At 40.4% G+C, this 72089-nt stretch overlaps 1 pseudogene; it reads right to left on the bottom strand.

Annotated features, from left to right (window-relative positions):
- Window positions 1-24064: 24064 nt before the first annotated feature.
- On the bottom strand, window positions 24065-36528 carry LOC113622985 (40S ribosomal protein S3a-like; annotated as a pseudogene).
- Window positions 36529-72089: the final 35561 nt, after the last annotated feature.

Genomic DNA, 72089 nt, shown 5'->3' with positions numbered 1-72089 from the left:
AACTGCCTGCCAAAAAGCTAAAGAAAAGCCTCTTTAAAGAACGATAACATCATACAGATCTTCTATAACATACTTGACACACTATCCAACATTCGATAAAAATTATCAAGAAACAGAATCAAGCAGGAAAAAAAATAGAAATAGATGCACAGCAGATCCAGGTATTAAAGTTGGGAGACATAGACACTAAATAAACCATAGTCTGTAAGATTAAAGGCAAAATACAAACTTTTACTGGAAAACTGTATCTATTTAAAAAGAAGAATCAAATGGAATTAACAGATATAACAAGTGAAATTAAGAATACAATAGATGGGTATAAAAGCAGATTAAATAAAGGAAAAGCAGTTATTTGGTAGATAGATCAGTAAAAATTATCCATATTAAAACAGAGTAGGAGAAAGAATGGGCAATATGGGATAGGGTAAAATGATCTAACACTTGTGCAATTGGAGTCATGGGAGAAGAAAGAGAAAATGTAGCAGAATAAATATTTAATTAGATAGAAGTAGAGAATTTTCTAAAACGGACAACAGCTACAGATTCAAGAATGCCTGAAAATTCAAGTAGGATAAATACAAAGAAAACCACACCCAGGTAAATCATAGCAAAATTGCTAAAAAACAGCTAAACACAAATGCAAGAAAATCTTCAAAGCAGTCAAGGGAGGCTGTAGTACTTTCAAAGAACCTAAAGTAACAAAAAGGAGAGAAACCAGAAGACCAAAGAATGACATCTTTTAAAGTGTTGAAGTAAGAACCACCATCCAAGAATCCTACACATAATGAAAACGTCCCTCGAAATTGAAAGTAAATGAGCCAAAGACCTTAAGAGACACCTCTCCAAAGGAGAAATACAGATGGCAAATAGACATATGAAAAGGTGCTCCACATTACCTGTCATTGGGTAAATGTAAATTAAAATAACAATGAGATACTACTACAAACCTATTAGAAGGGCCAAAATCCAGAACATTGACAACACCAAATGCTGGCAGTGTTGTGGAGTGACAGCAACTCTCATTCATTGCTGGTGGGAATATGAAATGGTGCAGCCATTTTGGAAGACAGTTGGCAGTTTCTTATAAAACCAAACGTAGTCTTACCATACAATCCAGCAATCCTGCTCCTTGGTATTTGCCCAAAGAAGTAGAAAACTTACGTCCATACACACAGACACTGCACACGGCTGCTTATAGAAACTTTATTCATAATTGCCAAAACTTGGAAGCAACCAAGATGACCTTCGTTGGGTGAATGGACAAATAAATTGTGGTGAACTCACACGTGGATTATTTAGCACTAAAAAGAAATGAGCTATCAAGCCATGAAAAGATATGGAGGAACCTTAAATGCAGATTGCTAAGTGAAAGAAGCCAATCTGAAAAGGCAATATGTGGTGGAATCCAACTAGATGACATTCTGGAAAAGGCAAATTTATGGAGATCTTTTTACTGAAAGATCAATGGTTGCCAGAGGTTGGGAGGGAGGGGAAGGAATGAACAAGCAGAGCACAGAGGATCTTTAGGACAGTGAAAATACTCTGGATGATAACATAGGATGGATACATGTCATTATACATTGTCCAAACCTATAGAATGTACACCGAGAATGAATCATAATGTAAGCTGTGGACTTTGGGTGATTATGATGTGTCAGTGTAGGTTTATCAATTGTAACAAATGGCGGGAATGTTGATAACGAGGGAGGCTATGCATGTGTGGGGACAGGGGTATATGGGAAATCTCTGTACCCTTTCCTCAATTATGCTGAGAACCTAAAACTACTCTAAAAAAAAATAAAGTCTTAAAAAATAAAATTAATTAATTAAAATTAAAATTTTTTAAAAATTGAAGGTGAAATAAAGGCAGTTCCAGAAAACAGAAGCTGTGAGAATTCATCACCAGCAGACTTGCAGTCAAAAAAATAATAAAATGAATTTTTAAGCAAAAGAAAGTTAATATCAGAAAAAAAGCATGGAAATGTAAGAAAAAACAAAGATCAAGGAATGGAGTAATTATGTTGTCAAATCTAATTGAACATTGACTCTTTCAAACCATAAACAATAAATTAAAAGACAGAAAAATAAAATAGTAAAAACTGCTTCATTAATCAAAAAAAAAAAACTGCAAGCAGGCAGAAAAAAGATTGTAGAGTAGATAGGACAAATAGAAAAAAAATAGTAAAATAGTTATAAACCCAAATATGTGAGTAATTATATTAAATTTAAAATAACTCAATAATCCAATTAAAATACAAAGATTTTAAAACTGGGGCTTCCCTGGTGGCGCAGTGGTTGAGAGTCCGCCTGCCGATGCAGGGGACACAGGTTCGTGCCCCGGTCCGGGAAGATCCCACATGCCGCGGAGCAGCTAGGCCCGTGAGCCATGGCCGCTGAGCCTGCGCATCCGGAGCCTGTGCTCCGCAACGGGAGAGGCCACAACAGTGAGAGGCCCGCGGGAAAAAAAAAAAAAAAAAAAAACCAAAGATTTTAAAACGGAATTAAAACAACAAAACCCAAGTACACATTACTTTAAAAAAAGCCATCTTAAGCATAAGGAAAGTTAAACATCAAAAGTGAAAGAATGAGAAAATACAGATACAATGTTGACATTATCCAAAAGAAAGCTGCTGTTGCTATAATATTTACAAAGTAGAATTGGCCAAGAAACGTGACTAAAGATAAAAGGGACAAAGAGGGAAAACTCATATATAGAAAAGGATTCATCCACAAGGAAGTTACAACAATTCTAAATTTGCTTGTGCCTAAGAGCATAGCCTCAAGACATATAAAGCAAAATTTCATAAGATTAAAAAGATAGACACAGGGGCTTCCCTGGTGGCGCGGTGGTTGAGAGTCCGCCTGCTGATGCAGGGGACATGGGTTCGTGCCCCGGTCCGGGAAGATCCCACATGCCGCGGAGCGGCTGGGCCCGTGAGCCATGGCCGCTGAGCCTGCGCGTCTGGAGCCTGTGCTCCGCAACGGGAGAGGCCACAACAGTAAGAGGCCCGTGTACTGCAAAAAAAAAAAAAAAAAAGATAGACACAGAATCCAGAATCATAGTGTGATACCTCTCTCAGTAACTGAAAGAATAGAGAGGAAAAATTAGTAAAGATATAGACGGTCTGAAAGAAATTTGACCTTGTTGATATATATAGAACACTACATCCAACAGATGCAGAATACAAATTCTTTTCAAAAGCACACAGGACATTTACTAAAATGTTCATTTTGGTCCATTCTGGACCGTGAAACAAGTCTTAATACATTTTGAAAGATTGATATCAACAGAATATATTCTCTGGCCATATTGGAATTAAGTTAGAAATCAGTAACAACTGAATAACTAGAAATAAGTAAATGTTTGGAAATTAAGCAATACACTTACAAATAATCTATGGATGAGAGAATTCTTAGTGGAAATTAGAAAATATTTTGAACTAAATGATAATGAAAATACAGCATATCAAAACTTGTGGTATCATAACAACTAAATGCAATTTGTGATCCTCAAATTGGCCCATCCTCTACATCCTACAACATTAAAAAATACAACAACGTTAGTATTCTGAATAAGCACACAATTTCCAAGAAAAAAGTTACCAAAATAGACTCAAGAATAATAACAACAACAAAAAAATCTGAATGGCTCTATATGTATTCAATAAACGAATGTGTAATGTAAAACTTTCCAGAAAGAAAACTCCAGGCCCAGATGTCATCCCTAGTGAATTCTTCTAACATTTAGAGAAGAAATAGCATCAGTTTCCAAAGATTAGAAAACTTAATGGAAGATTATAGTAACTCTGAATAAGCAAGACCATCAAGGTCTCAGAACTTTCAGGTATGAAGATATAATTTCATCCACTTAGGAGAAAACTGCCTGAAAGCAAAGAGAATATGAAATAGGCAAATCATAAACACTAACTATAGTTTTTAACCAACTACAGATATGTGGACCTGTATTTTTTCCATATATATATAATTTCTATTTAAAAAATAATTTTTCTCTTCCTCTCTTTCCCCCCTTTTAGTTTGTATAGAGTGTACTGGTGGTAGTTAACCTGGTAGTTTACAGGTTACGGGATATATAGCCAGGATCATAATAGAACAGGAGGAAAGACATGATCTAGAAATTTTAGACTTGTTGCTGAATATAGGAGCTGAGGACCCATGGTGAAGGATAGGTGGGTAGCAAGTGGATACTGGCCCAAGCACTGGCTTTCTTACTGTCAGGCTTAGGTGAAGGACCTATAGGGCTTATAAATTAACCTCTCCTGTGGACTCATGGGGCAGCTGGAGGCTTGGAAGCCCAACATGGTGATCTATACTAACATGATCATCATGAGTGTAAAGAAGGGCTTTCAAAAAATAAGAGTTGCAGGTGGTCTATGTAGTCATGAAAGAATGAAGAACAGAGAGAGCTCCCTGAGGCCACTGAGGATCACACCCAGAGGCAACATATCTGAGTAATTCCTTCTGAACAACATAGCTCAGTGCTATTCTTGGATCTAGGCCTACTAAATATGTTGGGGTTTGATAGTGATCAAGATTACACAGCAACAGATAGTTGAATGGACAAACGGATTAACATCATACTTTAAGTATGAGCCCAAGAATGTGTTTGAAAGCAGCTGCTATGGGAAGTACTGGAACAGAGTCATGATAACAGACCAGCACAATCTGGCGCCCAGGACTGAGAGTCGGCCGTTTGATGAACTTAATAAAAGGGTTATGTTTTCTAATACCACTGCTCCAGCGAGCTCAAATCCCCCAAGAGCAGACAGAGAAGCTAAAGAATGAGATTCTAGGCGAGCCCTCATTAAATCAAATGAGAAGTCCAAGCCCAGGAAAGACAGGCCAAGTATCGACTCAGAGACATGGGTGGTTCTCCCATACTGCTTAGAGTTCCATTATATTTTGGCTCAGTTTTAAAAGTAGTACTCTGGTCACCTGTCATAAGCAGGAGATTTTTATCTTAACAAGAGATGATTTTCATGTACTTGGAAAATTCCCGTCTCGTGACAAAATATTATGAAATAACAATAGATAGCACATTTTCTTTCTTCCTAGGAAGCTGAAGTACTTCGACATACATCTTTTTAAATCTTAAAACAACCCTTTGGAACTATGAGAAAGAGGGGATTAAATCTATTTCGCATATGGAATACCCAAAGCTTGCACAAAAAGTTAGTGTCAAAAATGGTCAAGAAGAGAATGCGGTGTCTCTAGCTCCCAGCCCAATGGTCTTTCTCAGCCTTAGCTCTTCTTTGGTGACTTTCTGGACCCACTTCTGTCCACAGGAAATTCACTTCACAATCAAGCCTATTCCATCAGCAAAGACTTGTTGATGTTGCTATGTGCAATCTACTGTCTAGGTGTCAGGAGGGTATGGTGGACACTGTGCTTGAGAGGAAACATCCATCCCATCCCTCCCCTCATGGATGGTATCAAAGCAGTTTGTGGAATTTCCAGCAGCTCAAAGTGTAGATCTGGCTGGTCTAGAGAGTTATCCTATCCCCCATGACAGTGACTGGTTTAGGAATGGGCATGTGACCAAAGAGAGATTTTCTGGAGGCCACCGAGGAAGTGCTTTCTCACTCTTAAGAGAGAGCAACGGGGAAGCAGACGCTCCCCTGATGATTGCTACTGGCAGCCATCCCACAGCCCCAAGAGGAACTGCCTTAGGATTAAACTGACACTGTGGACGGCAATGTGGAAGATGAAAAGATGCTGAGTCTTTGATGACATCATTGAACTTCTTGATCTACTGAAGCTGAAGCCCACCCCTACTTCCGATTTTCCTCCCATATGTGAGCTGAAGAATAACCTTATTGTATAAGCTAGTTTCAGTTGACGTTCCTATTGCTTACAGCTGAAAACATTCTAATGCAAAAGGACTCAGAAAGAACTAAGCTCACACGCAAAAGGAACCTACTTCTGCATTCCAGAACCTCCTTTCCAGTCTTCATTCCACCCAGGCAGGACCTGCTATTCACTACCCCAGCAGCCCAGGATGCAGACTCTTCATGGCCAACCCCATGCTCTGCTCAGCAGCTTTCTCCTGGTACCATCCAACAGTCATGGTTCGAGCCACTAAGTATCCAGATTTATGAAGGGATCCATGCTCATTTATACAATCTTCTGTGTGAGGTTGGCCCAGGCACTCCCAGGGTCAGGGTTATGTTGGGGGTAGTCGACCTGTTACGCGCTTTCTAAATTTTAGCCCTGACTATATCCCTCTTGTTGCATGTTAAGGCTTCCTCCAGGTATTTTGTCTTTAGGGGGAAGGGAGAGGAAGGCACTGTCTTCCCTGGGGTCACTTTCCAATCCTACGTAGTGATTTTCACTGACTTTGAGCTTTCCAGTCTCCAGAGTACACACACCTACTCCCTAAGCTTCCCTGTGTCCAGGTGTCCCTGATTTGATGGTTTCCCAAGACCAACCCAAAAGAGACAACAGGTGTCCAGGGCTGAGCTCCCAAAGGGAGACTCCTCACAATACAAGGGATCCAGTGTGACTGAAACTGTGCTAAGCAGCGGTGAGTATTATACTGAGCCCTACAGAGCTGAGGGTCTGGAACTGGGAGTCAGCAGAAGGACAGGAAAGAGCAGACTTTTGGTGATTTCAAGAAGCAGGAACTGGCTCTGGGGCTGGAATCGTGGGTGGCTTCACCATGAGGGTGTGGAGCATTGATTCTGAAGTCGAACTGACCGAATTCACTTGTCACCTCCCAGATTTTCTAGCTTTGTTGCTTTTGACAAGATCCTTAACTTCTCTGAGCTTTGTGTAGAATGGAGCAATGATTGCTGCCTCTTGGGGTTGTTTTGAGGGAAAAACAGTGACAAAGCACCTGGCACACACCTTCTTTTGCGGCTCCTGTGTGAACCCTTGGCCCTCTTTTTCTTTGTGTGAAATCTGAAAGCACTCAGGGGAGTGCTCACACAGGGAGGAAGTGAGGCTTGGCGCTAGGGTACCATCTGATTTGAGGGGACGTTCCCCAAGGGAAGAAACACAGGTGAGGAATCTCACGATTAAATTCAAGACCCAGCTCTGTAAGCTGGATGAAACAGCACCCCACTCATCGTCTCTGTGGGCAGCCTCCTTCTCTGTAACTGACAGTGTCGAATGAAATAACCTCTAAGGTCCCTTCTGCGTCTCAGGTTTTTAGGAGGAAAAATTGAGAACTGTGGGCACGGCTGGCAAGGATCACAGGTGGATGTGATTTCATCCACACTCAGCTCCTCTGTTGGCCCCTTTGAGTACTTCCTACAGGTTCTGGGTCCTCGGCCACCAGCCCCACAATGTCCTGCACTCTCTGCCACCCTATTTCACACTCCTTCAAGAGGCACATGGTAGTGCCTTGACCATCCCCTTTAAATTGACCAAGTATCATGTTCGATCATATACTTCCACAGTTCTTTAAGGGCTGAGTGTTTACCTAATTATTTCTTCTCTTTCATTCTATTAGTTCCAAATTAGGGGTCCCTTCTTGCTTTAGGACTTTGTGCCTTGGGATTCTAGGTTGGAATTTAAAAATCTAGTAAGAACCCTTTCTGCTCTCTCCCTGTAACATTCTCCCAATGTCTGACCTTCACTATCTTCATGGAGACGACTCCTCTGTGTCCATCTAAATGCAAGTACCTTTCTTAGTTTCAACTTGAGCAGTTCCAATGGCTTCTTAATAACCCTGTCATGGTCTCCACAGTCTTTCATTTCAAGAAGATATTTTTCTCACTGGTCACCCAGGTTGAGGTCCCATTTTTTTGGTCTCTCCTTTCCTTATAGACTCCAAAACAGGGCTCTCTCCAACAGAGCTGCATGCTTGGAAGTTGAGAGAGAATGTGGAACTCAGGCCATGTGTGCTGAGAAGTCCCAGGTGATGTGTGCTGAAAATGCAGATTTCTGACCTCAGGCATGGTGCCAAAAAGAAGTTTTAATGTCCAAGTGTTTTATGCTTCAAAGATAGGCCCTTGTGGTTGTTAGTTTAAACCGGCATTCACAGGAAGCAATCTGATATCCCACAGACTGGAATCCATAAGGTAATTCAAAATTGCTTAGATTGAGGCCAACAACTTTGCAGAAGATTTGATACTCTCCAGAGATTATTGCCCAAAATAGGTGAGTAAAGTAACAAGTTGCTCCACCAGTCATGCATTTTAGCATATTTCACACGTTACAGGCCAAATTTAAGAATTTAAGTATTAGGATAAACGAAGAATTTTAAGTATTAGGATAACAAGGAATTAAGTATTAGGATTCGTTTTATACTTTGTATTTTCTAGCATTCCATAGCTTTTCAAAAATTTCTGAACCCTCAATTCAAAAAGTTGATTATAGACCTCTTATCATTTGTTAACGGCAAAGCAAATAGATTGCTCCAGCAGAAGGGGTACGCTCCTGTCCTGATCAAATAATGGTATACTACTCCATTTATGATCCCCTTTCTAGGAGATACTTCAATTCCACATGGGGAGAAAGTTGTCCAACCCAATTAAGATACTCTTCTCAAATACCATTTAATTCCGTAAATATTTATTGAAAACCCTTATGTGCCAAGCACTAAAGACGATACCAAGATGAATACGACATCATTTCTCCTCTCTGGGCTTACAGGTTAAAAGACATATATATAGGCAAACAGCTACATAAAAAAAGCATAGAGTGAAAAGTCATCAAGGAGGAAATGAATGACCCCAGGAGAATCTGGCAAAGCCTTATAGAAGTGAAGTCTGAGCTGAGCCCTGACTAATGGGGATCACTCCCACCATTAGACGCGATGGGAGAGTGTTTCACCTGAAGAGCACCCCTGAGCCCTGGTTAAGGAAGAAGGGGGAATGTGGACACAGGTGAGAGACGGAGCATGGTCTGCACAGTGTACCGGGAAACACGGTGCTAGTGGAGACTCCGAGGACATGTGAGAGAACTTCGAATGCCCATCTGAGAAGGGGGCAGTTTTTTCTGTCCTAGATGATCTCTCTGGTGTTGCTCAAGGGAATCATTCACTAACATTGTATAAATAACCCCAGAAAGATACTAGCGCAAATTGCCCATGAGAGAAGGAACTCCAGGGAAAATCAATACTTATTCCAAATCAGCATCTGCAATCCAGAAGACCTGTCCTTAAACATTCAATCTGGCCTCAGACTGGAAGCCATTCTTTGTTTTCTTTGTCCATGGCTGATTTTATTAGCTTTGCCTCTTCCATGCAGGAGCCATGTGGGTTGGTTCAGCTGCAGGGTCCAGCTGTTCTGACGGTTAATGACCTATACCATTGAGATACCCTCCTGAGTGCCTCTGGGGGAAATCTGTGTAGTCCACGTAACTCTACATTTTAAATCATACCATCCTAAACACATTCTCCACATTTAATGAAAATCCTTCCAACTGTTTTTTTTTTGTGATGCAGGAAGACTCAGACAACAGACACTTAATTTTATTTATCTAGGTTAATAAAAAGTATCAGCGAGATTGGTGGTACACTTTAAAAGGCACACTCTAGTGGCAGCGGGGTTAATGGATAATAGAATGGGTCGGGCTGTTAGGAGGGTTTTACAGTGCTCCAGGCAAGAGGTAACAAGACCTGAATTAAAGCAGTGAGACTTAAAAGAAGGGGCAGATACGGGAGACGTTTTGGAGATAGGATCAAAAGGGTATGGCAGGGCTTCCCTGGTGGCGCAGTGGTTGGGCGTCCGCCTGCCGATGCAGGGGACACGGGTTCGTGCCCCGGTCTGGGAAGATCCCACATGCCTCGGAGCAGCTGGGCCCATGAGCCATAACCGCTGAGCCTGCGCGTCCGGAGCCTGTGCTCCGCAACGGGAGAGGCTACAACAGTGAGAGGCCCGCGTACCGCAAAAAAAAAAAAAAAAAAAAAAAGGGTATGGCAACTGATTGAAGGTGCAGGGAGAGGATGGCAGAAATGCTCAAGTGGTTTCCATAGGCGTGAGGCTGAGTTAATAGGACGATGATAATACCATTACACCACGAAGGGGAACCCAGGAAGAACAGTAATTCTGGCACTAAAGGGGAATAACTTATTTAGAAAATAACAAGAATATGCTTGGCTTCTGTTCACTGAATTAGGTATAATTAGGGTGACTATAGCATTTTATCATCCAAACTGGGACAACTGTTGAGAAGGAAAGGGGATGCTTTCATAACTGCACCAGGACAATACGTCTAAACCCAGATTATTCCAAGTACATCCAGATGTTTGTTCTCCCCACTTGTAATGCCTTTTAGTGTTTGCTCAGTTAATAAACTTCTGTTAATAAAGCTGGCTCACAGTTCATCGAATTTAGGGTCTCAGGGTTAGAGGGTACCCTAGAAATCATATAAAGTAGCCTCCTGGCACTCCTAGAAAGTCCTATATATTCCATTCCCCAAGTGCAGCCTCTATTGGAACAGTTCCCAGGGACAGGGGACTCACTATGACATTAAGAAGCCCATTCTATTTTTGGACAGTGCTAAGTGTTCTTCGAAAGCTAAGAGTGGCTTTCCTGTAAACTCCACACATTTTTTCTAATATACAGTTGACCCTTAAACAACATGGGGGTTAGGGGTGCTGACCCTCTGCACAGTTGAAAATTCACATATAATTTTTGACTTCCCAGATGAACTGGGAGATTGGGATTGACATATATACACTAATATGTATAAAATAGATAACTAATGAGAACCTGCTGTATAGCACAGGGAACTCTACCTCACTTCGCTGTACAGTAGAAACTAACACAACATTGTGAAACAACTATACCCCAATAAAAATAACTTTTTAAAAATTAACTTCCGAACAATATTGTGAGGCCTATGATTTCTATATTATCACCTTACTAGCTAATTTAAAAAGTGAGCATTTAGCCTAGGTTATATTAGATAAAGATGTCAAATGAAATATTTAAAACTTTGCTAAGATGTTCCACTGGGGGAAGTTGGGGGCGGGTGGTGTGCATAGAAAAAAATTTTTAAAAAGAAAAAATAATTTTTTTGACTCCCTAAAAACTTAACTACTAACAGCCTACTGTTGACCAGGAGTCTTACAATACCATAAAGAGTCGATTAACATATATTTTGTATATTTTATGTATCACATATGTATTCTTACAATAAAATAAGCTAGAGAAAAGGAACTGTTATTAGGAAAATCATAAGGTGGAGAAAATACATTTATGGTACTTATATATTTATTGAAAAATATCTGTGCATAAGTAGACTCATGCAATTCAAACCTGTGTTGTTTAAGGATCAGCTGTAATTCTAATAATAATGACATCACCAATATTAGGATAGCCAACATTTATTGAGCACCTACAAAGGGCCAGGTTTTACATGTATTATTTCTTTTTAAAAAATTTATTTATTTTTGACCGCGTTGGGTCTTCGTTGCTGTGCACGGTCTTCTCATTGCGGTGGCCTCTCTTATCACAGAGCATGGCCTCTAGGGGGCTTCAGTAGTTGTGGCACATGGGCTCAGTAGTTGTGGCTCACAGGCTTAGTTGCTCTGCGGCATGTGGGATCTCCCTGGACCAGGGCTCGAACCCATGTCCCCTGCATTGGCAGGCAGATTCTCAACCACTGCACCACCAGGGAAGTCCCCTACATGTATTATTTCTGACGCTCTCCAACAGCTGTTCTTACATTGAAGCATCCCCATTTTACAGATGAAGCAGCAGACACTGAGAGGGAATGTTACCTGCCAAAGACACACAGCATAACATACAGCAAACAAGTCATGGCCAAGCCCATGGCCAAGGGAAGAGGAGTATATTTTGCCTACCATGAGACCATGGTAGGGAGGTAGATGTATAAAACAGCTACAAGAGAGTGAAGAATTATGACCAAGAAATAACTCAATATACCACAATGATATAGTCAAGGCCAATGAAGTTCAATTCCTGGACTTTCATTTGAGCTCTACAAGAAGCAAACCCCATTTCCGGTGGTGCTATGGTGAAATGAGCCTACAGTTTGGGACTACCACTCAGAGCGAAAATTGAGCTCCCCCAGAGAAAGGAGAACCTATAGATGGAGGCTAATGATGGAAGTTGAGCCCTAAATCAAGCTGCACCTGAAGTCAGAGACAACTATTGAATATTTTTCAATTACATGAGCCAATATAGTCCCTGTTTTGCTTCAACCAATTGAGTTGGGCTTACTGTCACTTGTAAACAAAGAAGTTCTAACAGCTACAGCAAGTGAATGAAATTATCTTCACAACTGAGTGACAACACATGATTATTAAGCCTGTAACTACCCTGGACAGAGTTTTTATAGCTCAGCCTTCCAGCCCATGCATCACTGTTGCAATCCCTCCTAGGTGGAGTGATGGCATGCAGTGCGTGAAACTGGAAGGCCTTTGTTGTGTCTCAAAATCTTTTGAAACCATGTCTGATCATTAGTAGTCTAGACTGACTTTTAATGGTATTTTACCCCCATTAGAAAGCCCTTTTCACCTTACTTCAATTCAAATATTTCTCCATGTAAAAATATAGGGGAAATGCAAGTGAATTTAGAGTTTAGAATTCCAGTTCAAGAGAAAACAGAGTTAGTACTTTTCAGGCCAAAAAACGAAAAGAAAAGTTTTGTAATTTCATTGTTTCCTTGGCCTGTGGGATTGAGTTTTCTGCTCTGTGGTATGGTTGGGTAGTAGGGGTACTTAACTTCAGAAGCCCACAGCTTTGTCTAGGCACATCACATTATAGTCTCTCTGAGTCTCAGTTTCCCCATCTGCTACAAAGAGGATGGTTTCTGTCTCACATGATTTACAAGGTTGTTATAATAGTCATTTGAGGAATGAATAAGAATGGGATATTTTAAATTATTTTCCTTATAATAAAACCATTTCCTAAATGTAACAAGTTTAGAGAAAAATTACTTAGTTTGAGCTAATAGAATGTAGTTTACTATGCTTTATACCATATGGCTAGATGATTTCTAGTATTACAACCTCAACAATGGAAGAAAAGGAGGCCATGTCTTCCAGTGCTTTCTTAGGAGCAAGAAAGCCTGTCCCAGAAGCTCCCAGTCAAGCCTCCTTTCATGATTCTTGGCCAGAGGTGGCTTCCATGTGCAATTCTTAAACCATACACTGGCAAGGGGAACAGAACAGTTGAAGACTGGCTTAGAGCAGCTCCACTTTCACCCAGTGCTATGTGCAAGAGAGGGCATACCTGAACAAGATCAAGGTTTATCACACAAAGAGGGGGGATGGCACTGGGATTAGAAACCATTAGTTTCCAATTCCATATTTACCAAACTTTTGTAAATCGTCAGTTTATGTGTCTGACCTCCCATTACTTTCCAACCTCTGGAGCAACAAGGGCAAGGTCTTGCTTTATATCCCCAGCACCCAGTACAATTTCTGAGACCCAGTGGGAACCAAGTAAGCATTTATTGAATTTTATTATATTTTAAATCCATTTCAGCTCTAAGGCTCTATGAACATGCTTCAGCAGGAAGCTGACAATGGTCTCTGCACTTTTCTTGGTGCCGGGCAGAGTCCTAGCACAGAGGAAGAAACACTCCATGATATGTATAAAACTCCTGTTGGCCTTCTGTGACTCTTTGATTTCTAGAATGATTTCATTTCCCTTCCCCCTTTACATTATTATCTAAAGCCTTTAGATCTAATTAGAAGTGGGAGGATCAAAGATGGTATATTTTAAATTTGCTTCCCGCCTCACCCACTTAAAGTAAAGAATCCTGCATAGCCCATTAAGCTGGAGGTACTTGCTGACAGGAAGGAAACCATCTGGTGAACAACTTCTGTTAATTATGTTGGAACATACTAACGAGAATAAAGAACAGCCCTTAATGACCTTCCCCTTGGTGGCAGAATCCACTGCAGAGTAGACAGTCATGGCTCAGAGCCAAAAGTTAATGGTTAGTATTGGCACCAAACACTCAGGCTCACTAGTACTTAATAATCTCCCCTCGGTGGAGAAAGTATTTCAGGCATTCACAGCATAAATCCTCCTAGCACCTGCATGTAACTGAGCTCCAAATAGTCATTTAGGGCATTATTCGGAATCCCTTAGTAAATGTGAATCTGGGCGTTACCTTTTCTGTATCGTTCTTTGCACTTGGACATATTGGATCAGGCCAGACAAAGACTTGCATTTTGTTTCAACCAATAACAATGTTTAAATATTACTTGGCAAAGCGCTGATGCAATTATTCCATATCCCAGAGGGATAAAGATACACAAAAATAATTATCCTCATTACGACCTGGATGAGTTAATCATTTATAATAATATTCTTTCTAATTCCACTTTGCCCTTGGAAATCTAGGCAACCATGTACCATCCATGCAAAAAGGCAGTTAAAGCTTTGGCATTTGTATCATGAGTTAGCTCTAGGTGTCAAAACATCTGTATTTTTTGTTTCATTCATTGCTGCGCTATTCAGTTTGAGAAAGCTTTTTTAAGTGGCTTATATACTGTGATAAGATTAAGTAAAATTTAAAAGAAAACTATTTGAAATTATAAGATTTAATATTAACAAAATTTTAAAGAAAATTTAAAAAGAAAACAGGAGTAGGAAAATAATTTCAAACCAGGAGTGAAACTAGTATAGAAACATGCCTGACATGAAATCCTATACATTATTGGGGGTGGGCCGCAAACATGGTTCTAAGCCTCCTAGTATCCAACTAGAAGAAGCAAACAAATACTTTGGTGGGGAGTTGGGGGGCTCAGGAAAAGGTTTTCACAACATCTCAGGCATAAGTTTCCTAGTATCAAAAGTACTTAAGTCTGACTGTATCATCTAGGGCATTCACAATATGTGTGCATTAAAAAGGAAACAATCCCAGAAATTGCTGCTTCAAATCAGGTGGGAGATGTTATTTTGATAGAAATCTTAAATAAAAGTTCCGTAACGAGGAACTGTCAACATTTAGCTCCTAAATTATAACAAATCTGTAAGGAACATGGATCTGTAATATATTAAAGTTTAATAACCCTAGATATTAGCCAAGAAACTGCTCTCTATATAATTTCTTGATGTACATTTAAGGCTTTTCATATGCACATCAAGAATATAATTTTTATAAAGGCAGGTATGTCCAAGAGTTTGCACAGAAGTAACAAAATAAAAGTTGTTTGTGCCTAAATCATCCCATCTGTGCCTCTTGGACAACATTCAGTACGCTTCGCAACCACACGCATCAAGGAATTGGCTAAATATCCTTGTAGACAGGATGTCTCCTATTTGCATTTGAAGTACTCTTCTGTTTAAAATATAAATGCAATTAATTTTCATTATTTATTTAATCTGTCTTTGCATACTAATGGCACAAAAACTGGAAATAAATGTCAGGTCATTATCAACATACCTCAGAATATCTTTGTGTTCAGTGAATTTAAAGTTTTATTTTCTTAAACTAACCTCAACTTTCTTTGAAGCTTTGATGCTTCCCCACCTCCTACTATCGGCTGCGCGGCCCACCACTATCTTTGAAGTTGGCTCATCTGGTAACAGACTTACTCCAAACTGTGGTGCACACCTACCATTCAAAGAGTTAGATGTTGTCCATGTGACAGATTTAATCAGTCCCTTGGTCTCTCAGACATGCAGCTGTTGGTGAATTCTTTTTTGCTAGTGTAATATTGTAAGTGTCTTAAGTTAGAATTAAAGCTTCCATTAAATGTTCATCTTGTTTTTCAAGAAAACTGTTTGCTGGAAGTAGCATGTGTATACATTTTTAAGTGGCAGTGCCAAAGAGATATTTTATACTACATCACATCTTTAGTGTTCAGAAAAAAAGGGCCCAATTTAATAGAAAAGTCAGTAAATAATCTAAGTTGTTGGATCTGGGCAAAAGCAGGTCGCCTAGAATTATTGGTAAAAAATAAAAATATGACCCTCTTTGGCAGTTTTACGCCACAGATGCTGCATTTAAGATGACAGCATTGAAATACGGAAAAACATGTGGGATTTATAGAAAGTCTCTCCATGTCCAGATTGCCTGGCCCCTACAAGTCAAAATGTCACTTCTGAAACACATCATTTACCAGTCCTTCAGCAAAACAAACAACCTTTAGAAAAGTCCCCCATGGAACCAACGAGGTAAACAGTAACAGAGTTGGAATGTCATCATGATCAGAAGAGAATGGAACTTCAGATGTTGCCAACATTTTATAGAGAAGTCAAAAAAGCAAAGGGAACTAAAATTGAATATGAAACAGGAAAAAGCCTTTGAAACAACAAAATGAATTTTTGACAACTACTAAGTATGTGTCCTGGGGGAGATGCTTGGTATGATCAGGGAGACAGAAAGTAGCAGTGTATACTTACTTACTTCAGTCTGTGAAGAAAAATGAGAACTCCAGGGATTGGAGAAACTTTATCTAAAGACTAATGTTTTGCTATAGTTGTTTCCTACGAATTCTGTATCTGAGCCTATAGCAGGATCCACCTACAAATTTCCACTGCCATTTTGGTCAGGTAAAGAAGTATGTCAAATGTTTAATCTCATTTTAATGAAAGCTAAAGCACAGAAAAAGACATGTATTAAACTTCTATTATTCTTTAGGAAGGAGTTCTAATGATCTGATGTTTTGGCTTGCAATCTGACATTCAGAATAGTTGAGTTTTAGGATCAGACAATCTTGGGAGATTCCAGGCTTTAGCACTTGTTAGCTATGCTATCCTGACTGAGCACGTTTTCTAACCTATTGACGCTTCAGACTTCTCATCTGTCAAATGCAGATAGAACCTTCTTCACAGTGTTTACAGAATAATGTGAATTATGTTGAGCCTTTAGCAAAGTGTGTGTCACATAATAAGTGCTTAAGAAAGTATAGCTGGTATTATTAGAGAAAACACACTAGAACTCTACATCCCAATAAGTGGTATGAAATTATTCTCATTTAAAGCCCCAAGTACTGTGACAGGTGCATCCTACAAGACATAGATCTAAATATAGGACAGATTTAGAAACTAGTGGGTATTCCAAGTAATAACAAACTTCATTCCTTCTTTGTAAAGATTGTGATGCAGCTACAAATTGGTTAAGCAACAAAACACTACAGTCCTCCAAGTCCATCCATGTTGCTGTAAATGGGAAAATTTCATTCTTTGTTATGGCTGAGCAGTATTCCATTGTGTAATTGCGTATATATATCACATATTCTTTATCCATTCATCTGTTGATGTAAATAATGCTGTTATGAACACTGCATGTCTTTTCAAATTAGTGTTTTGGTTTTTTGGGGGGATAGATAACCCAGGTGTGGTATTGCTGGGTCATATGGTAATTCTGTTTTTAGTTTTTGGAGAGTATAACCTTTAAAAATTGTGAATCACTATACTGTACACCTGTAATATATAATAGTGTACATCAACTGAATTTCAATAAAAATAAAATAGATAATCCTAAAAAAAAGATCACTGCAGTCCTGAGGTTCTATTAACCAATGAGGAAACAAATTCACACATGGTCAATATGAGACTCTCCCTTTTTGAAAAATGTATCATCATATTTTTATTTTGGATGATCTCTAGATTCTTGGGTAACTTGGAAGCAAAAAGCCATGACTCAATTTTGCACAATCATTTTAAAAGGAAGAGTAAAGGCTTTTATCTTGGTTTAGCAATTACCGTGTTTGTCTCAGAGGGTGGAAATTTGACTCCCATATCTACTAACTCACCTTGTTATGGGCAAATTGCTTAATAATGTTATTAATCATCTTCCTCATCCATAAAATAGCACAATAACATTTACCTTCCTCACAGGGTGTTATGAGTCTTTATTGATTAACATTTGGAAGATTACGATCCTTAAATGAAAGGAACAGTCAAGTATAATTATCATTTATTTTTGCATGATATGTTACGGAACAAGACTTTAAGATGCTATTCCTGTGAGCACGACCAATAAAGATATGCAGATCTCTGCATCTGATTCCCAAGAAACACCCTATAAAGTGATTCCCTTTGGAGATGATATGAGGGGTTTTATCAGATTCCAATTTTAGAATGTTTTCTTTTTAAGGAAATGTTTCCTTTCCTTCTCCAACTGCATGATGTAGCCAGTGATGAAGGAAGAGAATTAAAATTTCCCTCCATCATCAGAGCACCCTACCTTCAGTCTTCACCTCAATCATAAACACTCCTGAGACATTCAAAGTTCATTCTTTTCAAGGTCAGGTTAAAGGGAAGGGTCTCTAAGCATAAGAAATTAGTATTGAGAAAAGGAACATGAATAAGGCATTTCTCTGTGTTCACTTTTTCCTCCTTTCATATATTTTTTGCATCAACAATTCTTTTTTCCTCTTCAGGGAAAACGCCTCAAACCTTACCACTGAATGGGAAATTTTAGTACCCAGAGACACACAGACTAGAAAATACCCAATTACAGTGGTTGCTTCCCCCTTTCCTCTTCACTGGGGAGGGCAGTTTTGAAAGACGATCGCAGGGTTGGATGATAGACTTCTGAAGGAAGCAGACCAAAGCTCTTCTACCAAGTTATCCACCCTACAGACTTACTTACTACAACACACATCTCATCACATGCCTGGCTTGCTCAAAACCACCTTCCCAGAGATAAAGGTCATGATTTAGGGGCTCTTCACAAACTAGCACCAATTTTCATTACAGCCTATTGCCTACCGCCCTCCTCACCCCAAACCCTCAGCCCAAAACGCTTTTTCCCAACCTCAAATTAATCCTTCAAGACTCAGCTCAAAAGTTCTCTCTCCCACCGTGCCCTAAAGTCAGTTACACCATCTTCTGTATTCTCATAGTATTCAAAAATTTGTGCATTAACAATTGTTGCATTCATGTACATATATATATATATATATATATACATACATACATAGCACATATAAAAATGATATACAATGTATTTAAATGATTTTAATATATTATTTAAATTTATTTACATTATATTATAGCTTTATTTTTATTTAAACTTTAAATACTTATTTCTCTGATTTATATTTTGTCCATATATAGTTATTGTATCAATATTTTCATTAATTAGATATATTAAATTTTATTTAAATATATATGGTCATCTAAATATGCATGTATTCATAATGTATATATTTTATTTAGCATTTTATTTATTATTTATATTTAGAGTATGTTCAATTAATATTAAATTTGAAATAAATATAATGATTTAATAGCCTGTCTGCCTCAAGCACCAGGCTCGTGTGAATTCCCCTAGAATAACAATGCAGAATGAGATTCAGACTCAACTAACCATGATAATCATATCCACTTTTACTGAGCACTTGCTCCACGCCAGACACTGAGGTAAGTGACTAGTATACATTATCTCACTTAATTATACAACCGTCCAATGAGATGGATGTTATTATTGTCCACACACATAGCTGAAGAAATAGAAAAACAAATAAAGGCGGTAACTTGTCGCCAGTATTAAGTGCTTAGTTGGGTTTCAGCCAAGTTTCGGTCTTGAATCCAAAAATCTGGCCCTTGACCACTTGGGCCAGGGTGGGGAACACAGGGTGAGTGCTACACATCACAGTAGTTAATAGAAGGGGCTTGGGTGTCAGATGAGCCAGATGTGAACTCCTGTTCCATTATCTCTTAGGGGTATAGTTCTAGACTATTTTGCTGCCTTTCATGGTCATATTGTGAGCCGAGAGGGGAAGAAAGCATGTCAGCAGTTAGTAACAGAAAGAATAGACTTTGTAAATAATTGACATCTTTACTTCCCTGGGATAAAACTAGAAAGAGCACTGGCTACACATTAAACTTGAATCTCCTTTGTCCTTAGACAGTTTCCATCCTTTAGAACCTTGCTACTCAAGAACAGGTACTATCAGCCTCACCTGGGAACTTGTGAGAAATGGAGACTCTCAAGGCCCACTCGACACTCCAGAATCAAAATCTGCACTTAGACAAGACCCTAGGGTGATCCCAATGTACTGTATATCTTGGGAAGCACTGGTCTAGACCATTCTCACTTCCTGTCCAATTTGTTAAAACATGGTTCTAAATAGGGCTTGTCTGATCCTCCATTGTTGTTCTAACAACTTATTTCTAAAAGAGATGAGAGGACCATGAGAGAAATGAGGGGAGTGAGGTAGCAGGTAAACTGAGAGTCAGATTCAAGTACCAGGTTTGCTGTAAGTAAGCGGTGTGAGCTCGGGGAAATTACTGTCTCTGTAACTGAAATTGTACCTCTAACAACAAGTGTTTTTGGAAGGAGGAGATAGGAAAGATGGAAATTAGCATAGATTATTTTAAAGGTGACTTTTAAAATTCAAGTATTCATTAAATTAAAATTAAGTAAAGTAAAACACAGATCTGGCTAAAAATTGTGAAGATTGTGACTGTGTCTTAACCACTGCTGTATTTTTAGCACATAGTAGTTGCTTAATAAGTATATGAACCAAGAATGAATGGATGGTCACTCTTACATTCTCAGAAGTCTTCCCCAAAGCTAGCAGCACCTTCTTCTGTACTCCTATCATAATTTTCACGTATATTAATTGGCATCTAAGACAATGTAACAAAAATTTTCCAAGACACTTATATATTATTCATTACCCTGCCAACGAATAACATTTCTACACATTTTATTCCATAGGCATGCATCTTGCACATAGCTAACATCATAGCATACATAGATTTGAAAACTGCATATTCCTTTATTGTACCGGAGTAGAGATACATGGTAGGCATTCATTCAACATTTGTGAATAATTGCTTTCATAATTATAGATGCCATAATTAGTTTAGGACTGCATAATAGTCCTTCAAGTGAATGTGTCTCAACTTTCAAAACAAGATCCATAATGTTGAACATCTTGGTGGTCTCTCATTTTTTTGCTCTTACCAAAAAAAAAAAAAATTACTAGAGTGAACATCTTTGATAATGTATATTTGTGGGTCTGTTGAGTGACATTTCTTCGCAGTTCCTTGGAGTGTATTGACTGGAACAAAGGGTATGAGCATCTTTATGGTCCTTGTGACATGTTGCTGATTTTTCTTTCTAGTTCCAAAATTCTAGGATTCTTAGAGAATCTCACATTCTCGAGTAGCTGCAGCAAAGACTAGAAGCAGCCAGCTACTGGTACCACCACAGTCCTTGAAAATGGCAAGACAGATATTTCCACATTCTTTTCTTTCATGGATGATTATAACAAAATGGAAACCTTGTGCTAGAAATTGGCTTAGAGCATCCAATGGATGAATATCACGTTACACAAATGACCAGAGACGAGTTGGATAAACAAGATAAACTCAAAGTTGCATTCTTTCCCAGAATCTGAGAGTAGTGCTTTAGAGCATGGATTCACAATTCTGTTTCTAGCCTATTTTTAAAATATCAAAGAGAAGGACCAGATGTCACAATGAATTAATATCCTAGACTTCCAAATCTGGAGACATAGGTTCCAATGCTCCCTGGTCGAAAGTAAATATGAATATTCTGTCTTCTTGGAGATCCTTCGTGGATATTTCATTCACCCCCAAATTTGACAGTTTGACAACTGTCAAACTGGTCTCCCACTCCCCTCACCACACATTCCTTTTGGGATTCCTATATACTTTTCAACATGTCCGCTTTAAGAGCACTGCGTTACACAGCTGTTGTTGAAGAGAGGCAGGAAATAAATAAGGAGGAGCTCTGGCTCGTTGACTGACTTAGTGATGGAGAAGTCGAAAGCCATCAAAGTGCAGCTGCGAAATCCGTCGGCTCGGCCAGGGTAGCATTGCAGTCAATCCAAGTGGTACTCCCCGGCAAATGTCCGTCAGTGACACACGGGTCTCTTCTCTACTCAAGTCAGTTTCTGAGGCCTCATCACAGAGACTGCAATATCATTAGCATCCTTATCCCCAATCTCCACCTCTTCTAGGACATCTTCTTGCTACATCAGGGTTACACATCCATTTTTTTGTGCTCCCACGATATCCTTCTCCCCATCATAGCATGGCTCTCACTGGTAAGTGCCTGCACTTGTTTGTTTCCCCCACTGGACTCCATGGGAACAGTGAATGCACCTACCCAAGTCACTGGCATATCCCCTAGCGCGTAGCCGAGAACATGCCCATCTCTAGATCCATCGTTTGATTTTGTCTTTTTAAGCATCTCAGTAAGATCTTCTGGATCACCCTGGAAATCATCTGAGACATCTCTGTGAGAAGAAGAGTGGTGTGGAAGAGGCTCTCCTGATTGGTCCTGCGATGAGGGAGTTGTCTCAGCTCCCTGCCAGCCAGGCACCTCAGCCCAAGTGAACTAGATTTGCACCAGAAACTCCATGCAGGTCCTCACGTGAGAAGTGTGAGTGGTGTGATGATCGAAAGTGACAAGTGATCTTTCCCAAAGAGACAAGGGGATGGAAGGAAGCAAATGGAGCAGACTACTCCAGCAATGTCAGTATGCAACCCAGAATAATACCACTGAGGAAAACCTGGACTGAGGAATTTTTAATCAAAAAAACCAACTACATGTACAACCTTACTTTATATCTGCTTTTCTTTCTAGTGAAGTTGGGTCTTCCACTTAAAGTGTTTTTAAATAGACTTTTAACAAAGCAGAAGGAGCTCATTCTTTCATGTGTCTCCCTCCAAAAACTTTTCCCATGGGATCCAAGTGAAGAAATCCTGGCTGATCCTCGACTTTCTAAATAGGTGGGCTCGGCACTTATCTCTGACGTAGATGCCCTGCATTTATTTGAGTTCAGGTGTATCAAACTGTGAGCATATGTTTTAAAAAAATGTCCTTTAAGGCATACTAAAGACTGTTGAAGCATTCCTTCTTTCTTGTAGAAACCCAGGGATGAATTCCTCACCATTGAGGAGAAGTCCAAAAGAGAAAAGGAGCCAGCGAGGGGGAAAAGAGAACCCAGAGAGCTGGTCGAGGCAGATCTGGAAAGACCAGCTCCCCAGCCTCTAATCTGCAGTCATGGGAAATCCCAGAGAACCTGTCTCTTTCTCTTTCATTTTCCCTGAAAAATAGTATGCAGAGCTTCTCCCCTGAGCTTCACTGCACCCCAGTATTGGGGATAATTGCATCCCACCTCTCTTAGGCTTGGGTGCTAAAATCTCACTGAGTTGGGTTTTTAAAGAAAGCAGGTTTAAAACTGTCAGCAAGAGAAGAGAGAAGGCCAAATCACTCTCGTGCTTGAGCCCGTGGGCCAATTTGTTTGTAATTGGATTGGTATGCAGCGAAGATAGAGCTGTCTGGGGGAAATGCTCCATGACCCCTCTCTTCAGGGAACGTTCCTTCTGACGCTGCTGCTAGCCCAGCACCAGCCCCCATGGGGGAAAGGCAGAGAGACCTTGAGCCCAGAGAAGGGCCAATCCTATGTGTTCAGAAGACAGAAGGACAGCAGGGAATGCCCCCAAATAAACCCAGAAGTCAGAGCACACATTGCCAGGGCTGTGTCCAAAGTCAGAGACTGCGGGCCAAGGAGGAAGCCGCAATGAGGGGAGGGGAGGGGAGGAGAGAGGCCCCCAACATGAGACTAACAGCAGCCTCAGACCAGGAACCAGAGGAGCTCTTTAAGAAAATGGAATTGCCACCACTTCTATTGCCCCCTCAGTTGGGCCCAGAGGGTCCAACTGTCAGGCAATCATATAAATTCCATCCCAAGGCCGGCAGCAGCTGCGGAGGCTGAAAAATGTAGGCTTGGGAAGAAACAGATCTGGGTTCTAATCTTGGTTTTGCTACTTCCTATTTATGAGATTTTAGGCAAGATATTTAACCCAACTGAACCCCAGTTTTCTGATCTGTAAAATAAAAATAATAATTCCTACAAGAAGGCTGACGTGAAAGGATTTTAAAAGTTTGAAGAGCCATATTGGGTACCATTCATTGTCAGTAGCGTTGTCCCCAACCCCTACCTATAGGTTCCCCTTTATCTCAGGGGAACCACATATCCCAGACTTCCTCTCCACCAAGGTTCTGGATATGACACGTTTAACAATAAAATTCATTTGTGAGTTTATTTGTAAGGTGGGAGAGAGCAAGGGCACCTCTTCCTCTGTCAGCAGCAGTGTGGGTAACTGAGCGTGACTGTCAGTAAATGTGGCCAGTGAGGCAGCTGGCTGGTCTCCTTCACCGCCAGGCCCCCGCTTCAGGACTGTGAGTCAGTTGTAATTTCCTGCAGCTCCTGATCTCGGGTGGCAGCCTGTGGGGATATAACCTGAAAGCTGGGAGTAGCCCACCTTGCTTTCCTGACTCCAGGTTTTTCCACAATCTGGTAAGCACTGCCTTTGTCTCCTATCACGGAGTAGCAAGCTATTGCAAACTTAGCAGCCTGAGGCAACCCCCATTTATTACCTCACAGCTCTATAGGTCAGAAGTTCAGGCTCAGCTGGCTTCTATGCCCAGGGTCTCACAAGGCTGAAGCCAAGGTGTCAGACAGATTGGGATCTTAACTGGAGGCTCTGGAAAGAATCTCCTCCCAGGTTCATTCTGTTGGCAGAATTCACCTCTTTATGGTTTTAGGACTGAGGTCCACAATTCCTTGCTTGCTGTCAGCCAGAGGCCTCTCCAGCTCCTAAAAGCCACCCACATCCCCCCCCCCCCCACATGGCCTCCTCTACCTTCAAACTAGCAGCTGCACATCAAGTCTTTCTTAGAACATCGTGGCCGGCAATAGGACCCTCAGGTCAAATGCCCTCACACTTCTGCTCTGACTCTCTTTTCTGTTCTCAGCTGAGAACATGCCCTGCTTTTAAGGGCTCTTGTGATTAGATCAGGCCACCCAAGTAATCTCTTTCTTAAGATAAACTATGCCATAGAACACAATATAATCACAGGAATGATATATGAGCACATTCAGAGCTTCTGGGATTAGTGAGGGAACTTCTTTAGGGGATCATTTTAGAAACTCAGCCTGCTATAGCACCTAATTCCCTCTATTAAATCATATTCTGCTTGAAAACCTAGAGGAGTTTCTGTTTTCCTGTACTGAACCATAAGTGACCTGAGATCACTGTCTGCAAACAAACTTCTGAAGTAGAGAAAACAACCCTTCAGATTATAATGGTCTTACCCTTAGAGGATTCTGGACACTTAACCAACAAACGTCAGTTCAACAATTATTTAGCAACTGTCATGTATCAGTTTGTACCATATTTCAGGGAATCAAAAGAGAATAAGAAACCTTACCAATGTGGTCTAATGGGCAAAATAGACACATGAAGAGAGAATTGCAATGTATCATCACAGGTGATAAGAGAGATTAGTTCAAAAGTGAGTTTCACTCATTTACTCAAGAAATATTGATTGATCTGACATCTACTCAAGATCAGGCATTGGCTTAGGTTCAAGTGATTTAAAGACCAATGAGGCCAGTTACTGCCCTAGAAAATCTCAACGCTTGTGGAGGAGTGATATGCAATCATGATAGAATGCTGTGTTATAATAATGTAACATTTTTTTACTTTTTTATGAGTTACCCTACACTATGCTAAATACTTTCCACACATTATCCTATTTAAACTTCACCTTAAACCCAAGAGTTAGATACAATTATTTTCTAAATCTTACAGAGGAGGAAACTGAGACTGAAAACAATTGTCACAATTCTCTAGGAAAAGATATATCTGGGTTTGCAACCAGATAGACTCAATTCTAATACCCCTCGTAGTGGATAATGTCGAATATCTAATGGCTTCACTTCCCACAGCCAGAACCTGCCCTCTATCTTGGAGAGCTATCCTTTGAGTCTCCTTGGCACACGCAGATGGAGAGACCAAAGTGCCTGGGAGCGCACACACGGCCCCTGGGTGGTCCTTAACTAGTTACTGATGGATGTGAGAGTCTGAAAGCTCTAGTTTCTTTGCCTTCATTCAGGACAACTGTAAGGCTTGATTTATAGAGTTAATAAGTTTGCCTGCAGATCGGGCAAAAACCACCCTCTGTGTGACTTTGTGATTGCACACTTACTTGGCTTCCTCCCCTCCCTGCCCTCTGCCCCCACCCACTACTTTCCTAGTTTCCCTTGGGAATTTCCTTACAAATATTTGCTCACAGATCTGAGAATCTGCCCTAAGACACCCCTGCTCTGATATTTATACTACGCCACTATGGGAACCCAAAGAAGAGGGTGATTAACTCAGTTTGAGGCAGTTGGCAAAAATTTTACAAAGAAAGTCATATTTCCGGTCTTGAAAGATAAGCAGAGAGATCTGCCGAGGTGGACGAGTGGGAAGAAGAGTATTCCAGGCCAAGGAAATCACACATACAAAAACAGAGGGACAGGAAAATGAGGGCAAGTCAAAGGATGGATTAAAAAATTGTATATGCTGGAGCAGAGGTAGATGGAGTTGAGGGCCTGCCGGGACTTAAGAGCTCTCTGGCTGGGAGAAGCACCAAAGACTATTAAGGGACGATGCAGCATGATCAGATATACGTTCTCATGCAACAAATATCTATTGAGTGTTTACAACGAAGGTAGGAAACCAACCCAAGTACTGGGCATATCACAATCAAGACCAACCTGGTCTATGTGCTCACTGAGTTACAGAATAATCCTTGTTGGTCCAATACAGTAACCACTAAATACATGTGTCTATTTACATTTAAGTTAACTAGGATTGACATTTAGTTCCTCAGTCATATTAGCTGCCTTTCAAGGGCTCAGTAGCCACATGTGGCTATCTCACTGAACAGCACAGGTATAGGACCCTTTCATCATCGCAGACAGTTCTATTGGATGGTACTAGTCTAATCACATGAGAGGATAGCTCTGAGTTTTCCATCTAATTGTTAGTTTGTATGTGGCTATCTCCTGTTTAGTCTTTTTCTTAAATATTTATTTGGCTGCGCCAGTCTTAGTTGCGGCACATGGATTCTTTAGTTGCGGCATGTGGGATCTTTAGTTGCAGCATGTGGGATCTTTAGTTGCGGCATGTGGGATCGAGTTCCCTGACCAGGGATCGAACCCAGGCACCCTGCATTGGGAGCGCAGAGTCTTAGCCACTGGACGACCAGGGACGTCCCCTATTTATTCTTTTTTAAAAGTCACTTCTTGTGCTTTTCTTTTTTGCGCGGAGGAATCTGAGGATTCTTTTGATTGTGCGACCACCTGCATTTGGCAATCAAATCGTAGTGGTGGTTGTCAAAAGACCAGGATTGCAGAAATCCCTTTGAAAATGCACGCGGTCCTTTTATGTATTGGATGAGGGAGATATGCTCACACCTGCCTAGAGAACCCAAGTAGTGGGATCTGCCTGCCTCAGTCTGTTTACCTTGTTCACTCTGAATGTTTGTAGCTCAAAGTACATCCTCTAAAAGCAAAATAATATTCATGAAAGAGGCATAAACTGAATTACTCACCTGGAGTTCTGTCATTTCCAGGGCTACAAAAATGAAAGTAAAACAGCCACTAGCAACAGTAATCTCTGAAATCTGTATGGTAATGAAAACTGATTTTTTAAAAAATGTTTACATGGTAAGCTGATAGGAACTGGAGTAGTTTGCTTTGAAGAGTCATTTCCCTTTATTTCTTCATCATCCATTTTCTTAAAAAACCAGTGAACAACAAAGTTTTTACTGATATACTAGAATAAACCTATCATAAACATAGAAACTGAGCTATGTAATCAAATATTTCCATCGAAGTGTCACTACAGGGAAATTTATACCTAACAATTCTGAAGTATGCAATACAAAACTTAACGACTATGGCATTCAAAAACTAAATTCACCCTAAAGAGGCAATTTAATACTCAGTTGAGAAAAGATTATGTTTCCCTATTCCTGGTATGATACAGCTTTCAGGCTGCAAACAAACATTGCTGACCTTATGAAAGGCCCCGTCTTTATTACAATAATAGGAGGAGTTAAGTTATGCATAAGAGAAAATGATGTATTTTAAAATAATAATATCAAGTTTTCTTGACTGTGATGCCTGTGTGAGAACCTTAACTCAGCTCTGTAGGATTTTTAGTAGTCTTGATTTAAAATCAGCTGGTACACACTAGTAGACCAGCTCCTCAAGGCCTGGTGCAGCTGCAGGAACCAGCAGCCAAGTAGCAAAGATTGTATTATTTCCAGGGGAGAGAAGATGTCATCACAATCAATAGGATTGCTTTTTACAGATAGTTGGCTTCGCTTGGTTTGGGTTTTTTGTTTTTGTTTTTGTGTAGCCCTTGGTTAATTCTGTTGCCCCGGCACCTGCAGGCCAAAGGGTACAGGATCTTCCCTCTCTCCTCTTTGTCTCATTCCGCGAGCCTACGGGGGCAATAATGACCAAACTCTTGGAGTTTTCCCGTTGATTATAGAGAGGTGCATTGTATTCACAGTATATTCTTGCAGCCCTGCCCCCAGATGAAAGGAAGAGCATGAAAGCGCCAGCAGATCCAGGACTCTGCTTTTCCAGCTCTAATATGCCATCAAACACGGACGGGGCGCTCGACTGACAGAGGCATTCTGTTGTTCATGTGCACCGAGTTCAGCTGGGAGCGGCGGAGCGGCTGAGATCAACAGGTGGCCTCGCTAATGGAACAGATTCACTCATTGTTTATGTGTTTAATGAATCATTGAGTTACCGATCAGCAGTGAGCAATGGAAGCTGTTCAAACAGAAGGGCAGCCCAGCCGTGAGGTGGAGCAGCCGCCGTGCTCCTTTGAAGCCCTGCTAGCCCCACGGGGAGTGCGGGAGGCTTGGGGGTTACTCCCTAGGGTTCCCAGAGAAACTGGTGGCGAGAAGAGGGTGTTGTTTCTAATTGGATGATGAAAGTCAGCTCACGGGACAGACCAAAGGGCCAAATATAGAAGCGAAGGGAAGGAAAACATCTGAATCAAAGGTTGAGGTAAAAACCGAGAGACAGGTGTTTGCGGTGAACCGTGCAATAACCCTCACCTTGGCTTTCGCTCCTCAGGAAGGAACCAAGTGGGGAAGGTCCGAAAGAAGTGAGAAAAAGCAAGGCTCAGTATTCGGAGGCCGATTGTCTCACAAAGGGTTCATGGTACAGTGGCGATGCTCTGTCGTATCAAGAGGCAAAGCTGACCCTTCTTTGTGGGATTCCCATGTGTTGCACCAGGCCTTTCCTGTGAGCAGAATTTGACTGGATTCTATACCAGAATTGTTTATAAGGGGCTGTGATTTTCTTTTTTCCCCCACAGATAAGACTTTGTATTTGTCACCATTAAAAGTCTGAATTTTAGGTAGAGAATGGACTTGAGGACACGGGGAGGGGGAAGGGCAAGCTGGGACGAAGTGAGAGAGAGGCATGGACATATATATACACTACCAAATGTTAAATAGATAGCTAGTGGGAAGCAACCACATAGCACAGGGAGATCAGGTCGGTGCTTTGTGACCACCTAGAGGGGTGGACTAGGGAGGGTGAGAGGGAGACGCAAGAGGGAGAAGATATGGGGATGTACGTATATGTACAGCTGACTCACTTTGTTATACAGCAGAAACCAACACACCATTGTAAGCAATTATACTCCAATAAAGATGTTAAAAAAAGGTCTGAATTTGGAGCAGATCTGTGGACTGGTGGCCCATCTCCATCAGCTCGCTCAACCTTATCGCCAGTCTCATCCCCGGGAGCTTTTCCAGAACCATCGCCTTCACTATGACGTGCCATGAGTCTCCCAATGTAAACTTTGGCTTCTTCAGCGCTTTTAGTTTTCTAATGAACACATCATAAAGCGGTGTTTCTAGATTGGCAAGCCTTTTCTATGTCTCTCCCAGTGCAATCTGGAATCAATTTATAGAGCCCTTCTTTCAAATCATTTGTCTGTACCTCTTGGGTCATGATTTCCATCATCTTTTTTCTAGATTTGGGGGGACCTATAGGTAGGTGCTGAGTGTAAGAGTTCTTCCAAATCTGGTTGTTTCTTTTTCTGTTTTTTTAATAAAACCAACACAACAGACAAAGCAGATGGCCATCAGTAGTCTTGACATCAACCTGAGCTTCAGTCATCGTCTGCCATTCTTTCCATGGAGCACATTTTTTCATGGGTAAGATCCATGCCATGGAAGTTGGTCAGACAGTTTTTTGCCCTGAATATCCTTGGTAGTTAGCTTGGATTTTCTAAGTGCAACTTCATCCTTCTGTAGATCAACAAGGCTCACTTTAAAAATATGACCCTTGAGGCCATCAGATACAATTTTGGTTCCTTGAGTCCTTGAGAGTATTGTTTCTTGTACTTCTGATATTGAACATAGCTGATGCTGAAACCTTGCATAATGATTAGTCAAATCCATTTCACCTGCCTTCACTAATCAAGGTCATTTTAAGACTTGAATGTCCTCAAGCAACATGCAGCCTAAACAATAAGATGTTTGGGGGAGTTTTTTCCAGGAACTTGGAGTCTCAGCTGCAACTAGTTGAAGCTGAGCTAGTTAAAGACTGGATAGGACCTCCGACCCTCCAACTGGGCATGTGCAAGTGTCCTCTTGGTGACCTTTTGATGGCAGAGGACTGAAAACTCCACCCCCAGATCGTGCTAAGTGCCTCCACTTTTGAACTACAGAGGCCTGTGCTTAGTTACGACTGTGCAGAACCACGATGACCGCACCTTTTCCCCATGCCCCCCATGCCCCTCACATGCCCCATGCCTCAGACGCCCTGCTTCCATATTCGTTATCCCATAAGCACGCCCAGCCCCTTGCCTACGGGGAGGCAGAATTGAGTCTTGTCTCCCATCTCCTCATTTGGTCCACCTTGCGAATAAGCCCTCTCTTTGCTGCAGGCCTGGGTGTCTCAGCATTTTGGCTTGCTGAGCGCCAGGCAAAACAAAGTTGGTTCAGTAACAAAGCTTTCTTACCGATCTTTCTTAGAAAAGGGACTAACAACTTTCTTCTTGGCTCCCTTTTAGCCACTTTTGTGGGGTTTTCTATCCCCCTAAGGTAAGAAACCTATGAGAGAGATGGCAGAGTGTGGTTTGGTGAGGAGAGCACTGTGCTTTGGTTTAAGAAATGTGTTTCAACTCTGCCACTGTCCTTGGGGCACCATTGGCCACATACTCTCTATGGTAGAGACTGACAGGCTATTCACCAAATCAGTATCCTTTCCTCCTGGACACACAAGCTAAACCCAGTTCCCAGTCTTCCTTACAGTCAGATGTGTCTGTATGACAAGTACTGGCCAAGGAAATGTGAACCAGGCTCAGGCAATTGGCAATCAGGCCTGGATCATAATCCTTCTAGATGACCCTCCACTTTCTCTTTTTCCTCACCTTCAGCTATTGATATGTAGGGTTGGCTTTGAAGATCGCAGATCTCTTGAAGATTCCCTTAGCCCTCAGGGTGGCCAAGCAGGGCAGCGGGTGTGCCCAGCTTGGTACCTCAGCTATAAGCAATCTCCTCCATTTACCTTAGTTCACTGTGCAAGCCTTAACTCTTCCTACCGTGTGCCTAAAAATCCCAAAGTAAGGAAGCATTCCAGTGGCCTCTGCAGTTCCTTCCAGGCCTATCATTTTGGATCTGAAGCTGTCCCCTCATTTATACTTTCATCCCTAGACAAAGACAAGAAGGACACTCTTCTGTCCATTCAAGATCTCCTAGAGGAAGGAGTGGGACTCTTCTCTATTACCTTCTCCTTCAAAGATAGAGAGAAAAGGGGAGACTATAGAAGAGAGAGAAAACAAAAAGTCTGTCAGGGCCTACCAGTTAGTTCATGGAAAGGAAGCATAAGGTGTGGTGGCATGAAATCTGGGGGACTCCAGGCCAGAGAATGAGGGCATCATTTGCCATTGCACCTCGCTGGCAGCAGATCTTGGGGTTATAAATCCTGAATGAATGAGGGGCTAGAGCAGTGACAACAAGCTTCTATTCCACTAGCGCATCTCTTGCTGTAGGTCTGTGCTTCATCAAGCCAGCCTCAAATCCTTTTAGAACTGAAGATCTCAGCTAGTCCCCAAATAAATCTCCATTTATATTCCCTCTTCAATAAAGCCTTCTTCCCAACCCAGAGGAGGATGTGAAAGCCACTGCTCCTTTAGGCAAAGTCACTGCTATTTGAAAAACCAAGACATGTGTATGCACATATGTCCTGTGTAAAGGTAACTTACAATGAGATTTTCTGACTCTGAATGTATGTACAGCAGAATGATAACTTCTCTTAGACATAGAAGCAGCACCGTATGTCCCTGTAGTAGGAATACGTCCCAATTCTAGAATGATGGGGTTGCATTTGGTGTGTGACGCTAAGGTCAAACTAAGTCAAACTCACTATTGAAACGATGCATAACTGGTCTACAAAGATGTTGATAAGCCCCCCTCCCTTTTTTTACAAGGTGGGTGAAGGATAATTCCATACTTTTCATGCCTCTTTTTAAATCTTTGAAACATTTATATAGTGTTTGTTATGTAACAAGCATGATGCAACAAATATTGTTCTACATGTTTTTTACAGACATTAATTTGTTTAATTGCCTATGAGGATACTATTATGACTCCCTTTTATAGGTAAGAAAATGAGGAATGGAGATTAGATTATTTGCCCAAATTCACACAGCCAGTTAGTGACAGAGCTGGGATTCAGACCCATCTAGTCTAGAGCCACAGTCTATGTGCTCGGTAACTATGCCATACTGCCTGATTTTTGTTGTTGTTGTTTTGTTTTTTTGTTTTTGGCTGCATTGGGTCTTCGTTGTTGTGTGCAGGCTTTCTCTAGTTGTGGCGAGCGGGAGCTACTCTTCGTTGCGGTTCTCAGGCTTCTCATTGCGGTGGCTTCTCTTGTTGTGGAGCATGGGCTCTAGGGCACACAGGCTTCAGTAGTTGCAGCACGTGGGCTCAGTAGTTGTGGCTCGCGGGCTCTAGAGTGCAGGCTCAGTAGTTGTGGCACATGGGCTTAGTTGCTCCGTGGCATGTGGGATCTTCCCGGACCAGGGATCAAACCTGTGTCCCCTGCATTTGTAGGCGGATCCTTAACCACTGAGCCACCAGGGAAGTCCCCCGATTTTTTAAAAATAATTGACCAGTCCTTACCCATGTTTGTCTCATACCCACACATACTCCCCTGCCCTCCCCCCGTGCTCATCCAGGTTATACCCAAGCCTACCAAGAAGTCTGAAGTGTGATCCTTGGCTATGAAAATTCTTCATGGCAAGCATGGCACCTGAACACAGGCTCTTGGTGAAAAAAATCGGTTTTTTCTTATAAAATTTCATTCTTAATGAGAAATGAGAGTCAAATATTCAAACTATCCCTCTCTATGGAAAATAGAAATCTACTCTACAATATTGGCTTTGCCTCTGTGATTTTCTCATTGTCGAATATGAGTCAAGAAGACAGTACAATTGTGGCATATTTTAAAGACGAGGTGTTTAAGCGTTCAACGATTCTCAGGAGCCCCACCTTTTTAGTATTCAGGAAGAGTTTAATGATAAGTGACAAAGGCTGTGGGTCCAAGATCTTGTTTCCAGTTGTAGCATAACCAAAGTTGGCTGGTGGAGATGGAGTGACAAAATCTCATCTCTTTTTGCTCTTTTTTTTTTTTTTTTTTTTTTTTTGCGGTACGCGGGCCTCTCACTGCTGTGGCCTCTCCCGTTGCAGAGCACAGGCTCCGGACGCGCAGGCTCAGCGGCCATGGCTCACGGGCCCAGCCGCTCCGCGGCATGTGGGATCCTCCCGGACCGGGGCACGAATCCGCGTCCCCTGCATCGGCAGGCGGACTCTCAACCACTGCGCCACCAGGGAAGCCCTGTTTGCTCATTTTTGAAGTAAGAAGGGCAAACTAGATGCATGCTAGGGTCTAATCCAATTCTAGGACCATTCTGGATTCGCTCTTCCCCTGGCCCACAAGATCCCTCATGATCTGGCTGCTGACAAACTTTCCAACCTCATCATGTATCCCCACCTCGCTCAGCTCCAGCCACACGGGTCTCTCTTCTGTTTGTTCCAAAACACTAAGCTCCTTCCCAGCTTAGGGCCTTTCCACTAGCAGTTCCCTCTGCAGGGAAGCCCTTTCCCTGCATCATCACCCAGTTAGCTCTTTTTTGTCATTCAAGTCACTGATTAACGTCTTTAGTTAGTCTGTCCCCAACATCTCAAGCTAAGTTATTCCCACACCCCAGCACTAACTGTCCATCAATCACCCTGATTTACTATCACCTATCACCATCTGATATTTTCTTGTCTGTTTATTTGCTTATTTGTTCATAGTCTGTCTCCTCTCACTCGGTATAAAACCCGATGAGAGTGAGACATTGTCTTATTGTCTTATCTCCAGTGCCTACATAAAAGCATAGCAGCCACTGAGCTCAGCACATCTAGTGCTGACCATAGGGACAAAAACAGTGCCTTGGATCTAGACACAGTAGGATTCCTTTCTGAGAGCCACATCATGGAGTAAAGAGCTCGATTAATGCTGCATTTCCCCTTTTTTACCCAATTTAGTGGTTTCAGAGTAAACATCAGGGTGACTATGCACAGACCCCCATCACAAGAGGTAGGTTTGTACATCCTTTCTCTCCTGCTGACCTACTTCTCAATGACAAACCATGAATCTTCAGTGACATCTTCTCCATTTATATTGCCTGTCTAACAAGCAGAAAATAGCATATCCACCTAAGGAGACCAGCCCCTTGGTGCTGTGGACAGCTGTATAGTTCTGGTTCTGCAGATTCTGGGCTTCAGGGTCTGAGTGAGGGAGGTTCAAGTCTAGTGGTCAGAGGACCTAGAGAGTCTGGATGTGGAGCTCTACCCGGTGTTCTGTGATGGCAAGAAAGGTTTCAGGGGTCCTGCTACATCAGTTAATTGAACATTAACTGAAGATGATTCCAATGCTGGTTGCTGTCCTGATGCAAGGGCATTCCTTCTCTCCTAATGGAAGAACAGGGTACCAAACAAGACCACAGTAAACATCTTTCTTGGGTCTCTGACCAGACAGAGAAAGCCTCTGGGGCTTAAGGAAGCTTTGTGGAGTTTCTGGGAGGGACAGCTACAGAAGCTGCTCTTCCTAGCTCAAAAGGGAGAAGTGATGCTCAACTCACAGCTGAAGGCAGGGCCTCCACCCAGGTTAATCACCTGGGATTAGAGTAGAATTAAGAGGAATAATTGGTGAAGTCGCAGGGCAATGTCAGAGTGTCACCATCTGGATTTCAGCAGTGGAAGTTCCCTGATCCTGCCCCATGTCAGGAATCATCTCAACACATCCACGACCCAGGGATAGAGATCATGTTATTGTTTTTAATGGTTAATTGACTTTGACTTTTCCTTCTCCCCTCCAACCAGTTTCAGAACTTCCAGATCTGTCAAGAGACAACTTCACACTCTCTCAGATTCCTCCACTCACCCCTCAGGACCTCCTAGATCAAATACGACGTATAATGACAACTCAGGACTGGTGATCTTCTGTCCTATCATAAAAAGATTACAGGGTCAAACATTTCAGCACTTCCTTGCCCCAGTATTTGGTCAAAAAAGTTCTTCCTTAAGCATTACTAACATATCTTTTGCTGCAGTGTCAGCTCGTTTCTTCTTTATAATCTACTGTGGAGAAGCCAAATGCATATCTATATTATTTATGATACTTGAAAACCGTGAAATCAACCCTTACCATTCTCTCTCTCTCCACTAAGTTCCATAAGAGGCCATGCTCCCACCACTCTAATCTATCTGGTAATACTTTTCTGGACTTTAATTCTTTGCATCTTTTAAAATTGTAGAAGTCAGAACTGCATACTGCTCTCATAAGGTCCTTTGGCAAGTCTTGGGGCAATCAGACTTTTCTTTCCAATTTGTGAAGTCAAATTCCTGTCACTTTAGATCTGGAAATGAACTGCTGACTCACATTCAACATGCATTTGGATCTCAGCTCTCTTCTTCTCATACGTACTCACCCACTTCTTACCTTAACCGCATTGACTGCATCCATTTTTTGTTCCTGGGTGTACTGGTCTTGTCCCAATCTTATCCTCTTTCAGATAGTTGGCTTCCTAAGTTTTCCAAGTTTACTTACATCTATTGTTCCTTCATTGGAGGTTTCAGAAAACTCAGCCAGCTCAGAAGATATATCTGCACATCATCCGAGAAAAATAGGGGAAATCCTGAACCCAAGAAGGTACGGCAATGATGTCCGCACCCGATATTAGATCAATCTGGGCCTCACTTCCCAAATGGTTTTTTGAAATCCATTCTCAGCTTCCTTTGTTCCCCTGACTTATTCTCACCCTCACACAAACTACCATATTGTTCTGCGTGTCTAGGTACTTTGTTGCCTCTTTCTGTCATACGTACTTGCCCGATTCTTTTCTAAACATTATTAACTGCATTCGATTTCTGTCCTAGGTATAATGCTCTCACCCCAACTTTATTCTCCCTCAGCTAATTGACTTCCCACATTAACACAGTTTACTTACATTTTTCTTCCCCTTTCCTCAGATTTTGGCAGACTCAGCCAGTAAAGACTGCCTGGGAGAGTATTGGTTTGTAGTTGCATCATGAAGATTACAGAATTTCCTTTCACACTCAAAAATATCTTAGTTTGGATGGTAAATTATACGGTCACTCTACAGACAGGGCAGACTGACTCTCAGCTGTCCTTTCAGACCAGCTCTGAGCCACACCACATACCTGAGGGTACCTTAGCTTCTTCCAGAACTTCACTTCGAGGCTACACATCATCCTCCCTCCAGGACTAGTTTTGGTGGTCTTAGAAAATAAGTATTTGGGCCCTGTCAGGGCACTGTGGCACTGCCTAGGATTTTAGGCTGATCTCTCTAGCTATTAGAGCCATGAGGGTTAGACGCTGGTTGCTCTATGTATACATCAGGAAGATGCAATGTAGTGTACCAATTGAAAGCTGGAACTTTGGAGCTGAACTGCTTAAGTTCAAACCCTGGCTCTGTCACTTTCACCTATATTTAATTGGAGTATATGAACCCATACACATGTTCTTTATCAAGAGGTGCTCTGAAACAGAGTCTATATGCACAGACCCAGCACTTACTAAGTTGCATCTGTTATCCAACAGTTGTGGATTTCCCATGCCACAAGATCTAAGTGTATGGCTATGTCACGGGGGACTCAGCTTTAAGCCAGCTTGCTCATTCCACTCTAATTCATGGGATGGTAAGCTTGGCAAAATCTCTCTGGCGCTAGAACTTTCCCTCCACAAGACAGACCCAACAACTCTTCCGCTCTACATGCTCTGTAAAGGTTGAATTATGTCATTCACTTACTATTCACAAAAAGGGCTGTAGGGGATCTAAAGAAAGTAATGTCTATGCCTAACCTCAAGGAGTTTATTATTGATCTGGGATAGTAGAAGTATGCATACAAAAATTAAATGACAGGCAAGACACTGGACCTAGAAATGTTACAAAGAAATAGTATAACGATTAAATGTTAAATGAGTGGGGCCTTTCATAAGATCTACAGGAGTTGAGAAAAAAGACAGATCACCTAGGAATAAAGACACCAAGGGAATCAAGACCTAGAATACGAGGGAAGTAATGGATTTGGGACAGAAAAAGATAAATGTTAAATATGCACTAAACTTCAGGATTCAGGCTCAATCTTGCATTGGGCATCAGGTTCAGCCTCAGGTTCTAGAAGACCAAGTAGCTGAATGTCTACTTCAATATTATTTTTTACTATCCTGGAACTTGTAAATGATCAGTGACCCTGTGATTGTGTTTTACAATCTTATCCAATGAGCATAACGGCACTAGTAAGATGACCAGCACAGGCTCCGGACGCGCAGGCTCAGCGGTCATGGCTCACGGGCCCAGCCGCTCCGCGGCATGTGGGATCCTCCCGGACCGGGACACAAACCCGTGTCCCCTGCATCGGCAGGCGGACTCTCAACCACCGCGCCACCAGGGAAGCCCTGGATTACTTTTTTTAATAGAGGTGCCAACTTTTTAATTTGCTAAGTAAGTATGTTGGAAAGGACAACACTATCATTTCATAAAATTCATTTCATATTTTGACACCAAAAGCGGATTAGACATAATTAGACAATTTTAATATCTTAATATTAACTTTGAAGTGTGGGTCAATGTGCTAAATATCATTAGAGTAAAAAAAATTACTTTATTTGCTTTATCTGCTAATATAATATCTCTCCATTAAAATATGAAATATATTTATCATTGTAAAAGTAAAATGCCTTACTAATTATTCATGATTATAATAGCTAGTAATTTGTATAAAAAATTAATAACTTTCTAATAGATAACTATAATAGAGTTTGACTACTAACAAATATTAAGAGAAAGTGCATTTCCTAGATAACTTAGGAAGAATGTTATTTTTTTTCAAACGTACACAGGTTTATAAAAATTTAAATAATAATACAAGACAGAATAATGATGATTAGGTTTACTGTAATTATAACCTTTATATAATTGTTTGCTATACTACTGAAAAAACTTTTCCTTAAATTATATTCTGCTCTTCACAAAAAGTTAATGTTATTAAGTGTGCTTCCTTTGTATCTCATATAGCAGATATTTAGATGAGCAGAAACTACCAGAAATCTTATTTTTTAAGGTTGGCAGCATTTAGCATTAATGATGAATTGAACTAGGTTTCTGCTTTACCTGGTTCCTGAAGGATTTCTGGATCTCAAACAATGATCATCACAGGGAATCTTACTGAAGAAATATTTATAATATGGAAAAATCAGGAAAGAAAACTGTCATATAATTGTCAGTGGAACAAACATGAAGATGCCATGAATGATTTAGAAAATACAAACATGTCTGGTTCACACCATTCATATGTGTGGTCAGAAAATAATTCTAGGACAGAATAATATAACAGAATAAGCAGTGATCAGCAAAAAGATGGTGTATCACTCTGATCAGTCTTTTCTACCCAGACAGGAACTCCTTGATGCTTAAAAGATTTGAGAATTGCCAGGTACTTATGCATGGTATACAAACAAGATGGAATAACAGCTAATACACGTACAAAAAAAAAAAAGTCCACTTGGCAAAGGATGTCTTAACCTTTTCCTGACAGCAGTGCCAACACAACAGGATTTACTGCCACCACAGTACCTACGGGATGGAGTCTGTGTGCTGAGACCTGCTGAAGAAGTAGCAACCACGGAGTTCCCTAGAGAGGACGACCATTCCTGCACGGTACCTTCTCGAAAGATCCCCCAATATTGCCATGCCAGGTGTGCCTAAAATGAGAACAAGAATGCAAAAGGAAATTCTGAAATGGTTTTGTTATCTGGAGATCTACTTACTTTGTCCCACTGACACACTTCCACATCGAGATTTTAAGGACAGTTTTTTTCTCAAGTGGTTAAGGGAAGCAGCAAGAACATGCAAAATATTAGAAATAATTTAAGTGAAAATCTTAAATTAGCTTTTGGAAATAGAAAATAACTTCTTCAAGTTATTTGAAAACACTTCTTCAAGTGTTTTTTTCATCCAATAATCATTTATTGAGTACCTATGCAGCGCTGAATCTGGAACCGTACTGCTTGGGTTCAAATTCCAGCTGGGTCACTTGCTGGCTATATAGCCTTGGATTAGTTATTTAAATGTCTCTAAGTTTTCTCATCTATAAAATGGAATTAATCATTATATCTACTTCATAAATGGGATTAATCATAATACCCACTGGGTTTTTTGCTTTTTAAATTTTATTATTTAAAGAACAAAATAAAAGAGAATATACACATCCACCAAAGTGAAGTTCTCCATTAAACAGAAATCAGATACTTTGTAATAAATGCCATCCAACTATAAACAATATTAGATCAGTAAAACAACAATAGCAATTTGTGCTTTATTTCGATAGGTACTTCATTATCTGCAGGACAGTGTAACCCACTTTAGATTCAGTGAGTTAATTTTTGTAACGCACTGGGAATGATACCTAGCAGGTTACACACAGGATGTAGTGTTTGTTAAAATAAGATGTACCCGGCATAACCATGCCTGTTACACATGCACAAAGCAACTTTTGTGAGGTTATTTCAATGGTGATTGTCATCACCATCAACCAAATCATCAAGTCCTGGAGTTGGAGAGGACATAATTCATTATTCCAAGTCGATTCGTTTTAGAGAAAGGAAAGCTTGATAATTTGGTGGCAATGCTGCTATCAGCCATATCCCATATTGGCAGAATTAGCCAGAAAGTGTCTGGCTTCTTCAACCTCAGTTGAAATAAATGAATGGTGAATACATGTTGATTGAATTAAATTAGACTAAATAGAAGAGGAATCAATTAAGAAGACAGAACCATGAGGTGCCATGGATGCTAATGGAAGAAAAAACATAGAGAAGGGGGCACGTGACAAGGTCATGCACTTCAGGAAAGTTATGAAGGACACATTTCTCTGGGGAAATATGAAAGCAAGGGGAAGGAAACATGGAGGATGATACCTGGAGAGGTTAGCGGGGTTAAAAAAAAAGTTTTTACTCTATGGGAAACACACGTGATTACAAGGAGGCACTAGAGAAGGCGAGATTGAAAATGTATAGTAAGTAGAGAGTCTAATTGGTGAAGGAGAATTCAGAGGAAGATAAAGGGGGATGAGATTAACAACACTGGCAGAGCAATTGTGAGGTGGAAAAAAGTGAATGTGAGGGAGCTCAGGTCAGATGTCCTTGATTTTCGCGGTAAAGAAATAGGAATGAGGGTGTAGAAGTTTCTTTGGAGACTTCAGGAAAATGGAAAAATTTAGAAATGCTACTATGGGGAATATGATGTGGCATTAACTAGACATGAATAAGAGGTTATCCAATTAACCCTGGACACCCGACTGAGATGCAACAGCAGGGATTTGTGGGGAATCCAAGCACAACCTCCAGTAATGACCCACCTTCTGGAATGGTTAAAGATAAGGCATATGGAGATCACAGGCTTGGAAGAGCCAAGTCTGTAAGGGAGAGATTTTCACATGAAAGGATTTGTCCAGCCAACCCAGGCTGGAAACGAGGAAGTAAAGACAGAGGTGGGGAACAGGTGCAGATGGCGGAATTCCAGGGTGTAGTGAGGACATAGTGACGTGTTGGCTTGGTGGGCACAACGGGGAAAGACAGGGCATTATTATCAGATGGGTATCTGGGGAGTGTGAGATCCTGGAGGTGGCAAAGAAAAAGGGCCAAGAATCAAGTCTTGAAAAAAATGTGCACGGGGCAGAAAGAAGAGAAGCTAGAAGATAAGAGAGAATCATCAGAGAGGCAGCAAAACAAAAGAAGGTCATTTTACAGAGATCAAAGAGAGAGAGAATTGCAAGGAGAGAGAAGAGTTTACACAGCATATTTTTACATAATAATCCTAACAATATGCACTGTCGTAGAATAATGATTATTGAATGGTAGTTACAAGCCAAGCACAGTGCTAACGGTTTTAGAGGCATTGCCCTAGCAAAGTGTTCCAACACTCCAATGAGGCAAGTGCTCTTATCATTGATGCTTTACAGCTGAAGAGGATGAGCCATAGCTGTGTGAATAACTTATCCAAGGTCACACAGCATGAGCTCCTAACCTCGACCCTGAACCTCTTTTACCTTAATAACAACATTATGTCTGAAGCAGTTTCTATAGTATTACCATCATTTTGCAAATGCTGTATCAAGCCCATGCATTATCTTCATTACCTTTCAGGCAAGTAACGGCGAATTCAAGGACTGAGACCAAGAAATGATTGTTGGATTTGTGCACTAGGAGATGGTTAGAACTGATGACAGAGCAGAGAGGGGGGATGTACAGAGCACGTTACTGGGAGACAAGGGCTGAGCGGGGGTGAGGTGAGAGGGGTGAAAGAAGCACACAGCCTAGTTAGGATCATGGGGATTGGAGTCTGACACAAATGAGTTCAAATACAGCCTGAGTCACTCAGTTGCGTGATCTTGGACAAGTCTTTCCATGTTAACTAAGTTTCCTTTGCTTTGGGTGTACAATGATCATACTTCATAGGGTCGTTCTGAGAATCAATCAACACAATTCCTATACATATTTTTGCTGTTCTGGGCTCACAATACCCATTCAAAAATGTTTTTATTATGCATATTGCATATACACTATGGTTAACTGTACTGTAATCTCTTGATTTTCTTTTTAAGATTCTCTTCTATTAGTTATTCATAATATAGCCATGTTTTGATGATTCTCTTACTACCTCTCTGCTCTCTGGTTTCTTGAATTACTGTAGCACATATTACATTTCTGAGAACTTTTGAATATATGTGTTTTTTTTCTCAGACAAAAGTTTGTGAGACGGGTACAGCAAATTCCGTTAGCTCCTCTAGGTTGGGAATGATGTATCCTGATTAAACAAATCTTCTGCTTTATACCAGACACAGATAATCGTTCGTCAAATAATTAACATAGAACACATTTACTAAAACTGTGCTCCTTGTAATGTGAACACTGTTTAGTGATTCAAAAAGTCAACTTAGGATTTTTACTGTCTTCATATCTCTGTATCATCATTAAGAGAACTTATTTTCATCTTTCCTAGAGGTGCGGAACACCAGTAACACTCCTCGTTGCAGAGAGCATCTGACCTCTATGAAGATAAATATGTACAATATACCTTTACATATACATTGTGTTCAAAAAGGACAAGTCCCTAGAACACTAAAAATACAGTAGGGAGATCAATTACACACGTATTCGGGGTCAATATTTGGGATTAAGGAAACACTCAGAGTCACCAGTAATTTTTGGAGCTCAGCATCAACCTTCTAGATTGTTCCTCCAGATCAGAGAAGTGTAAGTTTAGCCAGACAGGGAGAAAGCCAAAGATGACCTAGAAATTAAGCACATCTGTTATAGTCATTGAGACATCAGAATTTAGCTTTTGGAACTAAAGGCTATGTTTTAGATAAACTCCATTTTTGAAGAAATCCTTATTAAGGACCTCTAAACACAGGACCAAATTCTGTCCTCAGATTCTTAAGCAAAACTGGGTCTGAAATCAATATAGGCACTGTTAGAAAGGATCTGAAGATTGAATCAGAGAATAGGATTTGGCCCCTAGGACACAAACCACGCTACTAATCCCGGAGAAAGGATTTACCTATTTAAAGGATTATAAATTTTTGAAAAGCATATTCTGTTGATAATACTTTTCATTTCCTGCAAATCAAATTACTGAGGGATATTTTCATTGTGAATAGAATTGGACAATGTTTTCATTGTTGTTTTTCGAGTATAAAAGGGTACCGAATTTCAAAGTAATTAGATGTGAAGTTTCATGGCCCCAAATGGCTACACATCTGAAGATTCGAGCAAATACATTAGAAATAATGCCTACTAGCAAACCAAAAGACACTTACATCTAAAAGAAAGTCTACTTGATTTGTGATACTGGCACTTATGAAAGTGTGAAAGTATCTGCAGTTTTACATGACAGTGACAGCTCAGAGAGATCTGGACGATGAAGGACAAGTCTAGCAGTCTTGCTTGGTGGGCTCTGTCACATGCTGGCTACTTCCCACTCTGGACTCATTTTACTCTAGTGAAAGACATGACTTGTAAGTCATGTTGAAAGATAGTGTTTTAGTAATAGGAAAATTCATTGGTTCTCGAACTTCCTTAATGGAATGAGCCTTCCAGAGGCTATTTGTCAGGCGCAGAAGAAAAAGAGAGAGAGAAAGCAAGCAAGAGAAACATTTGAGGTCATATAACACTTTGGTCTCTAATGTTCTCAATGCCTCCCTCTGTGCACAGACCTCACTTTGAAGTTATCACCAGCCATAGGCCTAGAAAATCCTCTCATTGGAGACCATGTCTAATGCTTTGTTCTAAAAGTCATCTAGAAGGTTTTCTCTAGAGTAGCAGTCATCGTCAGCCTCGACATCATCCCCACAAAATTGCAATAAAGGTTTGCATCCTGTGGGCTTTTTCTTGTTCTGAATTTTCTGCTGTTGCTCAGACAATGGGCCAACCATTTATGAGAAAGGAAAGGCAGGGTCGGGTGGGGAAAGAGACTGGCAGAAGTCACAGCATAATGCTAGTAGTCTGAACTCTCCCATGACGGAACCCTCACTGGGAAAGAAAATTATATGGGAAAGGATGATAACCTCATGGGGCAATAACCATCCGAGACATCCTGTTCCACTGTGTACAGGTTATTAATTTGATTACCGTTCAGAGAAGTAGCCAAACTTCAGGAGCCCTCTCAGAACCTAGTCAATCCTTTCAAGGTTTGCCCATCTCTAATGAGCTGGGTCTTTTCAGCAATCATCTAACCACATGATTTCCTTAATTTTCAGCCGGTTGCATAACGACAAAGATAAATGTGGCTTTTCCCAGCTGCTTCTAAAATAAGTTCAAGACTGAATTAATACGAATGGAAATACTTTTTGTTTGTGTAAAGGGTAGGGGAAAGAAACCACATGTGTGGGGTTTGCCGACACCTGCTAAAATGTACCCTATGTGTCCCACACTTGGGACCCAAGAGTGGCAAAGACGGCATAATCACCTCCTAGAACCCCAAACTCCTAAGATGGTGAAACTCCATCAAATTCATTCAGCACAAGCTAGAAAACTCCAAAATTACCAAAATAGACTTAGTTGTAAAAGAAATCTTTTGGGGGATTCTTGAATCCCATCACTTGTCCAATGAAATATGACAACTATGTTATTTCTAAAAACAAGGGTTGCCATGTGTTGAAATATCTCCAATCTGTCAATTTATGTTCTCGTCAAGCTCTCATTTGTATTAGGAATATAATGGGTGATGGGAGGGCTTGGGAGTCTGAGAACAGCAAAGATTTAATGACTGTAGAGGGAAAATATCCTACTTGAAATTGCACAGAAAAGTGGGAGCCTCATACCGAGTGAGAATCTTGACTTAACTGAAAAAAAAAGCATTCCTTACTTGTTAAATTGACATTCTCACCATGTACCATTAACACTTATTTGGGACACATTTGTAGTGAATAGATGCCCTCCAATTAAATAACACCTGTGTGGGACACTATAAATTGAAAATTAAAAACAAACACACAAAAGACTTGTTCTGTCACAGGACCCCATAATCTAATGGGGGGAAATAGCTCCCACAGACCAAAGAACACAGAAGGTCTTGAAGATGGAAAGACACAAACGAGGGGCAAAGTCCCTGAAGGCTAAGTGAAAATGGAAAAGAATGACGAGGTCAGTCAGGATACTTTTTCCAGGGAAAGTTGAATATTTAGGTAGATTTGAGAGGATAACATGGCTGGATGGATAGAAGAGAGGATATTCTAGTGGAAATGGAGGACGTTAAGACCCTGAAGCTCAATCCATTTTATCTCTTTGTTCTATTCCCTCCATCTGAACTGCAGCCCAATCCCCTCCTCCTCGCAAGTAGAGGAAGAGTAGATATGGCTTCTGTGGTTAAGTTGTAAAGATCGTGTTGCTTGTTAGGTACTGCAAAGTATTTTTCTGTTACTAACAAGCAAATCGAATCAGATCAAACTGTTCAAACTCAGTTCACTCTCTTATAAGAAGATAGACATGGGTTTCGGGGGGAAGGTTATCATTTGCTTTCTTATTGTCTCATCTTTCTTTTAAGCTCCATCAAGTGGCTTTACTATACATCATGATGATTCCTTTCAATAAATTCTTTAATGCATCAAACTACCCCACGAGGCAAAAAATCTTCAGGGTGCTGAACCACCTTTAAGACAAATCCCTTTCGATTTCTTCTTAACCAGTTGCTTTAAATTCCCTTACTCTCCTCTCATCTGTGCTATGTAAATTCAGATTAAAATGCAGTCAATTAAATCCATAAATGCCCTAATAGTCAATTTGATATTCCTGTTATTTATGTCTAAGACCAGAGTGTCTTAAGCATGAGTACCGTGTATCAGCACTTTCTGCATCCAGGCCCTGGCCTAAGCCCTTCACATTCATTAGTTTATTCAATCCTTATAGCAACACTAAACAATGTTTCCAAATTCCCAATAGATATTAAGCTTTAGGAAACAAGAAATCAGAATTCCCAGAAATTCTTGTGAATTCCTGAAATCATAAGTTATTCTTTATTTTAGTAGTATTTACCAAGGAAAAGTATTTTAGTAGTGGTTTTTATTTTATTATTATTACTTTTTTAGTAGTACATATTTATAAAGACCTATATGCTATACTGAATAATCAGAACCTGGAAAATGTGCCAGAAAAAATTATTGGATAATGCTAGAAAAACCTAACATTTGGGTATCCTAGCAAGATTATCAGCACTACACAGAATCATACGTCAAAATCTCTAATTTAGGGACTTATTTTGTTTCCAAATGTGTTATTTCTGAAAATACAACTCATAAGATTTACATAAAGTATACTATGCATACAGACTTATTGATATTGATAATACTTTGTTCACAAGAATGGCTCACCATGAGTCACAGAGAAGGCCACAACTAAGTTCTTGTAACATGGTTCATTGAATTTCTATTGCTGTGTAGCAAATTGCCACAAATTTAACAGCTTAAAACGGCTCACATTTATTATCTCATAGTTCTTTAGGTCAGGTCCACTGGGCAGAAATCTAAGTGTCAGCTGAAGGCTCAGTTCTCTTGGAGAGGGGTGGGTGGCAGGGCTGGTTCAGGGTCCTCTCCAAGCTCACTGGTTGTTGGAAGAATTTATTTCCTTCTGTTTTAGGACTGAAGTCCCCATTTTCTTGCTAGCTATTGGCTGAGGACCCCTCTCAGGTGTATATCCTTGTAAGCTTGGAGTAGGCAATAGTTTCTTAGATATGACATTAAAAGCAAAGCAACCAAATTAAAAATAGATAAATTGGACTTCAACGACATCAAAAACTTGGGGGTTTCGAAGGACACTATCAAGAAGGTGAAATGCCAACCCATAAAATGGAAAAAAAATGTTTGCAAATCACATTTCTGATAAGGGGCTAACATTCAGAATATATAAGAACACTACAACTTGAAAATTTTAAAAAGACAAATTACTCAATTTATTTTAATGGATGAAAGATTTGAATAGACATTTCTTCAAAGAAGATATACAACTATCAATAAGCACATGAAAAGATACTCTACGTCATTAGCCACTAGGGAAATGGAAATCAAAACCACAAAGAGGTATCACTGCACATGTACTAGGATGGCTATAGTATTAAAAATATCCATTCATCAACTAGTGAATGGATAAACAAATGAGGTATAGCCATACAATGAAATTTTAGCTAATCACAGAAAGGAAAGAAATACTGATACATACTACAACATGGATGACACTTAAAAACTCTATGCTAAGTGAAAGAAGCCAGACACTATATATCGTATGATTCCGTTTATATGAAATGTCCAGAATAGATAATCCATAAAGACAGAAAGTAGATTAATGTTTGCGAGGGGCTGGGGGGTTGGAGAAATGAGGATCGTTAATGGATGTGGGGTTTCCTTTTGGGGTTATTAACATATTCTGGAATTAGGTATTGGTGATTGTTGCACAACTTAGTGAATATGCTAAAAACAAATTAATTTTTCACTTTGGTGAATTTCATGGCACGTGAATTGTATCTCAATTAAAAAATAATAGAGACCATAGAAGAACTTGGCTTTTGTTCCAAGAGGAAGGAGATAGAAAAGGAAATAGGAGAAGGAAGAGAAAGAAAGAGCTTTTGGGGCAACATGGCTCGAGACTGAGCCTTACTTGTTGAAAGGGACAAGGATAATTTTAAGATTAAGAATGTCCAATATTCCATGTTAAGATGTTGCAATATTAAATCCTCTCCATCTTACCAAAACCTCAGTGAAGTCTGATAAATACATAAAGACTTCATATAAATAGTTTGTTTTGTTTGTTTGTTTGTTTGGGTCTTTCTTCGTGTGTAAGAGGTGGAATTGTAAGAGCTCAGAGTCCCAGGTGTAGGTCAACACACCATGGAATAGGAATATAATGTGAGGGATGACGTGACCAACCACAAACAGAGCTAACATGGGAACTTGGAACCAGAGGTGCGCATGGGAATGTGAGCCCTTGGAAATTTGCAGAAAACTTGGGAAAGGTGCTCTACTCTCCACAAACAGGGAATGGAGTTTCTAGATAATATTATCTCAATCTTAAGTGTAAGGGTAACTCCTTACCCTTCCCCACAGAGAACGTGTGAGTAATCAGTAAAACTTAGTCTAAGAGAAATTTGTATTGCTTCTTTCATAGGAGATTTAGTCCAGGCCTGCCCTCATGAGGGCTATGTGTATTTCAAATCTCTATCCTCAGTTTCCCAGTTTCTATAAAGTGAGAGGGTTGGTCTAGGTCCTTTTCCATCCCCAAATTCTTAAACCCTAAAAAGTTTTAAAAATGCAGCTGAGGTATTCAGTCCAAAGTTTTCTGGGTTAAAATTTTTTTCACTGACAATTTACCCTCAAATCACTAAAATTTCAAATGCATCAGTTAGGAAAGTCACAAGGATGCCAGCAAGTACTTGCTAACAGATATAAAGCAAAGTTCTTTTTCAACTGGACACATAAGGCAGGAGAGAACATCCTCCAGACCTACGGTTCTTAAAATCAGTTCTTAAAAACTCGAGGTCCAAGTCCATGTCAATGTATTTAGAAACAGTTTTAAATTTAGAGTAACCTAATTTGCAAAATGGAGAAGGGTAACTTCTTCATAAGAATCTTTCTTTCCTTCTTTGGCAACTTTTTTCTATCCAGAGAACAATATCCCATGAACTGCCTTGTTCCTGTAACTAAACACTCTCATATGAGCCAAATCCCAAAAAAATCAATATAAAGTTTTTATTCCTGTCCCTCTACACCTAAAAACCACCTAGAAAGTGTAGAGCAGTCAAGAACAGGCTCCCAGGAAAGAAAGGTCTTCCATCTAGAATATAAACTCTGTGAGGGCAGGAGATGTCTTATTCATCATTATATCCCCAACACCTAGAATAACACCTGACACAAATCAATTGTTTAATAAGTGTTTATTAAATAAATGAATGGTTGAAATAGCCACTCTACCACCATGACTTAATTCACTGAACCTCCAATTCTTCACCTGCAGAATGGAGATGATTGCACTTCTGTCATAGAACTTTCTACAGTGTAGGGTATGCAATGAGCTTAGCACAGGGCTGGCACGTAGCACTTGCTCAATCCATGGTGCCTCTTGTTGCTATTTTTATGGCAACCTGTCTTTGAAACATTTCCTGATACACATTATGAAAGAGTCTTTTAAAAGTCACACAAATCTGACTAGCAGAGCAGTATAAGGATAAAGAAATTTCAATTTCAATCAAAAGCCAACACAAATAACAACAGAGAGAACAGTTTTAATGGGGGAGCCACTGTTTGCCCATCAAAGTTCTCAGATTTCGAAGGGGCAAAAATGACATTTCCAATTCTGATCTCTCACAGCCCCCAGAAACACTTCAGGAGGAAAAATAGTACTGCCACGGCCTTAAAGCATCCACCAGACTGTTCCCAGCTTTACAACTTTAGAAACTTTGATAGAAATCAGGGGTATTGATGGGAAATCTATGAATGGAGTAATCCCACTGCTTTAATTCATACCACAGAATGTCTGATTGTTCAGTTTTGCAAATTAGCAAGTGAACGAACCAATTTAAAGAAATAAGGACAATGCCACATAAAACACACTCCTCTTGTTTATCTTGACAAGGCATGGTTCCATTTTAATGATTTATGTTAATGTTTTATTGTACAGTGGTTATGCCCCGAAGTGCATTTTATAAGACTAATGAAGTCTTAGTAATCCCAGACGTCTTCTCCAGCATTCTCTTATTATGTCTTTGCTGAGAACTCGTGTGGGAGAGACCACCAACCATCGTTTGAGTAAAGAAGTTTGTGAATTAGTGAAATGAAAATCAGTCAAGTTCTACAGTAGTGAGGAGTCCAGAGGCCACTCCGATGGGATCCTGTGTTCTCACACAAAAAATTGTCTATTGGTCTTCATTACGAGAGATGAGCAAACTCTGCTGTATTTAGGGTTCATCAAACATCAAACCAATTTTTTTCAAATGTTTTGGGTTTGCCAAAATCCAAAACACGTTTTGCCCTTAGCATTTTTCCCTTCATTTTCAAACCCCTGTGTATTTTAAGGGAAATTTAATCCTTATGTTTCTGACTCATTTACACTTAACACGTGAACATGTTGTTTCATAAGATTTATTTGAAGTCTATGAAGCCTTGTAAGTCTTTTAAAGTCCTTTTTCCATAGTGGCAGGAAGCTGAGTGTTCCAAAGACATGAAAACTTGGACTCCCAATGAGTGGAATGGGTTTGAAACTCAAGATTTGTTAAGACCCAATGTTAGATTGAGTTAGTCTTAGTAAAACCCACCTTCTCTCCCATAATTACCATCCTCTACTTTGGTGCATGGCTTTTAACAATGAAATTGCTGAGGCTACAAAACAGTCATTATTGACATTCCTGTGGTATACGCCATCAGCTGGATTTCCATACAAGAGAAACAAGTGGAGGTCATTTATTACCTGTGGCCAGTGGAGTATAGTTTAAGTTCTGTGCTTTCTAGCTTCTAGTCACAACCCTCCATGGACGCCGTTGTCTCCTGGCTGTTTAAGCTAAAAGTCCCTCCGCAGCCCTCGCCCTTATCCTCTTCGACCTCCCCCGGCCTCACAAAGGGCTGGGTAGTGTGTGGGGAAGCCCATGTACACTGGCATTCTACCAGTGCTACCACTCCTCGGAAGGCATATGGGATGGTGGAGGAGGGCTGTCGGAACAGAGTCTTTCTTACCCTAGAGATTCAGAGAATGAAACCCAAGGCAGTGATCAATGCATCGAGGTTTATTACAGATATTGTGGCAGTACTTGGGGTGGCGGGGGGCGGGGAAGGAATGGCGAGGCTTCGATTCCTTCCCTATTCTTATGTCCAGTCCTCTCATGTATCCTTTATCCCTAAGCAGCTATTTCCACTACAGTGGGACCCCAGACGTATCTACTAGGTTGGTATAGATGGGTCGCTCAGAGCCATCTGCAGATTCTTCCTAGAATGGATACAATGCATGGGCCCCCTGATGTTTCTGGAGGCCAGAAATGATTTGGAGTAATTAGCTGTAAAGCACAAGAATTTTAGAGTTTATCAAATCTGAACCTGTATATTGCCTCCACCACTTCTTAGTTGCTTGGTGCTTGGGAAGTTAACTATGTTTCTGAACTCTATTTTCTAACTGCAAGTGGAGATTTAAAATATGCCTACCTCATAAAGTGATTGCACAAATTAAATGAGATAGAACATGGTGAATGCTTGGTGAGCACATACTAAAACCACAATGAATGGTACTTGTATACATTGCTATTACTGTTGTTGTTGTTCTTATTTTCAAACCAACTCCTAGAGGATTTCTCATACCTGGAGTCCTTCTCCTCACTATTTACAACCCCTTTCCCCATTCCAATATTTGGATGGGACTGAATATCCCAGAGTGGCATTTTGCTCTATTTATTTTTTGTCACTGTTGGATGTCCTCAGGGTGTCAAATTAGGAAAGGGTCATCCTGAGCAAGGCATTAGGAAAATCTTTAACCTAACCTTTAAGCAGTGGTCTTCAGTACCATCTCTTCTTAGGTACAACAGGTTGAATTCAAGTATATTTGACTTTCTTTTGAGATGATCTTCCACTTTTCTCCATTTCAATCGATTCCTCCTCTGTTGTCATTCCTCTACAAGCAGACACATGTATTGATGGCCTTCTCTCTGCCTTCATGCCCTTCAATACCATTTCCTTCCGTTGTTTATGGAGTGCTTTCTCACTTCCCAACTCCTTCAAGAGGTATCCTCGGTTTAATTCATACCTTGTTCTCAAAACGAACCCCTCTATCCTTTTCCACAGTTTAGTAAATGACGCTACCACCTTCCCAGATACTCAGGCCAAAACTCTGGAGCCACTTTCGTTCCTCCCTTTCCATATCTCCCTGCATGTAATCACTCCATTGATTTCACCTTGGCAGCAAATGTATTTATCCTTCCTCTTCTCTCCACGTTCACCGCTAACACCCCAGGCTTATCCACTATTACCTGATGCCCGCACAACTGTAACAACTTGAACTGCTGATCTTGTTTCCTTTCTTCCTCTCCTACAATCCATTCTCCACATGGTAGACCCATCTTTTAAAAATGAACTTCTGATCATGTGATCCTTTTGCTTGAAGCCTGTTGTGGCCTTCCCATATTTCTAGGATCCTTCAAGGCCCACATCATCTAGCATATGTTGTTTTGCTCTCCCTCTAGCTCACTGTGCACCACACATACTAACCTTTCAATTCTCCAACGGTGTTGATCTCTTTTCCACATGGGGGTCTTCCCTCTGTGGGTAACAAGTCTCTCCCATTTCTCTCTCAATCAGGTCAATTCCTACTCTTTCTTTCTGTCAGGGCTGAAACGTCACTTCTTCTAAGAAGCCTTTCCTAACTTCTTCATACACGTTCACAGCACCCAGACTTCTTAGCACCCAGAGGCTTATCACAAGCATCACTGACTAATTTGGGGGATGACTTCTGTTTACTAGCTCATAGTTGTGTCGTAAGCCTAAACTCCAGGAGGGACTGTGTCTCTTGTTCACTGCTGAATCCCCAGGGCTGACAGGAATGCCTCAGCCTGATTTATTCTTAATAAAAATGTCTTGAGTGAATTAACCCCCCCTAACTCTGTGCACTCTTGCCTCACATCCCTTCCCATGTGAGTTTCAGTTTGCACAGCTGAAATTTGTACTATTCTAAAGGTCCTTCAGTGGTTGTAGTCAAGGTACTTGATCTGGTTCAGGATTAGATTGTAAGCTCTATGTGGAAAAATGCCACATTTTCTATTTCTTTTGTTTTCACCAGTATTCATTATTCCCAATACTATGACATCATATTTACTACTGTTTACTGAATGGCTGGTAACTCACACTCTTCCTGGATAACTGTTTACTTATCTGCAAGATTCATCCTTTCTACAGCATCCAGTTATTGATATAACTCTGGTTATATATAGCTGATAGATTTTTCTACATATATATGGTTATATACAGATATGTACATGTTGATAGATTCTTCTGCCAACTGAGTGGCAATATGAAATCAATGTTGTCAAACTTCAGTAACCATTTTAAATTTTTAATAAATTATTAGCTTAATATTCAGTAACTTCATATTTCTGATAAATCATATTAATTCTAAGGCATGACCTAATTACATGAGAAAAAATAGCTCTAGGATACAAAGACATTTAAAACACATCGTTTAAATTCATTAACTGATTGGTTGAGGGCCACCCACATTAGGGAGGGCAATCTGCTTTACTCAGTCTCATGTTAATCTCATCTAGAATGTTAATCTCACCCCGCAGACACACCCAGAATAACGTTTGACCAAATATCTGGGCACCTCACGGCCCTGTCAAGTTGACACATAAAATTAGCCATCACACCTTGGTTTTCCTAAATCTTTCTGCTCTTGTCTTTAAGAATTCTTTAAAGATTAAAAGATGAAAGTCTTCCCTCAAACTTTAGACTAGATTAAATCCCCTTAGTTGTATTCATTCCTATAGTCCCCTGTCCTTTCGTTTTGTTTTTTTTTTTTGCCTGCATCAGGTCTTAGTTGTGGCACACAGGATCTTCGTTGAGGCATGCAGAATCTTTTGTTGCAGTGTGTGGGCTTCTCTCTAGTTGTGGTGTGTGGGTTTTCTCTCTCTAGTTGTGGCACATGGGCTCCAGGGCACATGGGCTCTGTAGATTTATGGCACGTGGGCTCTCTCTTTGAGGCACACGAGCTCAGTAGTTGTCGCGCATGGTCTTAATTGCCCTGCAGCATGTGGGATCTTAGTTCCCCGACCAGGGATTGAACCTGAGTCCCCTGCATTGGAAGGTGGGTTCTTTACCACTGGACAGCCAGGGAAGTCCCCCCCGTCCTTTCTTATTTATGACATTTATCATTCTTGTAATCAATCACATGTTTAATATCAGTAATTCTCCTGTCCTATAGTTCCATGGCTGCAGAGGCTATATTTCACTTAGTTTCTGCTACTGTCCTAGGTTCCAGCCCTGTGCCTGACCCAGAGGAGGCACCTGATAAACACTGGTTGAATTGAATTGACTATGTTCTAGTTCCTTGGTTTTATGACCTTTGAACAATTGTTCTCCCGGTCTGCATCTATGCTGCACTGTATCCCAAGTATAAATGGTGACAGTCTTCTTCCCATCTGTTTTCTACTGAACAACAGGACCATGACTAAAATTTTTCTCAAGCTTTGGGTTTAGCCAAAATCCATACTCAGTCAAACAACCAACATTCTGGATCTGTTGCTCATTCTTCCAGCACAGAACAGTGGTTTCAGCAGCATACAACCCAGCCTGTCATTGTCCACCCACACCACCCTCAGAGAGGAAACCCTCTCTCTTGAGGAAGAGCACAATTAAGGTGATTGTGACTACAATTATTTGCCAGTCCAGCTTTGCATCCCTTGATAAACTTTATTATCAAATGTAATAGAAAAAACCAAAAACAAAGGAAATCCTGAGGCACTTCTTGGATAAGACAATCTGGGGCATCTCCCTCCTAAAAAAAATTTTTTTAAATATGTGTTCCATGTTTAAACTTGAAATATTATATTATGAAATTTCTCTACATCTTACTATATTTAAACCATAGCTACTCTTTCATTTTTACTAGGAGATGAAAGCTTAGCAATACCCTAATTTACATTGATTTTTAAAAAGAAAAATTATGACAGCAATTACCACTAAAATACTGCCCTGACCTTTAAAGTGTCACACATGCAAATGGAGCTATTTGTTATTGTCCTCTCTTTCAGCGCTATAGTAGAGAAGGAATGAGGTCAGCCTAAGACTCAAAAGACCTGCTTTCGATTATTGGTTCCATCTCTTTCTAGCCTTGTAACTTTAGCTGTCAACTCATCAACATGTAAAATGACGATGGTTAATGCCTTTCCTACCTGTCCCCAAAGAGCTGTATAAATTAAGAGCAATCCTACGTAAACATACTTTATAATTATTAAGGACTACACATGTGAAGCTAGTACTGATGCTATGTTAAACAAGTATATTTAACCTATATTTTTAAATAAAGGTTTTCTCAAAATGAATTTTCCATTAAGATATGATATAAATTGTACTTTTAAACATTTTCTCCAGAGTTCATACTTAACTTTTTTATACAGCAACTTCTTTTCCTAACTCCATTAGGATATCTTGTACTTAATGAGTAACGAACATATAATTTGTTGAATGAACAAATGATTACTTCATCTTTTCAGGTGGGTAGTTATTTGATAAAGCAACACCTTTAGTTAATTTCTTACCCAATGCATATATAGGCAACTGCAATTTTCAGGAAGAACTCTACACCTCAAGGAATTCAATGAATTTTATTTAAGTTAAAGATGCTCTGATATAAGGCACCAGGCAAGATGCTAAATAAAAGGCAATGCTGGCACCATGTTTAAACTTCTCAGTGAGGCTTCCATCTTAGAAAAGGATTCCTTGATGGTTTATTTCCACCAGGGCATCAGAGACAGCAGCCTGCTCTCACCATCTGGGTATAATAAAGGAAGAATTTGAGTCATAAAAATTTCTACCCAATTTCAGATGCACAGTATTGCTTTTCTCAAACTAACCACCCCTGGTGGTTCCAGTTAATACTTCCGTTCAAAATTTTTTTTAAAAAAAACCTTAAAAGCCTTTTAAGCTGACACTCAAAATAATTTGGGAAACAATGCTAAGATTTAATCTTTTTACATCAAACCTCCTGTGAGATACGACTGTGTAGGCTCTCCCCAGTTCTCCCCCACTTATGGCAGACCTGCTGAGAAGCAATGTACAGGGTAGGAATCAGTCTTCCCAGGAAAGTGAATAATGAGACAATGTTCATTTTAGATTTCTCCACAGAGCCGGGTTTAATCAACAGCAAAAACAGCAAATCCAACAGAGGATTGGATTCTGTCGAGTCACAGCAAACTGAGTCAAGAGAAAAATATAATTTTTTAACTGCTTTTCCAAAGTCTGAATCTTTGTCAAGCAATAGCCCATGATTTTTTACCAGCTTATGGGAAAATATTCTCTACTTAACCTGGCTGCTGGATATACCACAGACTCAACAAGAAACTGGTGTGAACCAAGAGTAGAAACTTTGGAATTGACAAAAACATATTTTCCAAACATTGGTCTTGAAGTGCCTTGGATTCACATAGGTTCATTTGAAGTAGGAGGAGAAAGAGCAGGAGAAAAGAGAGCATAATGATGAAGAAGCATCTCTTCTACCTCTCCTTGGTAAAAAATTTAGTTTCTTATACAGATTTTTAAGATAAACAAAATTTCAGACTTTCTAGATTGAAAAACAATGAAAGAAATCACAAGCGGATAAAAATTTTAGACCGACTTTACAAGAATGGAAAATTCATGGGCATCAAAACCAAACAGGAATAATTTGGCACAAATGTGACCAAGAGTTACTATCATTACTGTGTAAAGAGCTCATTCGAGTAGATAGAAACGACAAAACACCCTCCCTGAAAAAAATTGAACAAGGGGTACAGACTATCACAAATGGAGAAATCCAAAGCAAAGAAACATATGAAAAAAGCTCAACCTCACTAGTAAGCAAATAGTTACAAATGAAAGGAAAATGCTATGCTTCATCTGTTAAACCGACAACGATTTTAAAATAATACTAATTTTAATGAATACAAAGTGAGATGTATAAAACTCTTAAACATTGCTGGCAAGAGTATAACTTATTTTAACTTTTCTGAAACCATTTTAACCATAAACATTCAAAGTTTTAAAAACACCCTTAATCTCTCTCTCTTTTTTTTTTTTTTTGCGGTACGCGGGCCTCTCACTGTTGTGGCCTCTCCCTTTGCGGAGCACAGGTTCCGGACTGCGCAGGCTCAGCGGCCATGGCTCACGGGCCCAGCCGCTCCGCGGCACGCGGGATCTTCCCGGACTGGGGTATGAACCCGTGTCCCCTGCATCGGCAGGCGGACTCTCAACCACTGCGCCACCAGGGAAGCCCAACACCCTTAATCTTTAACCCAATACATTCATTTCTAAGGTTCATTATCCTAAGGAAATAATTAAAGAATCTCACAAAGACCCATGGGGAAGAATACTCATCGTCATTTTTATATAATAGAGGAAAATTATAAATAATCTAAGTTATAACAATAAATGGCCAAGGGATTTAATATGATGGAATATGATGTCAACATGAAAAGCAACGTTTTTAAAGAATAACTGATAGCAATGCAAAATGCCATCCCATGGAATCCAGTGAAAAAGTAGAACACAAAACTATATATTCACCATCACCATATTTTGGTTAAAATACATGCATAGGAAAAAAAAGACAAGAAGGAAATACAAGAATATGTCAATAGGGGATAAAGGAAACTATATTTTCTTCCTTGTACTTGTATATTTTCTAAATGTTTTATAGTAAACATTATTTTATAATTTTTAAAAGTTCTGATTATGGAATAAAAGACCCACTACTGATAAATTCTTGTCAGATAGGTCAGTGGGATATCAGCTTGGCTTCAGAAGGGAGTCAGTGAGTGCAAAAGCAATAATATTTCTACTTGTTTTGAACTTCAAAGCTCAAAATCAACCTCATCCAAGCGTCCATGGAAATATCCCTAAGTATTCTAACTCAAAGAAATCTCCCCTTCAAAAATTCACACTTTCTTTACATGCATCTTTTTATTTAAGAGCTATCATTGATCTATTATCCTAAAAACATTAGATGTGTTCATTAACCATCATTATTCCCATTATAAAGATGGGAAAATGAGGCATAGAGCAGTTAAGTGACTTGCCCAGAATCACACAACTAATAAGTGATAGAATGAGGATTGAAATCCAGTCAGTGGATTTCAATCCACTTCTACACCACATCTCTCTACAGCATTTTCGTGCGTTCTGTCTGCTGTGTCACCATTCCATGTGTGTTTAGTTGTAGGGCGCGGTCAGCTAACTGCCACGCAGCAGGAAGCTGAAGTAAGCTGAGTCATCCTTCCTGTGGCCACTGCGCTTGCGCTAAGTATACTAATGAGGTTTTAAAGTAGCGACCTATCCGATGCTGGCTCACAAATCGCACCATCGGCGAAAGCCAATCACAGAGCGACACATGTTCTTAATCCCTAGATAAGCAGACTGCTATAGGATTGCGGTGTCTTCCTTCCATCTTTTCTTTAACCAAGCTGTGCTCCAATAAAGTGTGATACGAGAAGAATCTTGCGTGTGGCGACTCGTTATTCTGCTGGTCGGAGGCGGCTCGCCGCATTTAGTCTCCCCAGTGAGAGTGTAGATCCTTTAGGGGCAAGCATAGGACCTTGGACTTCTTCATCTTGTCCTCAATAAAGCCCAGGATGTTGTTAGAGACTAAGGATGCTGATTTAATTGGATTTAATTGTATCAAAAAGCCAAGTCGCATGTGTTTACTCCAAGAAGAATACTTTAGAAATTATTACTACCGGTTTTCAAGACTTGTTTCCTAGACAGATATCTCTAAAAAGCAAACAATAGCTGGTCTAAATATGCTCCAGCCTTAACTTCCCTGATTCCGCAACAAAAAGACAAATTAACAAAAAAAATTTTCACTGAAAAAATCAAGATGTTATGAACGGCCTTTCGTATAAACCCATTCATTATCTGTGGAATTCTTTAGGACAAATGCAATTCAAAGGTGAGAAATAAAGAAGGATAGAATCAAAGATCCTCCTTTTGCATTCTTGCCAGATAGGCAAATGGTTTATAAACTTAGCTTCTGAAAGGAGGTGGTAAGTGCAAAGCACAATTATCGTACTACCCGCTGCCTCAGCCAGCTTGGTGGGGAAACATGTTTAATAGTATGTAACGTGATGCAAGTTTGGCGGGGGAGATGGCCAAGAGAATACAAAAACGCAATGTGTTATCCAAGTGAAATTACTGGAGAATTCTGGGTTGGTAGATTACCCAAATTGTATTTTGGCCAAATGATTGAACTGAAGGTCTCCTAATGGGTAGAAAACCCTGCTGGACCCTTACTGACCAGGGAAGACTCAGACTCCATGTTGTAACAACGACCACCAGAAACCAAACTTGCAGTTATAGGGGTCAGATTGGTGGTAGCCAGAGTAGAGGTGGCGGGGGAGTGTGAAGGTGAGCAACATGGGTCAAGGGGGTCAAAAGGTACAAACGTCCAGTTATAAGTCATGGGATGGAATGTACAGCACGGTGACTATAGTTAATGATACTGTTGCATATTTGAAAGCTGCTAAGAGAGTAGATCTTAAAAGTTCTCATCACAAGTAAAAAAATTGTAACTATGAAAAAAAAAAAAGACTCCATGTTGTAAGTGAGTTGAAAGCCAGTCCTTCCAGCAGTGGCCCCTGACACCAAAGTTGGCACAGGCCTGGTGCAGAAGAAAGAGTGCCAGCACGTTGAGTCACCAAATCATTTTCTGGAGCAGATTTTTCTTGGATGTGTCCCATGCAGTTGTATCAAGGAATGGATCCGATTTCATTTATGAGCTCATCGCCCTCGGCGATGTCTCTATGAATATTCAGAGAAGGGATTAAAGGAAGTGTCAAGAATATTTTTAAAATATCAAGGTGCTGAAGGCAATTTAAAAAATCCTAGGCTTCTGAGACCATGCGCTGAAATCAACACCGGCGTGAACTCATATATTGCTCTAGCCATGTTTGCCATTTCTAGTGACTGTTGCCATGCTTCTTACATCCCATATCCCTTTCTTATGTTATTTTATCTTTTAATTTTTATTTTTTTAACACCTTACTGGAGTATAATTGCTTTACAATGCTGTGTTAGTTTCTGCTGTATAACAAAGTGAATCAGCTATATGCATACATATATTCCTATATCCCCTCCCTCTTACGTCTCCCTCCCACCCTCCCTATCCCACGCCTCTAGGTGGTCGCAAAGCACCGAGCTGATCTCCCTGTGCTACTATCAGAATGGCCATCATAAAAAAATCTACAAACAATAAATGCTGGAGAGGGTGTGGAGAAAAGGGATCCCTTTCTTATTTTAGAAAGCTGTTTAAAGTTATTTGCTAATGGAAACTCTGGCAGCACCTTCAGTGAGACAACTTCTGTAAGTTTACATCTACTGGATCCTATCTGTTCTTCCTGTTCCCAAGTATGTAAATAACACAGTGCTCAGTACTTGGTAGGTACACCATGTATGTTGTTAAACTCTTGGTTCTTTTTATTGCACTGTGGCCTAGTCTAAGAATCTCCTCTCCCCCTAAAACCTCCCTAAGCTCATTCAGTCCTTCCTTCCTATTATTAATCTAGTATCTTCTACACAAGATGATTCCCATGTTGAAGGATATTTAGGTGAAGCATCTTCTGCTTCAGCTACAGCAACCAAAAATCCAACTCAAACATCTCTCCGCAGGGAGAATCTTACGGTTGCCCAGCAGTTTGCCTCTTCCTGTTTCACCACATCCACATCTTCACGGCCACACCTCTCAAAATCCTTTGGACATGATTCTCCTCCATTTCTCAGATTGCAGTATTTCTCCAAGTGCTTGTATCAGCAGGGGACAGAGACCAATTTCCTCAGACGCTACAGTGCATCCCTGTCATATTTTAATTGTCTTCAAGGAGTTTAGAGAGAAGAATCCTGAACTTGGAATTGGAAAACCTGATTTCTAGTATTGAATGATGGAAACCACTTAACTTTTGTCTCATTTCCAAATGGGAAATAAAGATCCCTATCCCAGATATCTCTTGGTAGCAAGGATTAGACTCTTTAATATATTTGAAAATGCATAAAGCCTATGGAATTATGCAAACAAAATATAAATACATACAGGTAAATTCAAACAATTTCAAAAATGTTAGTTGATTCAAAGTATGGAGTCACTCTTATGGTCAACCAAAATTTACCTGTAAATGGCCAAATCAATCATATTCAAATTAAAAGAGACTTTTGCCCTTTTACTCTCCAAAACATTTAAGAGTATTGCCCTAAAAAGGTAAACGCTATAACAGGTCTTTGAAGTAGGAACTGGTTCTACTGCCTTTCCCCCTCATTCCAGCCCCTTCAAAGTCATCAAAGCAATGTTCTTAAAGTGTGAATGTCTTACAAGTAGCTTCTAATGGATTCACCCTTCACTCTGTTCCTCACTAATCAGAGGTAATCTGACTTTTACATTCCTAATTATGCCTTTTGCAAAGAGCATTAAGGCTAAGATTGGTTTTAAATGGTCCTAAACGCATCTCCGCATCTCCGCTTTTGACCATCATGCATCCTGATATTAGAGCAATCCTAAGGACAGTATGTCTCAAGGGCACCTAGACAGTAGGGTTTTTTTCAGGGTCACTTCCCTTTCTTTTCCCTCAGCTAACTGCGGGATGTTCCCTAACTGATGATTTCCTTAGACCCCTCCCAAAAGAAGATCAAAATTTTCAAAGGATCACCCTTGTCTGAAAGAGTGATTTTCAAATTTAGTGCACATTAAAACAAAAACAAAAATCCCAAATCTTTGGGGGATATTGTTCAAAATGAAGATCCCTAGCCCCATATCTCAGATATTTTAATCTGGTTGGGTGAGGCTAGGGATGTGCTTTTTTTTTTTTTTTTTTTGCGGTACGCGGGCCTCTCACTGTTGTGGCCTCTCCCGTTGCGGAGCACAGGCTCCAGACACGAAGGATCAGCGGCCATGGCTCACGGACCCAGCCGCTCTGCGGCACATGGGATCCTCCCGGACCGGGGCACGAACCCGCGTCCTCTGCATCGGCAGGCGGACTCTCAACCACTGCGCCACCAGGGAAGCACAGGAGGGTGCATTTTAAATAAGCAGATTAACCTGTTCACAGATGTTGATAATCTGCCTTTTGAGAAACACTGTACTGCATAACAATGTCTATCCCAGGCCCAACTCACCTTCCAGGCTTAGCTCCTACATTAATTCTCAACTCCCATTCTTACTGTGTACACGACGTATGCATGCACACACATACGCTCAAACACACACGCACACACACATTGGGCCACAGAGGATGATGGATAGTCCAACGTGTATTCTCCTCCCCTGTTCTCTCAGCCTTGACTGTCCTTGAATGTCCTTCTGTGTTCCCCCTGCCACATGAAATCTGTATGTTTTCAAGGCCTTGCCCAGACACAAGTTCTAAAGCCTGCCCTGATATCCCACTTCAAGGAAAGATATCCCAATTCTTTCCTTGAAGTTTCTGGAGAACCAGTTTACATGTCATTTGATCCTTACTTAAATATTCTTTGCATTACACTGATGTTTCAGTCTATCAATGTTCATTAGTAAACTGTGAAATACTTGGAGTTAAGTATCATACGTCTTTATCGTTTTAGTCCTAGCAGAGGGCTGTGAACATAATAATTGCTGAATAAATGTTTGTAAAATTAAACTTACCTTAATTATGTCTATTAGATGTATTTAAAGTTAGTTAAGCATCTCTCTCGTCTTCCCTTGGAATATTGAGGTACAGACCATCTCTGCTGAACGTGTAATAATGCACAACCCAGCTAGCCAAAAATATACATTGCTATGTCTCTATTTTGAAAGGGCTGCTTACCTTGTTTTGGCAACTTTGGGCTCCAGAATCTCATCCATAATAGATAGGCTGTAACTACAAGTATCTAAATATAAAAAAATACTTAGGATAGTTCTTTAAGGAAGAACTTAAACAGATGCCAGGGCTTCCCTGGTGGCGCAGTGGTTGAGAGTCCGCCTGCCGATGCAGGGGACACGGGATCGTGCCCCGGTCCGGGAAGATCCCACATGCTGCGGAGCGGCTGGGCCCGTGAGCCATGGCCGCTGAGCCTGCGCGTCCGGAGCCTGTGCTCCGCAACGGAAGAGGCCACAACAATGAGAGGACCATGTACCGCAAAAAAAAAAAAAAAAAAAAAAGATGCCAAAATATTAACTTGGAAATTAAATAATCCAATATTAAGAAAACCCTTTATATTCATCAAATTAGCAAAATAGTAACAGGATTGATAACATCATATATTATTAAGGAGCTGGGGGGACTGAGCACCCTCACATATGGTGGGTGTGTGAACCTAGAACAACAGTTTTGGAGAACAATCTGATAGCTTCTAGTAAGATATAAGGACTCACTGACCCAGTAACTGTACTGTTTTATACTCTTCCCTATAGAAATTCACACATGAATACACAGAAAAATACACGCAAATATTCATTGCAGTATAAACTGTAAGAGCAAAAGATCTTTTAGGGGATATGTAAATAAGTATTGGTATGGTCACACTATAGGATATTTTGCAGCAGTTAATTATAAAAGATATGTACATGTACTGATATGGAAAGACCTTTAGTATATATTGTTGCATCTAAAATGAAAGTTGTAGTGCCTATATTGTAGGATACTCTATACTTATTTCTTTTAAGTTGATACTAAAAGTTCAACAAAATAATGTCTACATTGAACTGCAGTTCAAATGTAAACCTATGTATTAAAATGTGTGAAAGAACATAACCCAAACTGATGACATGAGTTCCCCCTCTTCAGGAGATGAGTGAAATTAACACGGGGGATATAGGAGGAAGGGGGACAGCCCGGAGTGGACTTTTCCTTTATTTGTGTTGTCTGAGTGTATGTTAAGCGAGCTTGTATTCATATGTGAATACCATTATGGAAATGTTTTACATAAATGACTTGTGCTATAAAATGATAAATACATTCTACTACATATATGGTATAGTAGCGTACTATATTATATGGTTATCCTACTATCCAGACACTATATAATTAGCTTAAAGCTGTAGTTTCCAAAGGATGTGCAGAGGTTCTGAAGCTAATTGCCAATTTCCTTTCACAAAAGGCTGACACAGACACTTAAGTAGCCTGTTGAAAACAGAGATCTCTGTTTGGTCTGGTTACACTCACTTTCTTCCTGTTTCCACGGGTCCTCTTCCCAGTGTCCTCACGCCTGCATGCTACGCTCGCCCTGTGTTATCATTTTCCTATCCCAGGACTGATGACAAGTCACAGAAGTCCTCACTCTCTACAGCTCTGTATGTATTAGTCAGAATGCTCCAGAGAAACAAAACTAAGAGCCTAGATATAGATATATGGAAAGAGATTTATTATGAGGCATTGGCTCACATTGTTATGAAAGCTGAGAAGCCTCATGACTTGCCATCTGCCAGCTGGAGGCCCAGGAAGGCTGGTGGTGTAGTTTCAGTCCAAACCCAAAGGCCTGGGAACCAGAGGAGCCAATGGTGTAAGTCCCAGTCCGAGTCTGAAGGCCCAGGAACTAGGATCACCAATGTCTGTGGGCAGAAGAGGACGGATGTCTCAGCTCAAGCAGAGAGCAAATTCTCCTGTCCTCCACCTTTTAGTTCCATTCAGACCCTCAGTGCAGGTGATGCCCACCTGCACTGGTAAGGGTGCTCTTCTTTACCCAGTCTGCAGATTCAGATGCAAATCTCATCCAGCAACACCCTCACAGGCACACGGAGAAATGCTTTCCCAGCTATGTGCTTATCCCTTACCCCAGTCAAGCTGGTGCATAAAATGCACCATCACCACCCAGCAGAGCCCACAGATTTGCATATTTGCCAGGAATGGCTGCACAGCCCAGCGACTTGCTCTCGCTAGCACGAGCTGCTTGCTAAGGTGCTGCTTCTGAAGCTGTGTTCTCTGCACCCCCAGAAAAGGGGAGTATTTTAAACACTCTGTAGAAAAGTCACCGTGATTGGGGGTACAAGCTAAAATGGATTTTGCTCCCCCTTTCCTCCTACCTCTGGAAAGAAACACAGAGTTTAGATATTCCCTATTTCTGTGACACCTGAGGCTTACACAGTTTGGGGAAGCCATCTTTAGGAAAGCAAATAGAAAAGTACAAGTAAAAATTGCTAGGGTCTATCTCAGGTCCTTAGAAAAGACATGCAAGTATAAGGTCCTAAATCTTAAGTTTCATTATCTTCTTGGTAAGTCCCTCTGTGCAGTGTGTCATATCAGTAAATTTGCACCTGAGGTGGTTTAATCATCTCATATCCACTGTTAGCTAAGTCACATAACACTCTGGGTAATTTAATAAACATTACCGACCTATGGTGATGGTGATAAGATTAGTGATAAATAAGGGTCTATGAATACAGATTCTGCCCTAAATTATTCCAAGATAAAAACATAGATAGCTATTGGGAAGCAGCCGCATAGCACAGGGAGATCAGCTCGGTGCTTTGTGACCACCTAGAGGGGTGGGATAGGGAGGGTGGGAGGGAGACGCAAGAGGGAGGAGATATGGGGATATATGTATATGTATAGCTGATTCACTTTGTTATACAGCAGAAACTAACACACCATTGTAAAGCAATTATACTCCAATAAAGATGTTAAAAAAGAAAAAAACACAACATACATCCTGCTTTATCTATCCTGTAGGACATGGATAATACACACTAAAAGAAAAACAAGTAAAAAACTCAGCGACTTTTGAGGACCCACAGATTTTGTGTATACAGGTAGTTCCAATTTTCTGACAAAACTGTTTCAAAGAAGAGTTATATTATTTGTAAGAGTTTGTCAACACAAATTTTATACATGATTTGATTGACAAATTTTATAATCGGCAGCTACCTGTAGGAAATGGAAATCGTTTCTCATGCACTAATAGGGGGATTAATGGAGTTTGCAGCATTTCCCAGCTATGTCTCTACCTTCAGAAACCACACACTGACTTTCCCTGAAAAATGCAAGGACAATCGAAATAGTACTTTGCATTTGGTTTAAGAAAAGCTGCTTATATTTGAGGATATTGTCGTCTTGGAACAATGCAGATCTTGAGCCAGCCTTAAGTTGATCGTAATATAATGGCGGGTGGGGTGAAGGGGAATTCACCATTCACTACAGACCCATGAAAGAAACAATGAGAGGTCGAGAATAACTTAATAGCAGACCTTCTTTTTAATACTAAGTGGGGAAATTTAGGCAAATTTTAAAGTCTGTCTTTATGTAAACATTGTGGTAAAGTAAAATCGTTTTAATTAACAATAATCTTGCTTATTTTTAATCATGTCAGCCAAAGATACACTTCCCAGCATCTCCTCTCTGTATTTGCCAAATAATTTCTCTAACCCATACTCTAGCAATCATAAGCACCATCATCATAACAATAGCTACAATTCATAGGTGCACCCACTCTGGCCAGCCACTGGGCTGATGACATACGTAAGCACAATCCTCGCTATGAGGTAGATGAGATTCCACAAAGGCACTTCTTTCTAAAAGACCATCTTGATATCTAGGTTCAAATTGAAACTTCACTCTTTCTACTTCCCTGATATACCAGTTAGGAGTTTGGGAGCCTTCCAGTTACAATGCCAGAAAACCTTAAAATAGGATATATTTTTTAAAATCTCATGTGACTAGAAATCCAGGTAGGGTCACCTTCAGCAGACACTTGGTCCAGCAGCTCAATCCACATAACACAAAATTTGTTCTTCTCTGTCCCTCCATTCTGCCTTCCTCAATGTTAGCTGCTCAGAAGGTCCAGGTTCTCCCCTTGAGATTAAAAAAAAATAGCTGCTGGGACTTCCTGATGGCGCAGTGGTTAAGAATCTGCCTGCCAATGCAGAGGACACGGGTTCGAGCCCTGGTCTGGGAAGATCCAACATATGCTGCGGAGCAACTAAACCCCTGCACCCCAGCTATTGAGCCTGCGCTCTAGAGCCAGCGAGCCACAACTACTGAGCCCGTGTGCCACAACTACTGAAGCCCACACGCCTGGAGCCCGTGCTCCACAACAGGAGGAGCCACCACAATGAGAAGCCTGTGTACCACAACAAAGAGCAGCCCCTGCTCGCTGCAACTAGAGAACGCCCGTGTGCAGCAACGAAAACCCAACGCAGCCAATAAATAAATGTATGAAGAAAAAAAAAAATAGCTGCTAAGTGCCAGGCCTCACATTCTCACCACAGCACACTGAATGACAAGGTCCTCAGAAGCCCTTAGATTCAGTCTTCTTGGCCCACCTTGTCACGTGTCCATCCATATGCCATCACTGTCACAGAGGAGCAGGTGAGACAAGGTGATTGGCCTAAGGGATCAGCTCACCCTTTGAGCTCCACGTAAGATGATGTTTGTCTCATGGATGAGACTGAGGTAGGAGGAACTTCACCAAAAGGAAATCTTGGTGCTATTGGCAGGAAAAGGGAAGAATAGAGGTTGGGGGGAGAGGGGTATCAACACCAAAAATATGTCTACTACACCTGCTAAGTATTATTCTCATACAGCTAAGAGAATCTAAAACTTTGATATAGCAATCTGCTCATGTGCCTTCAGCTAAAAATAGTAAGTAAAACTGTTTGTCCCTCATTCTTTCTCCACTCCCTGAATAAAAGGAAAAAAATTGAATCCTTATCTACAATAGAAAATCCTACTAATAAAGATTATATTTAACCACTATGTATATGGATTTTCTTCTCTATAGAAAAACTATGGTGACCTAATGACCAGAAACCAAAATCCTCCAAAAAAGCAAAGACCAAATCTATGTGAGAGGAAAATGGGCACCAAAATGATGATCCAAACAATAGAGCTCTAATGTTCTTTTAACTCTTTTTAGAGATTTCCATGTCAATCAGACCATTTGTACCCATGCGTACCTTCATACTATGTATTTTTAAATTTTTCTTATACAAATAATTTTTACCCTTTGATCAAGACTTTGTTGAATTGCTAAAAACATAACGATATTTGAAATTGTTCAAATATGAAGAACTGAAATGTGTTAAATCTTAACGTATTTGAGTTCAAGATTGTTACACTTGTTGACAATAATGTACTCCAAATATGAGAGCAAGATAGAACACTGTGCCATGGGTACTGATGAACCAGGTATGGGTCTGAATTTTCACCGCACTCAACAACAACAAGAACATGTTTAGACTTGAAGCAAAAACCAAAAGAGTAAGAGGAATTTTCTTTTTCATATATATATATATTTTTTGTATATACATGGAGTATAACCTTTATTTTTTTTGTGGTAGGTAATCTTTTTTTTACATCTTTATTGGAGTATAATTGCTTTACAATGGTGTGTTAGTTTCTGCTTTATAACAAAGTGAATCAGCTCTATGTATACACGTATCCCCATATCCCCTCCCTCTTGATCCTCCCTCCCACTCTCCCTATCCCATTCCTCTTTTTCATATGTTAACAGAAGACTTGTTTGGAATATTATTTGTGATGGTGGTCGGTTTACCGTAAAAAGTACGGTTTAACTTGCTTTTAAACGGAGTGGTGGGAAATGGATTGGACTGGGGTGAAAGAAATTTAAGTTGTAGTCTAAGCGTTGTCCCTAAATAGCTGTGTGACCTTGGGCGAGTCACTTTCCTTATTTGCGCAATGTCCAGTTTGGCAGAGGTTATCTTTGTGAGTTCCTAAGCCTGAACTTACTAGAATTTTGTGAAGTGAGCATACTAAGTAGGGGACTTCATTTACCTAAATATCTAAAATGGAACATTGCCATCCATTCCCTCCTAGGAAATTGATATCAGATGATGGAGATAGAAAGTTTGTAGGATAATTCTGGGTTTTACAAACAAATTTCCACGTACCTATTTAATTTGTGATTACCTTAAGTAAGCAACTCCCTTTACACTTTTATTCAAAAATAACAAGCTGTGTTTGAAATGCCGGTATACGCCATTTATTACGCTCTCCAACCCAAACACGAAAACATTTGTACTTATGTTATGACTTCACCTGGTGGCTTTCATTTTCCCCAACATAAAGACAGGGTGAAGCAAAGTAATAGAAAAATAGAAAACATCTTTGTCGGAAAATGAGATTGCAGCTGTGTAACTGGAGCACACAACCATAAATCAGAATGTCAAATCCAAAACACATGACTTTTTGCAAGTTCTCCATGTGCGCTCTAATGTGATTACAGCCTGGTTGCTATTATGATTTAAAACAAAGTCTTTCATGCTAGAAACAAAATGCGGAATGTGAGCCGCCTGGGGGAGAGAGCTGCAAGCTAGCTAGCGACATACCCCTTGCTGTCAGAGAGGTGGGCTACAGTATTTCAAGCGCTGGTTTGTCAGGTGTGAGAGAGCAAGAGGATACAGAGGAACCTTGGCAGAGGTCTTAACATGAGGGACAAATTAGCCAGCAGTGTTCAGCTCAGCTTGACAATCCGAAATTAGCTTCTTCACCCCCCCATCTTTTTTTTTTCTAAGCAGAATCTTGAAGCCAAATACGAAGATTACAGAAGTCATTCTTTCCTGCCTATCACATAAACAAATGGCCCAGCTGTTATTGCTAAGATTCCAGTTTTAAACTTGGACTTTCTTGTATAAACTTCAATGTAATGGTATTTAAAGTGTCATAGGCAATAAGCATCTAATCCTACTCAATAAATTGTAGGCTCATTGCATGAACTCCTAGAGCTGTTAAAGACAGCTGTGCTTTTTTTGTAATTTAAGTCATTTCCAAATTGGGCAGCGCTCCAGGTGTATTTTCAGACAAACAATATGTGCTAGAAAAAGTGATGTTCTGAGTCTTTCAGCAATGGAATAAACACAAAGGAGTAAAGGCGGAGATACGAGATGGTGCAAACATCACTCCTGCTCACCCCAGCAAGGCAGGCATCAAGGTCGGGGTGCTAGGAAGCTGTTCTTGTTTCCTTGGACTATTAGAGCCTGAGCCAGGACATTTTCCCCCAAGGACCTTTTGCAAGCCCAATTACTTTTGTAACTGGTTGCTGGGCCAATGTCATTGATGGGTACCAGGATGAAAGATAACAATTTAGTATTTCTCAAAATAGAACCGTCAACTCCCAGAGCAAAGCCACAACCCTGAAGTAGAAAAAGCTTCTCCCATGGCTGATATCTAAAGTGTCCGGAGAAAATGGTTTCCACCCTTTGACGTCATTGCAACAAATCATCATGAGACCATAGGATAAGACGGAATTACAAGAGGTCATTTCAACCCGTGCACTGTCTCTAAGAAGAGCCACAATAAAAGTGTTTATAGAAGATTAATTGGTAATTATTTTATATCCAAATCATCATTAAGCATTAAATGAATCCTCTTTTAGTCATGAGAGCTCTGATGGGTAGGGCAGGGAGGATGCTCATCTGTATTCACCCCAAGCTGAGTATTCTACAGTCAGCTGGTGTACCTGAGTAGGAAGAAGCCCACGTTCTTCTGCACCAGGGTTAGATGCTGGTGTGTGGTCTTGGGGGAGACCACCGCAAACGTCTGCCTCCTGGATCTGATTCCAGAGCCGAGGAATGCTGTTGCTCGTGTAGTTGTTGTTTCACTTTGCTGGTTATTTCATCAGCAGCAGTTGGTTTGTGCCTGCAAGATCTTCCTGCCCACCTCTGTTCCGCACTGTGGTGAGGTACTGTGCGTTATCTTTTGACCTAAACACGTCTGATGTCTACCTCACTATCAACAGTGCAGAGAAAAGTACAGGCAATACGTAAATCACAGACCTGGAGCCCACAGTGGAGTTCCCCTGAGTCCCTCTGTGGTGGGTTGAACTTCATCATAGACAAACTAGGCCTGAAATGAATCAACACCTCTTGCAGTTGCTGGAACATAACACAAGCTCACAGGTGGAGGCAGTTTCAGGCAATGACTCAGGATTGCTTTTGGCCTAGGTGGACAGCCTGGCTACACCTAGTCCCAAAACCCTTAGAAATGACCTTCTGGATCTCTGCCCCTACACAACCTCCAACATGACAGTTCTACATGCAAAGTAGAAAATTCCTACTGAGACTTTTAAGTTAGGGCTTAATAATTAACACTTCCCTTCATCCAGGGATTCTGGTGGTGTTCCCACTGCCCCCTTTGAGAAAGTTCAGACCTGTCACCTCAGAGGAAAACTTCACCTCAGGCAAAAGCAAGGGTCCGCTTGTTTCTAGCCCCATAAAGCAAAACCCCTCAGGCTTTGTTCAGTTTTGAGGGGAAACTCATCAGCTCTGTATAAAGACCAAACCAAAAAATGTCTAGAAACAACTAATCTCTCAGTGTCACTTCAAACAAGTATAACATACCAGACACATGGTATTTATCAAACAATTTAGTCTCTCACCTAGTCAACCTATTGGGCCCCATTTCTCTCATAAAAAGTCTACAGAAATATTGTCAAAACTACAAATAATAGTGTTCAGAATTTTATTCTCAAGGCAATTTACCCAGTACTACAGGTGGCATTTTTCAATATGTGCATGACTAAAATGTTCTTTAATTTTCATGAAAGTGTCTTGAAAAGAAGGACATGCCCCATAGAATGGAATGGTGGGTAGGTTTTTTTTTTAAGCTAAAAGCTGGAGAATGAAATTATTGAAAACATCTTCTGTTCTACTTTAATTTTCACCAGCTTTTTGCTAGTTTACTTTAACAAGTAATGTTTGATTGAATTCAGGCCTGCTTTTGTTTACAAAATGAACCAGAGCCAGCAAGTCATGGCCTGGCTAATTTGCACATCCAGTGCCTTGGTCTCCTCCCCTCTAAACAGAAAACTGGAGTTTGTGATTTATTGTTGATTTGGTTAGTTCAAATGATTTTGATGGTTAAAATCTACTTTCCACCCCATCCTTGAGATTTTCACCAAAAGTACCCAGTCTATGTGTACTATACAAGGCAGAAATGATCTCCCTGCTCCAAATAAATACAAAACACATTGTCTCTTTAACTCCCAAGATTTCAGATGCCAACAAAAGAAACTAAGAATGAAAATTCACAGATGGAAGAAGGGAAAAGCAGGATCCATACATCAATTGCTTTACAAACCAAACCGAACCATGGAAAAGAATAATGTCCTAAGAGCAAAGGGGCCATTGTTGACGACAGCTTTCTTCGAGTCCTTATTCACCTCCTGGCTTGCCAATCAGGTAAACAAGTGGTTCTCAAGTGTAACAGAGCATCAAAGTGATCTTGGAAGCCCTATTCCTAAATCTCTTCTAGAAATTCTGATTTGAAAAGTCTAGGGTAGAATCTGTATGTTCACAGAGTACCCCCAAATGGTTCTGGATATCTACCAAGCTCTGAAACATTGATCTCGTCTTTATGCGTGTCTAACGTCACCCTGGCGAGCCAGTCTTGTTTCTTCCTCCTCTTGAATTCTCTACTGCGAATCTAAAGCTCTCCTTCTTTTTCTAGGCTGTGCAACTGGGGTCGTGTTCCTTGTATAGTCAGATGAGAGTAAAAATGTAGAGGGGGTATTGCCCCGCCTCCCTGTCACTTATGTACAAAATGCACACACATACTATTGTTTGGGTTTGCTCCACAGGTTTGCTACCTAATGCC

This window comes from Aethalodelphis obliquidens, unplaced genomic scaffold (assembly GCF_003676395.1).
Source record: "Aethalodelphis obliquidens isolate GAN/ISIS:26980383/991018 unplaced genomic scaffold, ASM367639v1 scaffold10, whole genome shotgun sequence".
In the NCBI taxonomy this organism is placed as follows: domain Eukaryota; kingdom Metazoa; phylum Chordata; class Mammalia; order Artiodactyla; family Delphinidae; genus Aethalodelphis; species Aethalodelphis obliquidens.
This window is presented reverse-complemented; position numbering and strand designations above follow the sequence as displayed.